Source organism: Bufo bufo, chromosome 2, assembly GCF_905171765.1.
Source record: "Bufo bufo chromosome 2, aBufBuf1.1, whole genome shotgun sequence".
Classification (NCBI taxonomy): domain Eukaryota; kingdom Metazoa; phylum Chordata; class Amphibia; order Anura; family Bufonidae; genus Bufo; species Bufo bufo.
In genome coordinates, this window is record NC_053390.1 from 839,931,582 (window position 1) to 840,003,670 (window position 72,089).

A 72,089-nucleotide genomic window follows, 5' to 3' on the forward strand; every position below is an offset into this window, starting at 1 on the left:
CAATATATATCCCGAATTGAGCTTCACCATGCAAATTGATAATAATAAAATTAGTTTCCTGGACACCCTAGTACTCAAAGATGAAGATGGCAACATATCTTTTGATTTATATAACAAACCGACCGATAGAAACAGTCTCCTACTATATTCCAGTAACCACCCAAAAGCCACTAAGAAATCATTACCACGCTCTCAACTAACTCGCGTAGAACGCATTGTTAGTGATTCTTCCACTAAAACAAAGAGATTAGATGAAATGACCAAGAAATTTGTTGAGAGAGGTTACCCCAATCATTCCTTTACACAGAAACCCAAACCCTCAGATACGACCAACTCACAGTCGCAATCGTCCAGACGTATACCTAGTATACTCACATACCATCCTCTAACACCTAAAATACAACATATACTTAAACGGCACTGGCACATACTGACACAAGCTTACCCAGGAATAGCAGAATTCCAAACTCCGCCATTAACTTGCTACAAACGTACTAAAAATATAAGGGATGGACTGGTTCGAGCAGACATTGGTCCACTGACAAAACTGCCACGCCAGAGATTCTTAGGCACCCCACAATCAGGTACCTTCCCTTGCCTCCACTGCGCACAGTGCTCCAGTGTGATTAAAGGGAACACAGTGACACACCCACATTCGGGTAAACGTTACACTATCAATGACTTCTTTACATGTGATTCCACAAATGTGGTGTATCTCATCAAATGCCCATGCGGACTATGTTATGTGGGTGAAACTACCCAGCATATCAGAGATAGGATCTCGAAACATAAGTCCACCATAAGAACTAACCAACTACTCTTACCAATCCCTGCCCATTTTAAGGAACGGAACCATCAGATCTCATCTTTGAGATTTCAGGTACTAGAACAGATAAAAACCCCACGGAGGGGTGGAAACCAAATACAATTACTCAAACAACGGGAATCATACTGGATCCACCGCCTGGATACATTGAGCCCCAGAGGATTAAACCGGGAATGCGACTTTTTCTTTAATACATAATGGACTCTACGTTGTTATTGCTGTATTCCACTTGTCTATCTCTTTAATAATGATTATTATATGTTTTTCCTCACAGATTCGATAAAATTGGAGTATAGATCTAGACCATATGGGTGAGACAAACCTCCCCCTCCCGTTCCCCCACCTTCCTTCCCTCCCTTCCTCTACCCCACTTACCCTCTTTTCCCTCCCCTTTTCCCCTCATCCATATAACCTAATAATCATTATTTACTATTATCATATTATCAACAGTGATTACTGTAATATGATGTCATCCATATTTTCATCTATGTGATGTTTCTATTTATGTGCTTCCTTTGCTTATGTGCCTCTTCTCTGGGTGATGTCCTTGTTCTCCATGATTACACACACCAACCAGATCAGACAACAATAGTGACCCATCAGTGTCTCTCTTATAGTCAAAACGTCAAACTATTTATATAGTGCAGGCTGCGTTTCTTGTATTTTGTAGTAAGGGCATCTTCTATGCCCTCACTTGTCCGATATTCACCATTGCGCATGCGCCAACGGCATGACGTCATCGCGCATGCACGTACGCCGTCACCACTGAGATAATACACTCTAGCCTCCTTTATAAATCCCAGCGTGCGGCTCGCAGCGTTCACATCCGGTCAATGTCTCCACAGTGTATAACTACAGGTAATCGCTGATCTCTTCCTCCACAGATTTTTTACCAAGCCTCTATATTTTTATAGCCATCTCTGGACAGCACATTAGGGGGTTCCAGCCAGACCACTTGATTTATATGAGAATACTTTACCAATATGCATATATACAGTGGCTCCCACTGATCTATAGTTTGGTGACATAAAGTGACATGACTGCTACCCCATATGTGTTGTCCATTAATGCCTTACTACGTCTTGCTGCTATGATGATACTCAGGGAACTTTCTTTCTTCTTTTATGTACATTGTTTTCGCTTTGACAGACGTTTGACCTCTAATTGATTTTTCTACTAATTTTATATGACTCTCATTTCATGTATCAGAACTTAAAAATGATTCTAATTGATATAATTTCTTATAGATCCCTTGACAAAGGCCAGACATATGGCCGAAACGTTGGGACACACTATACAACTGTACACTGCTCCTACCCGGATGTATTGATTATATATGTGAACATATGGAATATGAAATGATGTAAAACATCAACTAATTATTAAATTGCATTGAATCTACTTTGGTGTGCCACGAATTTCTTCACTTCCTCCAGACTCTGGCACCTTGATTTCCGAATGACATGCAAAATTTGCTTTCATCCGAAAAAAGTACTTTGGACCACTGAGCAACAGTCCAGTGCTGCTTCTCTGTAGCCCAGGTCAGGCGCTTCTGCCGCTGTTTCTGGTTCAAAAGTGGCTTGACCTGGGGAATGCGGCACCTGTAGCCCATTTCACACGCCTGTACACAGTGGCTTCCGCAGGTCCCCCAAGGTCTGGAATCGGTCCTTCTCCACAATCTTCCTCAGGGTCCGGTCACCTCTTTTTGTTGTGCAGCGTTTTCTGCCACACTTTTTCCTTCCCACAGACTTCCCACTGAGGTGCCTTGATACAGCACTCTGGGAACAGCCTATTCGTTCAGAAATTTCTTTCTGTGTCTTACCCTCTTGCTTGAGGGTGTCAATGATGGCCTTCTGGACAGCAGTCAGGTCGGCAGTCTTACCCATGATTGCGGTTTTGAGTAATGAACCAGGCTGGGAGTTTTTAAAAGCCTCAGGAATCTTTTGCAGGTGTTTAGAGTTAATTAGTTGATTCAGATGATTAGGTTAATAGCTCGTTTAGAGAACCTTTTCATGATATGCTAATTTTTTGAGATAGGAATTTTGGGTTTTCATGAGCTGTATGCCAAAATCATCAATATTAAAACAAGAAAAGGCTTGAACTACTTCAGTTGTGTGTAATGAATCTACAATATATGAAAGTCTAATGTTTATCAGTACATTACAGAAAATAATGAACTTTATCACAATATGCTAATTTTTTTAGAAGGACCTGTATATATGATAATGATACATCTGATAACACTATATATGATAATGATACGTCTGATAACACTATATATATATGATAATTATACATCTGATAACACTATATATGATAATGATACATCTGATAACACTATATATGATAATTATACGTCTGATAACACTATATATGATAATGATATGTCTGATAACATTATATATGATAATGATACGTCTGATAACACTATATATGATAATGATACGTCTGATAACACTATATATGATAATGACACGTCTGATAACACTACACTGCATGCAGAATTATTAGGCAAATGAGTATTTTGACCACATCATCCTCTTTATGCATGTTGTCTTACTCCAAGCTGTATAGGCTCGAAAGCCTACTACCAATTAAGTATATTAGGTGATGTGCATCTCTGTAATGAGAAGGGGTGTGGTCTAATGACATCAACACCCTATATTAGGTGTGCATAATTATTAGGCAACTTCCTTTCCTTTGGCAAAATGGGTCAAAAGAAGGACTTGACAGGCTCAGAAAAGTCAAAAATAGTGAGATATCTTGCAGAGGGATGCAGCACTCTTAAAATTGCAAAGCTTCTGAAGCGTGATCATCGAACAATCAAGCGTTTCATTCAAAATAGTCAACAGGGTCGCAAGAAGCGTGTGGAAAAACCAAGGCGCAAAATAACTGCCCATGAACTGAGAAAAGTCAAGCGTGCAGCTGCCAAGATGCCACTTGCCACCAGTTTGGCCATATTTCAGAGCTGCAACATCACTGGAGTGCCCAAAAGCACAAGGTGTGCAATACTCAGAGACATGGCCAAGGTAAGAAAGGCTGAAAGACGACCACCACTGAACAAGACACACAAGCTGAAACGTCAAGACTGGGCCAAGAAATATCTCAAGACTGATTTTTCTAAGGTTTTATGGACTGATGAAATGAGAGTGAGTCTTGATGGGCCAGATGGATGGGCCCGTGGCTGGATTGGTAAAGGGCAGAGAGCTCCAGCCTGACTCAGACGCCAGCAAGGTGGAGGTGGAGTACTGGTTTGGGCTGGTATCATCAAAGATGAGCTTGTGGGGCCTTTTCGGGTTGAGGATGGAGTCAAGCTCAACTCCCAGTCCTACTGCCAGTTTCTGGAAGACACCTTCTTCAAGCAGTGGTACAGGAAGAAGTCTGCATCCTTCAAGAAAAACATGATTTTCATGCAGGACAATGCTCCATCACACGCGTCCAAGTACTCCACAGCGTGGCTGGCAAGAAAGGGTATAAAAGAAGAAAATCTAATGACATGGCCTCCTTGTTCACCTGATCTGAACCCCATTGAGAACCTGTGGTCCATCATCAAATGTGAGATTTACAAGGAGGGAAAACAGTACACCTCTCTGAACAGTGTCTGGGAGGCTGTGGTTGCTGCTGCACGCAATGTTGATGGTGAACAGATCAAAACACTGACAGAATCCATGGATGGCAGGCTTTTGAGTGTCCTTGCAAAGAAAGGTGGCTATATTGGTCACTGATTTTTATTTTTTATTTTTTATGTCAGAAATGTATATTTGTGAATGTTGAGATGTTATATTGGTTTCACTGGTAAAAATAAATAATTAAAATGGGTATATATTTGTTTTTTGTTAAGTTGCCTAATAATTATGCACAGTAATAGTCACCTGCATACACAGATATCCCCCTAAAATAGCTAAAACTAAAAACAAACTAAAAACTACTTCCAAAAATATTCAGCTTTGATATTAATGAGTTTTTTGGGTTCATTGAGAACATGGTTGTTGTTCAATAATAAAATTAATCCTCAAAAATACAACTTGCCTAATAATTCTGCACTCCCTGTATATATGATAATGATATGTCTGATAACACTATATATGATAATGACACGTCTGATAACATTATATATGATAATGATACGTCTGATAACACTATATATGATAATGATACGTCTGATAACACTATATATGATAATGATATGTCTGATAACACTATATACACTGCTCAAAAAAATAAAGGGAACACAAAAATAACACATCCTAGATCTGAGTTAATTAAATATTCTTCTGAAATACTTTGTTCTTTACATAGTTGAATGTACTGACAACAAAATCACACAAAAATAAAAAAATGGAAATCAAATTTTTCAACCCATGGAGGTCTGGATTTGGAGTCACACTCAAAATTAAAGTGGAAAAACACCCTACAGGCTGATCCAACTTTGATGTAATGTCCTTAAAACAAGTCAAAATAAGGCTCAGTAGTGTGTGTGGCCTCCACGTGCCTGTATGACCTCCCTACAACGCCTGTGCATGCTCCTGATGAGGTGGCGGACGGTCTCCTGAGGGATCTCCTCCCAGACCTGGACTAAAGCATCTGCCAACTCCTGGACAGTCTGTGGTGCAACGTGACGTTGGTGGATAGAGCGAGACATGATGTCCCAGATGTGCTCAATTGGATTCAGGTCTGGGGAACGGGCGGGCCAGTCCATAGCATCAATGCCTTCGTCTTGCAGGAACTGCTGACACACTCCAGCCACATGAGGTCTAGCATTGTCTTGCATTAGGAGGAACCCAGGGCCAACCGCACCAGCATATGGTCTCACAAGGAGTCTGAGGATCTCATCTCGGTAACTAATGGCAGTCAGGCTACCTCTGGCGAGCACATGGAGGGCTGTGCGGCCCTCCAAAGAAATGCCACCCCACACCATTACTGACCCAATGCCAAACCGGTCATGCTGGAGGATGTTGCAGGCAGCAGAACGTTCTCCACGGCGTCTCCAGACTCTGTCACGTCTGTCACATGTGCTCAGTGTGAACCTGCTTTCATCTGTGAAGAGCACAGGGCGCCAGTGGTGAATTTGTCAATCTTGGTGTTCTCTGGCAAATGCAAACGTCCTGCACGGTGTTGGGGTGTAAGCACAACCCCCACCTGTGGATGTCGGGCCCTCATATCACCCTCATGGAGTCTGTTTCTGACCGTTTGAGCAGACACATGCACATTTGTGGCCTGCTGGAGGTCATTTTGCAGGGCTCTGGCAGTGCTCCTCCTGTTCCTCCTTGCACAAAGGCGGAGGTAGCGGTCCTGCTGCTGGGTTGTTGCCCTCCTACGGCCTCCTCCACGTCTCCTGATGTACTGGCGTGTCTCCTGGTAGCGCCTCCATGCTCTGGACACTACGCTGACAGACACAGCAAACCTTCTTGCCACAGCTCGCATTGATGTGCCATCCTGGATAAGCTGCACTACCTGAGCCACTTGTGTGGGTTGTAGACTCCGTCTCATGCTACCACTAGAGTGAAAGCACCGCCAGCATTCAAAAGTGACCAAAACATCAGCCAGGAAGCATAGGAACAGAGAAGTGGTCTGTGGTCACCACCTGCAAAACCACTCCTTTATTAGGGGTGTCTTGCTAATTGCCTATAATTTCCACCTGTTGTCTATCCCATTTGCACAACAGCATGTGAAATGGATTGTCACTCAGTGTTGCTTCCTAAGTGGACAGTTTGATTTCACAGAAGTGCGATTGACTTGGAGTTACATTGTGTTGTTTAAGTGTTCCCTTTATTTTTCTGAGCAGTGTATATATGATAATGATACGTCTGATAACACTATATATGATAATGATACGTCTGATAACACTATATATGATAATGATACGTCTGATAACACTATATATGATAATTATACGTCTGATAACACTATATATGATATTGATATGTCTGATAACACTATATATATATATGATAATTATATGTCTGATAACACTATATATATATGATAATGATACATCTGATAACACTATATATGATAATGATATGTCTGATAACACTATATATGATAATGATCCGTCTAATAACACTATATATGATAATTATACGTCTGATAACACTATATATGATAATTATACGTCTGATAACACTATATATGATAATTATACGTCTGATAACACTATATATGATAATTATACGTCTGATAACACTATATATATGATAATGATATGTCTGATAACACTATATATGATAATGATATGTCTGATAACACTATATATGATAATGATCCGTCTGATAACACTGTATATATATGATAATGATACGTCTGATAACACTATATATGATAATGATATGTCTGATAACACTATATATATGATAATTATATGTCTGATAACACTGTATATATATGATAATGATCCGTCTGATAACACTATATATATGATAATTATATGTCTGATAACACTGTATATATATGATAATTATATGTCTGATAACACTGTATATATATGATAATGATACGTCTGATAACACTATATATGATAATGATCCGTCTGATAACACTATATATATGATAATTATATGTCTGATAACACTGTATATATATGATAATAATACGTCTGATAACACTATATCATTATACTATTATGATTACTACTGGGTACAGTTTCCGGGACAGATCTTTTGCCTCCGACGTTTGCAGTTCTATTTCTCTCGCTGAGCTTTTCTTCTCTGTCATAATTCATGTATCTGCTCCTCTCATCCTCTTTCCTGTTAAGCAGAGAAGAGGTTAAAGTTGAAGACCCACCCGCTGGGTGATGTTGGTGGAGGGGGAGAGCTGTTTTTGGAATTTGACTCTGGTTTATGTGATTTCCAGTCCTGACCAATAACTCACAGTAATTATTGTGTGAGCTTGTCCCTATCCAGCCAGATCTACTGCACTGGACAGAGAAGCAAAGCCTGGTCCTGAGGGAGGACAGCAACATTATAGAGTAGGGTCTGACCCTGCTGGAGGATAGCAGTGTTATATAGAGGAGCAAGACCTGACCCTGCTGGAGGATAGCAGTGTTATATAGAGGAGCAAGACCTGACCCTGCTGGAGGATACCCAGTGTTATTTAGAGGAGCAAGACCTGACCCTGCTGGAGGATAGCAGTGTTATATAGAGGAGCAAGACCTGACCCTGCTGGAGGATAGCAGTGTTATATAGAGAAGCAAGACCTGACCCTGCTGGAGGATAGCAGTGTTATATAGAGGAGCAAGACCTGACCCTGCTGGAGGATAGCAGTGTTATATAGAGGAGCAAGACCTGACCCTGCTGGAGGATAGCAGTGTTATATAGAGGAGCAAGACCTGACCCTGCTGGAGGATAGCAGTGTTATATAGAGGAGCAAGACCTGACCCTGCTGGAGGATAGCAGTGTTATATAGAGGAGCAAGACCTGACCCTGCTGGAGGATAGCAGTGTTATATAGAGGAGCAAGACCTGACCCTGCTGGAGGATAGCAGTGTTATATAGAGGAGCAAGACCTGACCCTGCTGGAGGATAGCAGTGTTATATAGAGGAGCAAGACCTGACCCTGCTGGAGGATAGCAGTGTTATATAGAGGAGCAAGACCTGACCCTGCTGGAGGATAACTGTGTTATATAGAGGAGCAAGACCTGACCCTGCTGGAGGATAACTGTGTTATATAGAGGAGCAAGACCTGACCCTGCTGGAGGATAACTGTGTTATATAGAGGAGCAAGACCTGACCCTGCTGGAGGATAGCAGTGTTATATAGAGGAGCAAGACCTGACCCTGCTGGAGGATAGCAGTGTTATATAGAGGAGCAAGACCTGACCCTGCTGGAGGATAGCAGTGTTATATAGAGGAGCAAGACCTGACCCTGCTGGAGGATAGCAGTGTTATATAGAGGAGCAAGACCTGACCCTGCTGGAGGATAGCAGTGTTATATAGAGGAGCAAGACCTGACCCTGCTGGAGGATAGCAGTGTTATATAGAGGAGCAAGACCTGACCCTGCTGGAGGATAGCAGTGTTATATAGAGGAGCAAGACCTGACCCTGCTGGAGGATAGCAGTGTTATATAGAGGAGCAAGACCTGACCCTGCTGGAGGATAACTGTGTTATATAGAGGAGCAAGACCTGACCCTGCTGGAGGATAACTGTGTTATATAGAGGAGCAAGACCTGACCCTGCTGGAGGATAACTGTGTTATATAGAGGAGCAAGACCTGACCCTGCTGGAGGATAGCAGTGTTATATAGAGGAGCAAGACCTGACCCTGCTGGAGGATAACTGTGTTATATAGAGGAGCAAGACCTGACCCTGCTGGAGGATAGCAGTGTTATATAGAGGAGCAAGACCTGACCCTGCTGGAGGATAGCAGTGTTATATAGAGGAGCAAGACCTGACCCTGCTGGAGGATACCCAGTGTTATATAGAGGAGCAAGACCTGACCCTGCTGGAGGATAACTGTGTTATATAGAGGAGCAAGACCTGACCCTGCTGGAGGATAACTGTGTTAAATAGAGGAGCAAGACCTGACCCTGCTGGAGGATAGCAGTGTTATATAGAGGAGCAAGACCGGACCCTGCTGGAGGATAACTGTGTTATATAGAGGAGCAAGACCGGACCCTGCTGGAGGATAACTGTGTTTTAAAGCAACATGACCAGATCCTGGTGGAGGATTGCAGTGTTATAAAGCGGCAGCACCTGACCTTTTTGGAGGATAGCAGTGTTATAAAGAAGCAATACCTAATCTTGGCGCAGGATAGAAGTTTTATAAAGGAGCAATATCTGACCCTGGTGGAGGATACTAATGTTGTAAAGGAGCAAGATCTGGACCCTGGTGTAAGACAGAAGCATAATGGAGGAGCAAGACCTGACCCTGGTGGAGGACAGCAGTGTTATAGTGAAGTAGGACCTGACTCTGATGGAGGACAACAGTGTTATAAAGGGGTAAGACCTGACCATGGTGGAATATAGAAACATAATAGAGGAGCACGACCTGACCCTGGTAGAAAACAGTAGTGTTATAGTGGAGTAGTGCCTGACCCTAGTGAAGGGTAGTAGTGGTAAAGTGCAGTAGGACCTGAACCTGGTGGAGGATAGTAGTGTCATAGTGAAGTAAGACCTCACCTTGGATGTGGACTGTAGTGCTATAGTGAAGTAGGGCCTATCCCTAGTGGCGAACAGTAGTGTTATACTGAAGTAGGGCCTGACCCTTGTGGAGGACATAAGTGTTTTAGTGAAGTTAGACCTGATCTGGTGGGGGACAGTAGTGTTATAGTGAAGTAGGACCTGACCCTGGAGGAGGACAGTAGTGTTATGGTGAAGTAGGACCTGACCCTGGTGAAGGACAGTAGTGTTATGGTGAGGTAGAACCTGACCCTAGTGGAGGACAGTAGTGTTATGGTGAAGTAGGACCTGACCCTGGAGAAGGAGAGTAGTGTTATAGTGAAGTAGGACCTGACCCTGGTGGAGGACAGTAGTGCTATGGTAAAGTAGAACCTGACCCTGGTGGAGGACAGCAGTTTTATAGTGATGCAACCCCCCTGTCCCTGGAGAAGGATAGAAATGTTATAAAGGAGTAGACCCTGACCCTGGTGAAGGACAGAAGTGCTATAGAAAGGATCTGACCCTAGTGGAGGACAATGTCTTTGACCAACCTGATCACTTGTCATAGCAGTCAGGGGGAGCCAAAGTCTACAGGAGCCAAAGTCTACAGGAAATTAAAATCCAGTGATTATGAGTTACCTACTCCTCTCAGTCTTCTCCAAAGTTCTCCCCCCAACACAGTTCGGACATGAGATTAATCTCCATGAAGATTACGGGTTACATGAACAAGCTGTGACTTGAACCAGGTATAATTGGTGGATGGTAAGGGTGACGGGATGTTGAGGAGGGCTCATATCTAGGACCCATGTTTTGTATTTGATTCTACAATCACTGGCCCCATCACAGCATATTTTCCTATGACATTGAAACTTACCTCAGCTCAAGTTGTCAACACTCCACAAACCTGGAAAAAACAGCTTCTGTCCCCATCCATGAACCCAAATAAAGCCATACCTCATCATTCTGGTGAGCATTGCCGCTTCAAGAGGAGATCTGGGCCTGTACCAAATGAGATACTCAGGACAACTCATTACCAGTGTTCATCTCCTATTCAGATTTCCACCAAAAACATCTGCTACTGCACCAGAATGGAGTGATTCCCGGCACTCCAGGGCAGCCTGTGCACTTCTACATCCTGATTCCTCTTACTGCACTCACTTTACTTTTATGACTATGTTTGAGGAGTAGATCCACATTCAGAGCATCCATTGTAAGGAACCCCTCTCTCCAAACCCTTATCCACTAAGCAATCTAATAGTGAGCCATCAGGTGCTGTGACTAGTTCTGTAGATAATTTTTTATGGATCCCTTGGACATGGCACAAGACCCAGTGAGCCACCATGAACCCATCAGCTTTGGAATTGACCAGATCTTGAACAGTCCAGAGCAGACTACAGGTTACCCCTACCCCAGGGCTGAGGAACTGGACCATCATGGAGCTGGTGCCTACTCTGCCATGTATGGTCCAGCCAGCTCTTCCTACAGCCTTAACATGAGGATGGATGTCAGCATGAATGTCAATGTTCGACCAGCTGGGGTGATAAGAGTGCCAGCTCACAGGCCACTACCACAGGTGGCCCCCACACCAGGAGTGCCAAGAATGACAGGATTCTCTGCAATTACATTCCCATGGATGGAAAGCAGCAGAAGGACCCCAAAAGAGAGGATAGCAGGTAAAGCGGATAGAGGGGAAACAAGAGGAGTTTGGAGATAAAAGCCAACAATGGGAAGGAAAATGATGAATATACTATCTACAGTAGTTGGGGGTATATTACCTGTATATGAATATATTGGGGTGTAATATCTAGTAGTCGGGGGTATATTACCTGTATATGAATATAATAGGGTGTTATATCTAGTAGTCGGGGGTATATTACCTGTATATGAATATATTAGGGTGTTATATCTAGTAGTCGGGGGTATATTACCTGTATATGAATATATTAGGGTGTTATATCTAGTAGTCGGGGGTATATTACCTGTATATGAATATATTAGGGTGTTATATCTAGTAGTCGGGGGTATATTACCTGTATATGAATATATTAGGGTGTTATATCTAGTAGTCGGGGGTATATTGCCTGTATATGAATATATTAGGGTGTTATATCTAGTAGTCGGGGGTATATTACCTGTATATGAATATATTGGGGTGTTATATCTAGTAGTCGGGGGTATATTACCTGTATATGAATATATTGGGGTGTAATATCTAGTAGTCGGGGGTATATTACCTGTATATGAATATAATAGGGTGTTATATCTAGTAGTCGGGGGTATATTACCTGTATATGAATATATTAGGGTGTTATATCTAGTAGTCGGGGGTATATTACCTGTATATGAATATATTAGGGTGTTATATCTAGTAGTCGGGGGTATATTACCTGTATATGAATATATTAGGGTGTTATATCTAGTAGTCGGGGGTATATTACCTGTATATGAATATATTAGGGTGTTATATCTAGTAGTCGGGGGTATATTGCCTGTATATGAATATATTAGGGTGTTATATCTAGTAGTCGGGGGTATATTACCTGTATATGAATATATTGGGGTGTTATATCTAGTAGTCGGGGGTATATTACCTGTATATGAATATATTAGGGTGTTATATCTAGTAGTTGGGGGTATATTGCCTGTATATGAATATAGTAGGGTGTTATATCTAGTAGTTGGGGGTATACTAGCTGTATATGAATATATTAGGGTGTTATATCTAGTAGTTGGGGGTATATTACCTGTATATGAATATATTAGGGTGTTATATCTAGTAGTCGGGGGTATATTACCTGTATGTGAATATATTAGGGTGTTATATCTAGTAGTCGGGGGTATATTACCTGTATGTAAATATATTAGGGTGTTATATCTAGTAGTTGGGGGTATATTACCTGTATGTGAATATATTAGGGTGTTATATCTAGTAGTCGGGGGTATATTACCTGTATATGAATATATTAGGGTATTATATCTAGTAGTCGGGGGTATATTACCTGTATGTGAATATATTAGGGTGTTATATCTAGTAGTTGGGGGTATATTACCTGTATGTAAATATATTAGGGTGTTATATCTAGTAGTCGGGGGTATATTACCTGTATATGAATATAATAGGGTGTTATATCTAGTAGTTGGGGGTATATTACCTGTATGTGAATATATTAGGGTGTTATATCTAGTAGTCTGGGGTATATTACCTGTATATGAATATATTAGGGTGTTATATCTAGTAGTCGGGGGTATATTACCTGTATATGAATATATTAGGGTGTTATATCTAGTAGTTGGGGGTATATTACCTGTATGTAAATATATTAGGGTGTTATATCTAGTGGTTGGGGGTATATTACCTTTATGTGAATATATTAGGGTGTTATATCTAGTAGTCGGGGGTATATTACCTGTATATGAATATATTAGGGTGTTATATCTAGTAGTTGGGGGTATATTACCTGTATATGAATATAATAGGGTGTTATATCTAGTAGTCAGGGGTATATTACCTGTATATGAATATAATAGTGTGTTATATCTAGTATTCGGGGGTATATTACCTGTATATGAATATAGTAGGGTGTTATATCTAGTAGTTGGGGGTATATTACCTGTATGTGAATATATTAGGTTGTTATATCTAGTAGTTGGGGGTATATTACCTGTATATGAATATATTAGGGTGTTATATCTAGTAGTTGCCGGTATATTACCTGTATATGAATATAATAGTGTGTTATATCTAGTAGTCGGGGGTATATTACCTGTATATGAATATATTAGGGTGTTACATCTAGTAGTCGGGGGTATATTACCTATATATGAATATAGTAGGGTGTTATATCTAGTAGTTGGGGGTATACTAGCTGTATATGAATATATTAGGGTGTTATATCTAGTAGTCGGGGGTATATTGCCTGTATATGAATATATTAGGGTGTTATATCTAGTACTCGGGGGTATATTACCTGTATATGAATATAGTAGGGTGTTATATCTAGTAGTTGGGGGTATATTACCTGTATGTGAATATATTAGGGTGTTATATCTAGTAGTCGGGGGTATATTGCCTGTATATGAATATAGTAGGGTGTTATATCTAGTTGTTGGGGGTATATTACCTGTATGTGAATATATTAGGGTGTTATATCTAGTAGTTGGGGGTATATTACCTGTATATGAATATATTAGGGTGTTATATCTAGTAGTCGGGGGTATATTACCTGTATATGAATATATTAGGGTGTTATATCTAGTAGTCCGGGGTATATTACCTGTATATGAATATATTAGGGTGTTATATCTAGTAGTTGGGGGTATATTACCTGTATATGAATATATTAGGGTGTTATATCTAGTTGTTGGGGGTATATTTCCTGTATATGAATATATTAGGGTGTTATATCTAGTAGTCGGGGGTATATTACCTGTATATGAATATATTGGGGTGTTATATCTAGTAGTTGGGGGTATATTACCTGTATGTGAATATATTAGGGTGTTATATCTAGTATGGGGTATATTACCTCTATGTGAATATATTAGGGTGTTATATCTAGTAGTCGGGGGTATATTACCTGTATATGAATATAATAGGGTGTTATATCTAGTAGTCGGGGGTATATTACCTGTATATGAATATATTAGGGTGTTATATCTAGTTGTTGGGGGTATATTACCTGTATATGAATATATTAGGGTGTTATATCTAGTTGTTGGGGGTATATTTCCTGTATATGAATATAATAGTGTGTTATATCTAGTATTTGTGGATATATTACCTGTATATGAATATATTAGGGTGTTATATCTAGTCGTTGGGGGTATATTACCAGTATGTGAATATATTAGGGTGTTATATCTAGTAGTTGGGGGTATATTACCTGTATGTGAATATATTAGGGTGTTATATCTAGTAGTCAGGGGTATATTACCTATATATGAATATAGTAGGGTGTTATATCTAGTATTCGGGGGTATATTACCTGTATATGAATATATTAGGGTGTTATATCTAGTAGTCAGGGGTATATTACCTGTATATGAATATAATAGGGTGTTATATCTAGTAGTAGGGGGTATATTACCTGTATGTGAATATATTAGGGTGTTATATCTAGTAGTCGGGGGTATATTACCTGTATATGAATATATTAGGGTGTTATATCTAGTAGTCAGGGGTATATTACCTGTATATGAATATAATAGTGTGTTATATCTAGTAGTCGGGGGTATATTACCTGTATATGAATATATTAGGGTGTTATATCTAGTAGTTGGGGGTATATTACCTGTATATGAATATATTAGGGTGTTATATCTAGTAGTCGGGGGTATATTACCTGTATGTGAATATATTACGGTGTTATATCTAGTAGTCGGGGGTATATTACCTGTATATGAATATATTAGGGTGTTATATCTAGTAGTTGGGGGTATATTACCTGTATATGAATATATTAGGGGGTTATATCTAGTAGTCGGTTGTATATTACCTGTATATGAATATATTAGGGTGTTATATCTAGTAGTCGGGGGTTTATTACCTGTATATGAATATATTAGGGTATTATATCTAGTAGTCAGGGTTATATTACCTGTATATGAATATAATAGTGTGTTATATCTAGTAGTCGGGGGTATATTACCTGTATATGAATATATTAGGGTGTTATATCTAGTTGTTGGGGGTATATTACCTGTATGTGAATATATTAGGGTGTTATATCTAGTAGTTGGGGGTATATTACCTGTATATGGATATATTAGGGTGTTATATCTAGTAGTCGGGGGTATATTACCTGTATATGAATATATTAGGGTGTTATATCTAGTAGTCCGGGGTATATTACCTGTATATGAATATATTAGGGTGTTATATCTAGTTGTTGGGGGTATATTTCCTGTATATGAATATAATAGGGTGTTATATCTAGTAGTTGGGGGTATATTACCTGTATATGAATATATTAGGGTGTTATATCTAGTATGGGGTATATTACCTCTATGTGAATATATTAGGGTGTTATATCTAGTAGTCGGGGGTATATTACCTGTATATGAATATATTAGGGTGTTATATCTAGTATGGGGTATATTACCTCTATGTGAATATATTAGGGTGTTATATCTAGTAGTTGGGGGTATATTACCTGTATATGAATATAATAGGGTGTTATATCTAGTAGTCGGGGGTATATTACCTGTATATGAATATATTAGGGTGTTATATCTAGTTGTTGGGGGTATATTTCCTGTATATGAATATAATAGTGTGTTATATCTAGTATTTGTGGATATATTACCTGTATATGAATATATTAGGGTGTTATATCTAGTCGTTGGGGGTATATTACCTGTATGTGAATATATTAGGGTGTTATATCTAGTAGTTGGGGGTATATTACTTGTATGTGAATATATTAGGGTGTTATATCTAGTAGTCAGGGGTATATTACCTATATATGAATATATTAGGGTGTTATATCTAGTATTCGGGGGTATATTACCTGTATATGAATATATTAGGGTGTTATATCTAGTAGTCAGGGGTATATTACCTGTATATGAATATAATAGGGTGTTATATCTAGTAGTTGGGGGTATATTACTTGTATGTGAATATATTAGGGTGTTATATCTAGTAGTCAGGGGTATATTACCTATATATGAATATATTAGGGTGTTATATCTAGTTGTTGGGGGTATATTTCCTGTATATGAATTTATTAGTGTGTTATATCTAGTATTTGTGGATATATTACCTGTATATGAATATATTAGGGTGTTATATCTAGTTGTTGGGGGTATATTACCTGTATATGAATATATTAGGGTGTTATATCTAGTAGTCGGGGGTATATTACCTGTATATGAATATATTAGGGTGTTATATCTAGTTGTTGGGGGTATATTACCTGTATATGAATATATTAGGGTGTTATATCTAGTAGTTGGGGGTATATTACTTGTATATGAATATATTAGGGTGTTATATCTAGTAGTTGGGGGTATATTGCCTGTATATGAATATATTAGGGTGTTATATCTAGTAGTTGGGGGTATATTACTTGTATGTGAATATATTAGGGTGTTATATCTAGTAGTTGGGGGTATATTACCTGTATGTGAATATAATAGGGTGTTATATCTAGTAGTCAGGGGTATATTACCTGTATATGAATATAATAGTGTGTTATATCTAGTAGTTGGGGGTATATCTAGTAGTTGGGGGTATATTACCTGTATGTGAATATAATAGTGTGTTATATCTAGTAGTTGGGGGTATATTACCTGTATGTGAATATAATAGTGTGTTATATCTAGTAGTTGGGGGTATATTACCTGTATGTGAATATAATAGGGTGTTATATCTAGTAGTCAGGGGTATATTACCTGTATATGAATATATTAGGGTGTTATATCTAGTAGTTGGGGGTATATTACCTGTATATGAATATAATAGGGTGTTATATCTAGTAGTAGGGGGTATATTACCTGTATGTGAATATATTAGGGTGTTATATCTAGTAGTTGGGGGTATATTACCTGTATATGAATATATTAGGGTGTTATATTTAGTAGTTGGGGGTATATTACCTGTATATGAATATATTAGGGTGTTATATCTAGTAGTTGGGGGTATATTACCTGTATGTGAATATATTAGGGTGTTATATCTAGTTGTTGGGGGTATATTACCTGTATGTGAATATAATAGTGTGTTATATCTAGTAGTTGGGGGTATATCTAGTAGTTGGGGGTATATTACCTGTATGTGAATATAATAGTGTGTTATATCTAGTAGTTGGGGGTATATTACCTGTATGTGAATATAATAGGGTGTTATATCTAGTAGTCAGGGGTATATTACCTGTATATGAATATATTAGGGTCTTATATCTAGTAGTTGGGGGTATATTACCTGTATATGAATATAATAGGGTGTTATATCTAGTAGTAGGGGGTATATTACCTGTATGTGAATATATTAGGGTGTTATATCTAGTAGTTGGGGGTATATTACCTGTATATGAATATATTAGGGTGTTATATTTAGTAGTTGGGGGTATATTACCTGTATATGAATATATTAGGGTGTTATATCTAGTAGTTGGGGGTATATTACCTGTATGTGAATATATTAGGGTGTTATATCTAGTAGTAGGGGGTATATTACCTGTATATGAATATATATTAGGGTGTTATATCTAGTTGTTGGGGGTATATTACCTGTATGTGAATATATTAGGGTGTTATATCTAGTAGTCGGGGGTATATTACCTGTATATGAATATATTAGGGTGTTATATCTAGTTGTTGGGGGTATATTACCTGTATATGAATATATTAGGGTGTTATATCTAGTAGTCGGGGGTATATTACCTGTATATGAATATATTAGGGTGTTATATCTAGTTGTTGGGGGTATATTACCTGTATATGAATATATTAGGGTGTTATATCTAGTAGTTGGGGGTATATTACCTGTATATGAATATATTAGGGTGTTATATCTAGTAGTCCGGGGTATATTACCTGTATATGAATATATTATGGTGTTATATCTAGTTGTTGGGGGTATATTACCTGTATATGAATATATTAGGGTGTTATATCTAGTTGTTGGGGGTATATTTCCTGTATATGAATATAATAGGGTGTTATATCTAGTAGTTGGGGGTATATTACCTGTATATGAATATATTAGGGTGTTATATCTAGTATGGGGTATATTACCTCTATGTGAATATATTAGGGTGTTATATCTAGTAGTCGGGGGTATATTACCTGTATATGAATATAATAGGGTGTTATATCTAGTAATCGGGGGTATATTACCTGTATATGAATATATTAGGGTGTTATATCTAGTTGTTGGGGGTATATTTCCTGTATATGAATATATTAGTGTGTTATATCTAGTATTTGTGGATATATTACCTGTATATGAATATATTAGGGTGTTATATCTAGTCGTTGGGGGTATATTACCTGTATATGAATATATTAGGGTGTTATATCTAGTAGTTGGGGGTATATTACCTGTATATGAATATATTAGGGTGTTATATCAAGTATTCGGGGGTATATTACCTGTATGTGAATATAGTAGGGTGTTATATCTAGTAGTTGGGGGTATATTACCTGTATGTGAATATATTAGGGTGTTATATCTAGTAGTCAGGGGTATATTACCTGTATATGAATATATTAGGGTGTTATATCTAGTAGTTGGGGGTATATTACCTGTATGTGAATATATTAGGGTGTTATATCTAGTAGTTGGGGGTATATTACTTGTATGTGAATATATTAGGGTGTTATATCTAGTAGTCAGGGGTATATTACCTATATATGAATATATTAGGGTGTTATATCTAGTATTCGGGGGTATATTACCTGTATATGAATATATTAGGGTGTTATATTTAGTAGTTGGGGGTATATTACCTGTATATGAATATATTAGGGTGTTATATCTAGTAGTTGGGGGTATATTACCTGTATGTGAATATATTAGGGTGTTATATCTAGTAGTTGGGGGTATATTACTTGTATATGAATATATTAGGGTGTTATATCTAGTAGTTGGGGGTATATTGCCTGTATATGAATATATTAGGGTGTTATATCTAGTAGTTGGGGGTATATTACTTGTATGTGAATATATTAGGGTGTTATATCTAGTAGTTGGGGGTATATTACCTGTATGTGAATATAATAGTGTGTTATATCTAGTAGTTGGGGGTATATCTAGTAGTTGGGGGTATATTACCTGTATGTGAATATAATAGTGTGTTATATCTAGTAGTTGGGGGTATATTACCTGTATGTGAATATAATAGGGTGTTATATCTAGTAGTCAGGGGTATATTACCTGTATATGAATATATTAGGGTGTTATATCTAGTAGTTGGGGGTATATTACCTGTATATGAATATAATAGTGTGTTATATCTAGTAGTTGGGGGTATATTACCTGTATATGAATATAATAGTGTGTTATATCTAGTAGTCGGGGGTATATTACCTGTATATGAATATATTAGGGTGTTATATCTAGTAGTCGGGGGTATATTACCTGTATATGAATATATTAGGGTGTTATATCTAGTAGTCAGGGTTATATTACCTGTATATGAATATATTAGGGTGTTATATCTAGTAGTCGGGGGTATATTACCTGTATATGAATATATTAGGGTGTTATATCTAGTAGTCCGGGGTATATTACCTGTATATGAATATATTAGGGTGTTATATCTAGTAGTTGGGGGTATATTACCTGTATGTGAATATATTAGGGTGTTATATCTAGTAGTCGGGGGTATATTACCTGTATGTGAATATATTAGGGTGTTATATCTAGTAGTTGGGGGTATATTACCTGTATATGAATATATTAGGGTGTTATATCTAGTAGTTGGGGGTATATTACCTGTATGTGAATATATTAGGGTGTTATATCTAGTAGTTGGGGGTATATTACCTGTATATGAATATATTAGGGTGTTATATCTAGTAGTTGGGGGTATATTACCTGTATATGAATATATTAGGGTATTATATCTAGTATTCGGGGGTATATTACCTGTATATGAATATATTAGGGTGTTATATCTAGTAGTCGGGGGTATATTTCCTGTATATGAATATATTAGGGTGTTATATCTAGTAGTCGGGGGTATATTACCTGTATATGAATATATTAGGGTGTTATATCTAGTAGTTGGGGGTATATTACCTGTATATGAATATATTAGGGTGTTATATCTAGTAGTTGGGGGTATATTACCTGTATGTGAATATATTAGGGTGTTATATCTAGTAGTTGGGGGTATATTACTTGTATATGAATATATTAGGGTGTTATATCTAGTAGTTGGGGGTATATTGCCTGTATATGAATATATTAGAGTGTTATATCTAGTAGTTGGGGGTATATTACCTGTATATGAATATATTAGGGTGTTATATCTAGTAGTTGGGGGTATATTACCTGTATGTGAATATATTAGGGTGTTATATCTAGTAGTTGGGGGTATATTACCTGTATATGAATATATTAGGGTGTTATATCTAGTAGTTGGGGGTATATTACCTGTATATGAATATATTAGGGTATTATATCTAGTATTCGGGGGTATATTACCTGTATATGAATATATTAGGGTGTTATATCTAGTAGTCGGGGGTATATTACCTGTATGTGAATATATTAGGGTGTTATATCTAGTAGTCGGGGGTATATTTACTGTATATGAATATATTAGGGTGTTATATCTAGTAGTCGGGGGTATATTACCTGTATATGAATATATTAGGGTGTTATATCTAGTAGTTGGGGGTATATTACCTGTATATGAATATATTAGGGTGTTATATCTAGTATTCGGGGGTATATTACCTGTATGTGAATATATTAGGGTGTTATATCTAGTAGTTGGGGGTATATTACCTGTATATGAATATATTAGGGTGTTATATCTAGTAGTCGGGGGTATATTACCTGTATATGAATATATTAGGGTGTTATATCTAGTAGTCGGGGGTATATTACCTGTATATGAATATATTAGGGTGTTATATCTAGTAGTTGGGGGTATATTACCTGTATATGAATATATTAGGGTGTTATATCTAGTAGTCGGGGGTATATGCATGTAAACCGGCCAGCAGTACCGTAGGGTAGCCCGCAGTGTGACACTAATCATACTTTTCATCCTGCAGTCCGATGCTGCATAAGGTCAGAAAACGATCTTTTATCCTCCGTCCGCGCTAATTTGCATGTCAGCTTGAAGTCCTGGGGGCAGCGGCCTCTTTGCTTCAAGTCAAGGTAACCACGCCCCCTCTTGCCTTTGAGTGACAGCCTGCAATTCAGCTTTGCTTTCCGAAGTCTCGCACATGCGCAGTGCCCTCTACTTTACTTCGCGATCCCATGCCCTGACATGAAGGCACCGCACATGCGCTATTCTGCAGATCTGAGAGAGAGAGCAGTGACATTGCTGTGCTCTGTGCTTTCCTGTGTCATTACGTTAGTTAGTTATCTTATATATATAATGCAGATAGTGTAGGTTAGATCCTGATACAGTGGAGCTGTCCATACATACAGCTACAGACATAGTGCTGGGGTAACAATACTTACTGCACCAATCAGTAATATGTAGTCAGACCTGATAAAATGTGAAGTTGCACGGATTGCGCCAAAATATTTGCATTATTAGTGCCGATTTCGCAATCGCGAATATATTATTATTTATTATTAAAGCGCCATTCATTCCATAGCGCTGTACATATGATAAGCGGCGCACATACATAATACAGACGAGTTACAGACGGGTACAGAAGGAGAGAGGGCCCTGCCCGCGAGGACTGGGGATAAAACCAGCCCTGGAGAAAGTTGCACACCGGCCCCACAGCGTTGCGTCCTTATTTACTTGTTTATAATCGGAGAAAGCGTTCATTGTAAACACGTCTGTAAACACGAATATGACCTTTGCCCCAGGACAGCTCTTTTGTAGAACCCCCATTGTTCATATTATCACCGTGTTTTCCCAACCAGGATGCCTCCAACTGTTGCAAAACCACAACTCTCAGCATGCTCAGACAGCGTTTTACCGCGCCCTTTGACCCGCCCCTTCTTTGTCGGCCTCCTATGTAATGATTGTTGCATGCAGCAGCTTGACCGGCTATTTCAGATATTCTACGGCAGTCCTGTTACAATCCCCCCTCCCCCCAATGAGCCTTTCGACCAAATAATAAAAATATTTATAAAATCTCACCCATAGGCTGAAAAAAAATACAAATCTGCAATGTAAAATCGATAATAAAGATCAACTACAAACATAAACATATTTCACATGAACACTTACAGTTACTTGGCCCCTGGGGATCTCGGACACCACTTCCACACTTTGGTCGGGGGCTCGGCGGAGCTGATGTTGTGTTTTATCCTAATGAGAAAGATTTCATAACAAGGATTTGGAGAAGGGGCAGAGGGATAGCAGAGCAGGGAGAGGCTGGTGCTGCTACTAGGGGGTCATACCATGGGGGAGTAATAAAGCCCACCATAATGCCCCCCAGTAGTAATAATTCTCCTTATAATGTGCAAAACATACCCCCTTATGCCCCCAGTTGAGCTAATGTTCCCATAATGTGCCAATATAAAATACCTCTTCTCAGTGCCCCCATAGATGACCCCATAGTGCTCCCCCTTCCCCATAGTACCCACCATAATGTGTCCCAGTATAAAATGCCCCTATACAGAGCCCCCCATATAAAATACCCCTTATTTTTAGCCTCAGTAGATGCCCCCATAGATGCCCCCCAATCATGTGCCAGTAAGATGTGCCCCCATAGATGCCCCCCAATCATGTGCCAGTAAGATGCCCCCCAATCGTGTGCCAGTAATAAGAGCCCCCCACCATCATGTGCCAGCAGCCAGAGCCTCCCTATATCATGTGCCAGTAGCCAGAGTGCCCCCCCTATCATGTGCCAGCAGTCCCCCTTATGTGCCAGTAGCCCCCCTTATCATGTGCCAGTAGCCCCCCTTATGTGCCAGTAGCCCCCCTTATCATGTGCCAATAGCCCCTCTTATGTGCCAGCAGCCCCCTTATGTGCCATTAGCCCCCATCATGTGCCAATAGCCCCCCTTATCATGTGCCAGTAGCCTCCCTTATCATGTGCCAGTAGCCCCCCTTATCATGTGCCAGTAGCCTCCCTTATCATGTGCCAGTAGCCCCCCTTATCATGTGCCAGTAGCCCCCCTTATCATGTGCCAGTAGCCACCCTTATGTGCCAGTAGCCCCCCTTATCATGTGCCAGTAGCCCCCCTTATCATGTGCCGGTAGCCCCCCTTATCATGTGCCGGTAGCCCCCCTTATCATGTGCCGGTAGCCCCCCTTATCATGTGCCAGTAGCCCCCCTTATCATGTGCCAGCAGCCCCCCATGTGCCAGCAGCCCCCCTTATGTGCCAGTAGCCCCCCTTATGTGCCAATAGCCCCATATCATGTGCCAATAGCCCCCCTTATCATGTGCCAGTAGCCTCCCTTATCATGTGCCAGTAGCCCCCCTTATCATGTGCCAGTAGCCTCCCTTATCATGTGCCAGTAGCCCCCCTTATCATGTGCCAGTAGCCCCCCTTATCATGTGCCAGTAGCCACCCTTATGTGCCAGTAGCCCCCCTTATCATGTGCCAGTAGCCCCCCTTATCATGTGCCGGTAGCCCCCCTTATCATGTGCCGGTAGCCCCCCTTATCATGTGCCGGTAGCCCCCCTTATCATGTGCCAGTAGCCCCCCTTATCATGTGCCAGCAGCCCCCCATGTGCCAGCAGCCCCCCTTATGTGCCAGTAGCCCCCCTTATGTGCCAATAGCCCCATATCATGTGCCAATAGCCCCCCTTATCATGTGCCAGTAGCCCCCCCTTCCCATCATGATCCAGTATTGTACGTATATAAAAAAAAAAAACACTTATACTTACCTCCAGCGATGTGATGCAGGCCTCTTCCGGCCTGTGTCCCTTGCTATACGGCTCAGGTGGCGCGATATCGTCATCGCGCAGCCTGCGCCGGCCTCTGATAGGCTGCTGGCCTAGTGCTGGCAGCCTATCAGAAGAACAGGAGGGGACACACCTCTCCCTCCTCTGCCGCAGCACAGTCATCTGTATAGCTGTCCTGAGGACGGCGATACAGATGACTATGGAGATGAGCGCTTCCACAATGGAAGCGCTCATCTCCTGCTGTGCCCTGCCACCGGCCGCCCACACTTGTCACCAGGGCCGCGGCCTTGCGCACTCAGGCCTGCCGGCCTAACGGTAAATTTCCCGGTATCCCGGCAGGCCAGTCCGGCCCTGCCATGAGGGCTTACAATCTACATGGTATGGGAGAAGGACACAGTAGGTGCGGGTGAAGTTGGTCATGGCTGTATAGAGGCAGCAGGGTCACTGGTTGTCGGCTTGTCTGAAGAGGTGGGTTTTCAGGTTTCTTTTGAAGGATTCCAATGTAGGTGAGAGTCTGATATGTTGGGGTAGCGAGTTCCAGAGTATGGGGGATGCACGGGAGAAATTCTGGAGGCGATTGTAGTAAGAGGTGATAAGAGGATAGGAGAGAAGGAGGTCTTGTGAGGATCGGAAAGTGCGTGTGGGGATGTATCGGAAAAGTAGCTCAGAGATGTCGGGAGGGGACAGGTTGTGGACGGCCTTGTTTATATTTGTTAGTATTTTGAAGTGAATTCGCTGGGCGATGGGGAGCCAGTGAAGGGATTGGCAGAGGGGAGAGGCAGAGGAGTAACAGGGTGAGAGGTGGATTAGTCGGGAAGCAGAGTTGAGGATAGATTGGAGGGGTGCGAGAGGATAGTGTTGCAGTAGTCCAGGCGGGAGATGATGAGGGCATGTACAAGCATTTTCGCAGATTCAAAATTAAGGAAAGTGCAGATGCAGGAGATGTTTTTGAGTTGGAGGCGGCAGGTGGTGAAAAGGGCTTGGATGTGCTGTCAGAAGGAAAGGGCAGAATCCAAGGTCACTCCAAGGCAGTGGACTTGGTTGACCGGGGAGAGTGTGCAGCCATTGATCGTGATAGAGAGGTCTGTTGGGGAGGGTGAGCAAGATGGGGAAAAGATGATGAATTCTGTTTTATCCATGTTAAGTTTTAGAAAGCGAAAGGTGAAGAAGGAGGATATAGCAGATAGACATTGTGGGATTCTTGATAGTAAGGTGGTGATGTCTGGACCAGAGAGGTATATTTGTGTGTCGTCAGCATAAACGTGATACTGAAAGCAATGGAACTCTATGAGCTGTCCCAGGCCAAAAGTGTAGATAGAGAAGAGCAGGGGTCCTAGGACAGAGCCTTGTGGGAGACCAACAGAGAGGGAATGAGACGAGGAGGTGGTGCGGGAGTGGGAGACGCTAAACATCCGGTCTGTGAGGTATAATGTGATCCAGGAGTGGGCCAGGTCAGTGATGCCAAGAGATGAGAGAATTTGCAATAGAAGGGAGTGCTCAACAGTGTCGAAGGCAGAGGACAGGTCAAGGAGAAGGAGGACAGAGTAATGAAGAAGGCAGAGGACAGGTCAAGGAGAAGGAGGACAGAGTATTGTTTCTTGGTTTTGGCTGTTAGTAGGTCATTGGTGAATTTGGTAAGGGCAGACTCCGTCGAGTGGTGGGGTCGGAAGCCAGATTGTAGGCTGTCAAAGAGGGAGCAGGAGGAAAGGTGAGAGGACAGTTCAGAATGGACATGTTGTTCAAGTAGCTTTGAGGCAAATGGAATAAGTGATATGGGGCGATAACTGGAGAAAGCAGATGGGTCAAGTGAAGGCTTTTTGAGGATGGGTGTAATGGTAGCATTTTTAAAAGCAGAGGGGAAGACACCGGAGGTTAGGGATAGGTTGAAAAGATGAGTTAGGGCTGGGATAAACACTGTGGTGAGGTTAGCGATGAGGTGGGATGGGATTGGGTCAAGTGCACAGGTGGTGAGATGTGATCTGGAGAGTAGAGTGGAGAGTTTTTCTTCTGTAATGGTGGAGAAGCGGGTTCTGGGAGAAGAGGACCGAGCAGTTGTGTAGAGGGTCTGTGGGGACTGTGTAGTGAAGCTTTCTCTGATGTTGACTATCTTTTGCTTGAAGTACTTGGCAAAGTCTTCAGCTGAGAGGAGAGGGTGGGGGCGCTGGGGGACGGAGAAGGAAGTTAAAAGTGTTAAAAAGTTGTTTAGGGCTGTGGGACAGGGAAGATATGAGAGATGAGAAGTCGCCTGTTTTGCATCAGCGAGTGAGGATTTGAATATGAGGAGGGATTGTTTGTATGCGGTGAAGTGGTCTTTAGAATGGGATTTCTTCCATCGCTGCTCAGCAGCCCTGGAAGCTTGTCTGAGTTTTTTGGTCAGGTTGGTGTTTTCGGGTTTTGTTGTGTGTGAGGGGGGCAACAGTGTCCAGAGCTGTACTTATTGTGGTGTTATATAGGGTGGTGGCAGTATCTGCATCTTGGAGGGAACAGATGGTAGAGAGTGGCAGAAGAGAGTCAGAAAGCAAGCGAAAGTCGAGATGTTTAAGATTCCTGCGGGGGTGTGCTGGTGTGTGAACCGGGGGAGCAGCAGAAGTGAGCAGTGAAGAGAAGGTGAGTAGGTTGTGGTCGGATAGGGGGAGAGGCAAATTAGAAAGGTTAGATAGGGAGCAGAGAGGGGTAAAGATAAGATCCAGAATGTGCCCATCTCTGTGGGTGGGAGCTGAAGACCACTGTGAGAGGCCGAAGGAGGAAGAGAGTGACAGGAGTTTATAGGCGGCCGAGTGGCAGGTGTCAATAGGGATATTGAAGTCACCCATGATGATAGTGGGGATGTCGGAAGAAAGAAAGTGCAGTAGTCAGGTGTTAAAGTGGTCAAGAAAGATGGTGACTGGGCCTGGGGGGCGGTAAATAACAGCTACTTGGAGGTTGGAGGGAGAGTAGATGCGAACAGAGTGTACTTCAAATGAGGTGAGTGTAATGGAGGGTGGCAGTGGAGTTGGACTGTAGGAGCAGGTGTCTGATAGGAGAAGACCAACTCCTCCACCATGTTTGCAGACGGAGCAGGGGGTGTGAGTGAAATGAAATCTGCTATAAGAGAGGGGAGGAGGTGTCATAGGGTGTCAGCCATGTTTCTGTGAGATCCAGAAAGGAAAGTTTTTGAAAGATAAAAAGTAGGACAGTTTGTTACAGACAGAGCGTGCGTTCCATAATGCTCCTGCAAGAGGAACCAAAGGAGCAGGGGTCAGAGGAATGATTATTAGGTTTAAGGGGTTGCAGAAATTTGTAGAAGGAGATTTGTACTGTGACATAGAGGTGACAGTGGGGATTTGCTGAGGGGGGGGGGGGCTGGATTTGGAGGGATATCACCGGCAATAAGGAGAAGCAGAGAAAGTGTTAATATGTAAGAATAAGAGAGGGCAGGAGGTATCTGTGTGTGTTTGGGAAGGAAGTGTTTTATGTTGGCAAACAGGTTTGTGCAAGCGTCAGATGAGAAGGTAAGATGGAGGGAGAGATGAATAGTTCCTCGCTGGGTGAGTGAATGTGGGGGTATTTCAGGAGGTTGTGGAAAAGTGGGAAGAGTAAGATGAAAAATTTAAACATTGTTTGCATTAACTATCTGTAATTACCTGTGGTCCAATTCTGGTATAATTCAGTTTGTGCACTTTAGAGTTGCACTTGAGAGATGTTGCATTTGGAAATACCAAGGTCTGGAAGACCAAGGAAAATAGATTTACACCACTCAGTGTTCAATCAGGTGTGACCAAGAGGGGAGGGGGCTACATGTGGCCTAATCAAGGGAGGACCAGATACAGGGTGAAATAGTCTATGTAATTGTAACGGCATACAAGGCAATACTCCGAACGGAACCTCACGAATAGCTGCTAGCAGACGAATAGGAAACGCACCCAAGCGGCTTACACTCCTGGCAAACAGTCTCTAACAGCATACAGTGAATCCCCCCAAGAACGAGACGAGGCTCCGTGTTGAGGGTCAAGCAGTGGTCACCCAGAGCTGTGCGTTTTATTGATCTTATATAACATTGGTACACATCAGTACCACCCACAGGGTTTTGTGAAAACAACCAATAACCACGTACAATACAGTAAAACACTCCCACACAAAATCCTCCCCTCTGCCTGTGATATAATTATGGTACAATGGGTTGATGTAATTATCACAGGCAGGAGAATACACAATGTCCTCTGTTCTGGATACAACCGAGGGGTAATTCAATTATCTCTCAGGACAAAGGGAAATCGCCAATACACACGTGGAGACAATAGGACAGACATCACCACTCAAACATACAATGTTCCACCCATTACAGTAACATAGACATTTAACATATCCCAAAATGGCACGAATTAGACTAGGGGTTCAAAAGTTTGTAAAGGTCCTTTGTGAACAAAGGAAGCATGGCTGATGAGAGGGCCCATAATCCTGGGGCGAGAGGCTGGCAACCAGGCCCCTCCAAAACCCAGTGGCGAGGTTAGTTTCGCCACAGTAAACAAATACTCAATAAATCCAGCAGGGAAGGAGACATTAATAGTTCAGTCAAGACATACCAGGATTTAGAAGGAAAGATGAGAGGGGTGGACAATATCAGACTGTGGAAAAGCTGGGTGCAGCAGTAAGCTTCAGTCAAGACATACCTGGAGATGAGAGAATTGGGTGATGGTCAGTAGGCAGTGATGACAAAGTGGATTCCATATCTGTAATATTACATTCTGGTATAATTCAGTCTGTGCACTTAAGAGTTGCACTTGAGAGATGTTGCATTTGGAAAGATATTGGAGCCCTCTATCTGCATATAAAGCTATTGTAATGTTCTGCCATGCCGACCATCTCCAGTCTCAGGAAACTTTTAGCATCTTGAAAAATATAGCAATAGATACCCACGCCTGTATTGCGCGCACATCACGCGAATATTACATTGCCAATTTTTTGCGATCAAGAAAAAAATTCGCAAATTCGAATATTGCCCCTGCTGCTCATCACTAGTTTTGAACACGGTGCCTTGCAGTAACACACATAGGGAGTCTGCTGTGGTAGTAAAATAATACTGTGAGTCCGTATGACATGCAGATGACAGGCGTTGCTCTTACAATCACTGCACACTTCACTTATTTGGGCAGTCACGGGGCCAAAACTGACCAAATAACTCCAGTGTGAACTCAGCCTTACAGGTCGATGTTAGCGCCAAGAAGAAGTGCGCTCCTTTTACACAGTCGTCAGCTGATTCCACATAGATGTCTACAGAACCTGTTCTATTAACCCCTTATACAAGTAGAGCCCCCGACAGAGTGGAGAGGGGGTCAGCAGTAAGGTTGTGGTGACGTCACTGATTATTTTGCCCTTCCTCTGATCCATTAGAACAATAACCCCCAAAAAACGGATCCTGTCTGTGGAGCATCCGCCTTCACTCGGTCAGCATTTGGTCAGTAATCCATCAGTATTGGTAAAGCCCAAAAAAAAACAGGAGTGGATCCTAAACAGAGTTGACACGTGAACGGAATATTTGCATGTCTTCTGTGTTTTGTACCCACTCCTGCTTTTAGCTACCAAATCACAAGCCAATTCTGATATAGGGACTGTGTGATACTGGCCTCACGGATGCTCCAAAGACAGGATCTATTGTGTTTTTCATTTTTCCGTCCTTTTGACAGATCAAAAGAAAGGAAAAAAATGGTGATGTCAACAAGGCCAAACAGAGACACTAGTGACCCAGTCACAGAGTAGAGAGGGTTGGAACAGTGAAAGGAGTCAACAGAATGGTCCAGTCACAGAGTGGTGAGGGTGGCAACAGCATGAGGAGTCAACATAGTGGCCCAGTCACAGATTGGTGGAGGGCAACAGCAGTGGCAATAACAGCACAATATGGTGGGTAGCAGTAGGAGAAGATGGCAGCAGAGGCAGCAGGTGTGTGGCATCATGCGGGTGGCAGCATCAGTATAGTGGCTGAAGCAGGTGGCCAGAGGGTCTAACATGGTGGTGAGCCAGTAGTCATACCTCTGCCAAATAGTGATAATACGGCTGTCACTACACAAGCAACTCAGCACGCATCTAGCCATTTCTGTATACATTGCTTGTGTGTGAATGTCCTCCTCCGCCAGTTAAACCATAGGTGGCCATGAGATGTAGGCACCACGTCTCCTGTTCCCTGACCAGACAGATTTTTCAGCATCTGCTCCGGGATGTGAAGGAGTGGAATGACATTGTTCATCCCGTAGTCCTGGCGACTGACAAATAAAGTGGCATCCTCAAACAGCCTGAGCAAATGGCAGGTGTCACGCTTGAGCTGCCATTGGCTAACATCGAAGTTACACATGTGGAGGGTGGAATTCCAACGGGTAGAAATGTTGCATATCAGGCGATGTAGTGGAACGCTTTCTGGCTTTGCAGCTCAAGGAGGTTTTGTTTTGCAGTGTAAGAGAGGCTGAATTGCATGCACAGTTTCATACACAATGTTCTTGCCATTATTGGTGACTATGTCTTCGATCTTCAGTTGGCGAGGATAAAGCCAGGATTTGATTTCCTATTGAAAGACATGGAGCAGTTCCTTCCCGGTGTGACTCCGTTCGCCCAGGCAAACAGCGTGACACCGCCGTGCTCTGCAGTGGAGACTGAGGACAAGGTTGAGGATAAGGAGGAGGACATTGGTGCAGGACTCACAGCTTGAAAACGCGGAGGAGGCAGTACCGTCATCTGGCCAAGTTGCTGGTGTGGCTGGGCAGAAACCACATTTACCCAGTGGCCCATAAAGAACATATTTTGTCCTTGACTGTAGTTACAGCTCAACATGTTGGCTCTGGGGTGAACTTTAGCAGACACTGACAGGCTCAAGGACTGACCCACTTTCGGTTTAACATACATGTGCCGGGCTAGTACTGCCTTTTTTGGAGAAGTAATGACGGCTTGGGACTCTCCACCTTGGCCTGGCACAAGCCATCAGTTCTCTGAAAATAGTCCACCACATGGAAAGGGAGGGAGCATGTTCCGCTTCTGCGCCGTTGGATGAATGCACGCGTACTGTTGTCTTTTTGCAATTGCCTTGGTGATTGATTGCTGATGAAACGAGTGACAAGGAGGAGGAGGAGCATCAGGACCAGTAGATGATGGGAAGGAAACACAGCTCCCTTCTGCTGAGGTGGTGAAGCCTTGACTGCTGGAGAAGGAGTGCAGACCACTGGGATGCTGTACCACTACATAAGCACAAAGGTTTTCACAGGCCACTCATGGTGATGCTGCATGTGTTGACTTAGGGCCATGGTGCCAACATTGCCATGCTTCACCTTCTGCCCACAGATTCTACTGCGCTGACATCCTCCAGGCAACTTGATGAAAAATCCCCACACCGGCGAGTATAGCACTCCATGCTGACTGCCTGCTGCCTCTGCCTCTGTGCGCCGCTAGTTCTTTCCAGACAGGTAGGCTCCTGAGTAGCAGGTGGTCAACCCTTGGAACATTTGGCTCCAGACATCACACTGCCGCCACACTGCTGATGATGATGAAGCCCCCTCTTCATCTGTCTCCCATGTGCGATCAGCTACATCATAATCCACTACTGTCTGCATGTCACTGATGTCCCCATCATGGGCCATGCCAACTGTCATGAGAGAGGAACCCACCGACTCCTGGCTGTCAACCATTCAAGGACAGCTGGGTTGCTGGTCAAAAAACAACAGCTGGATGACACTGGCAGTTCTGACCTGTCGCTGCGACTGCTGCTACCACCCCCCCCCCCCCCCCCCGTCTGCTGCTACTTCTGTCAGCTCCAGAAACATTTTGGCTGCCGCCCGTTCCCTTAGAAGGGCCAACTGTCTGTTGGACATACTGTACTGTAACAGTAACTAAGGGTAAAAGAGCAGTAGCATCAGGCCACAATTTCACCCCAGAATCAAGGATGAATGGATGTACTTACATAAAAAAAAATATAAACACCCCAAAACTTGAAGTATCAGTAAAATGGCTAGGGCACCGGAACACTGCTAGGTGTAAAAAATATAAACAGCCTTTGTCCTGCATGATACACCACAGGGCAAGGGAGAGCATTGGAGCATGAAATGCTCTGATGCTCATGTCAGAGGGGCTGGACAGGTGAAAATGGGGATATGTCGGGGTTCAACTCTGAACCCATACAACCTCTTTAACGGATTTACTTATATATAAAAGAACGTGAGCACTCTAAAATCTGTACTATCAGGCCACAATTTCACCCAAATTAAACAATTAAGGATTAAAGGATTGAATTATGTATAAAAGAATGTGAACACCCCAAAATCTGTAGTATCAGGCTGCAATCTCATCCCAATTACACAATCAAGGATTACTAGAATTACTTATGTATAAAAGAATGCAAACATCAGTAGAATTAGAACACTTTTTAACCCCAACTAGTGCAGCAAGGTGTAATAGAATAGCTCCTATTAGCCAGGCTTTACACTGTTCTATTGGCCCCTGTACTCTCCCTATATCCCTATTATATCCCTACACTATCTCTAAGCTGTCCCTGCTCTCTCTTTACAGTGTGGAGAAAACGCTTCCCTATTATATCCTTACACTATCTCAGTGCGGTCCCTGCTCTCTCCCTATAGTGTGTATAATGCATCTCTATTATATCCCTACACTATCTCTAAGCTGTCCCTGATCTCTCCCTACAGTGTGGATAAAGCCTCCCTGTTATATCCTTACACTATCACTAAGCTGTCCCTGCACTCTTACTATAGTATGGATAAAGTCTCCCTATTATAGCCCTACACTATCTCTAAGCTGTCCCTGATCTCTCCCTACAGTGTGGATAAAGCCTCCCTATTATATCCCTACAGTATCAATAAGCTGTCCCTGCTCTCTCCATATAGTGTGAATAAAGCCTCCCTATTATATCCCTACAGTATCTATAAGCTGCCCCTGCTCTCTCCCTACAGTGTGGATAAAGCCTCCCTATTATATCCCTACAGTATCAATAAGCTGTCCCTGCTCTCTCCATATAGTGTGAATAAAGCCTCCCTATTATATCCCTACACTATCTCTAAGCTGTCCCTGCTCTCTCCATATAGTGTGAATAAAGCCTCCCTATTATATCCCTACAGTATCTATAAGCTGCCCCTGCTCTCTCCCTACAGTGTGGATAAAGCCTCCCTATTATATCCCTACAGTATCAATAAGCTGTCCCTGCTCTCTCCATATAGTGTGAATAAAGCCTCCCTATTATATCCCTACACTATCTCTAAGCTGTCCCTGATCTCTCCCTACAGTGTGGATAAAGTCTCCCTATTATATCCCTACACTATCTCTAAGCTGTCCCTGCTCTCTCCATATAGTGTGGATAATGCCTCCCTATTATGTCCCTACACTATCTCTAAGCTGTCACTGCTGTCTCCCTATAGTGTTGTTTAAGCCTCCCTATTATATCCCTACACTATCTCTAAGCTGTCCCTGCTCTTTTCCTATAGTGTGGATAAAGCCTCCCTTTTATATCTCTACACTATCTCTAAGCTGTCCGTGCTCTTTTCCTATAGTGTGGATAAAGCCTCCCTATTATATCTCTACACTATCTCTAAGCTGTCCCTGCTCTCTCCATATAGTGTGGATAAAGCCTCCCTATTATATCTCTACACTATCTCTAAGCTGTCCCTGCTCTCTTCCTATAGTGTGGATAAAGCCTCCCTATTATATCCCTACACTATCTCTAAGCTGTCCCTGCTCTCTCCCTACAGTGTGAATAAAGTCTCCCTATTATATCCCTACACTATCTCTAAGCTGTCCCTGCTCTCTTCCTATAGTGTGGATAAAGCATCCCTATTATATCCCCACACTATATCTAAGCTGTCCCTGCTCTCTTCCTATAGTGTGGATAAAGCCTCCCTATTATATCCCTACACTATCTCTAAGCTGTCCCTGCTCTCTCCCTATAGTGTGGATAATGCCTCCCTATTATATCCCTACACTATCTCTAAGCTGTCCCTGCTCTCTCCATATAGTGTGGATAATGCCTCCCTATTATGTCCCTACACTATCTCTAAGCTGTCCCTGCTCTCTCCCTAAAGTGTGGATAATGCCTCCCTATTATGTCCCTACACAATCTCTAAGCTGTCACTGCTGTCTCCCTATAGGGTTGTTTAAGCTTTCCTATTATATCTCTACACTATCTCTAAGCTGTCCCTGCTCTCTCCATATAGTGTGGATAAAGTCTCCCTATTATATCCCTACACTATCTCTAAGCTGTCCCTGATCTCTCCCTACAGTGTGGATAAAGTCTCCCTATTATATCCCTACACTATCTCTAAGCTGTCCCTGCTCTCTCCCTATAGGGTGTATAAAGCCTCCCTATTATATCCCTACACTATCTCTAAGCTGTCCCAGCTCTCTCCATATAGTGTGGATAATGCCTCCCTATTATATCCCTACACTATCTCTAAGCTGTCCCTGATCTCTCCCTACAGTGTGGATAAAGCCTCCCTGTTATATCCTTACACTATCTCTAAGCTATCCCTGATCTCTCCCTACAGTGTGGATAAAGTCTCCCTATTATATCCCTACACTATCTCTAAGCTGTCCCTGCTCTCTCCATATAGTGTGGATAATGCCTCCCTATTATATCCCTACACTATCTCTAAGCTGTCCCAGCTCTCTCCATATAGTGTGGATAATGCCTCCCTATTATGTCCCTACACTATCTCTAAGCTGTCACTGCTGTCTCCCTATAGTGTTGTTTAAGCCTCCCTATTATATCTCTACACTATCTCTAAGCTGTCCGTGCTCTTTTCCTATAGTGTGGATAAAGCCTCCCTATTATATCTCTACACTATCTCTAAGCTGTCCCTGCTCTCTCCATATAGTGTGGATAAAGTCTCCCTATTATATCCCTACACTATCTCTAAGTTGTCCCTGCTCTCTCCCTATAGTGTGGATAATGCCTCCCTATTATGTCCCTACACAATCTCTAAGCTGTCACTGCTGTCTCCCTATAGGGTTGTTTAAGCTTTCCTATTATATCTCTACACTATCTCTAAGCTGTCCCTGCACTCTCCATATAGTGTGGATAAAGTCTCCCTATTATATCCCTACACTATCTCTGAGCTGTCCCTGCACTCTCCCTATAGTGTGGATAATGCCTTCCTATTATATCCCTACACTATCTTTAAGCTGTCCCTGCTCTCTGCCTATAGTGTGGATAATGCCTCCCTATTATATCCCTACACTCTCCTATTGGTCCCTGCTCTCGCCCTATAGTGTGGATAATACCTCCCTATTATATACCTACACTATCTCTAAGCTGTCCCTGCCCTCTCCCTATAGTGTGGATAATGCCTCCCTATTATGTCCCTACACTATCTCTAAGCTGTCCCTGCTCTCCCCCTATAGGGTGGATAAAGCCTCTCTATTATATCCCTACACTATCTCTAAGCTGTCCCTGCTCTCTCCCTATAGTGTGGATAATGCCTCCCTGCTATATCCCTACACTATCTATAAGCTGTCCCTGCTTACTCCCTATAATGTGGATAACGACTCCCTATTATATACCTACACTATCTCTAAGCTGTCCCTGCTCTCTCCCTATACAGTGCCTTGAAAAAGTATTCACCCCCTTGACTTTTTTCATATTTTGTTACATTACAGCCTTAAGTTCAATGTTTTGTTAATCTGAATTCTATGTGATGGATGAGAACACAATAGTCTAAGTTGGTGAAATGAAATGAGAAAAATATATAAATAAAACTATTGTTTAGAAATAGAAAACAGAAAATTGTCCTGTGCGTATGTATTCACCCCCTTTGTTTAGAAGCCCATAAAAAGCTCTGGTGCAACCAATTATCTTCAGAAGTCACATAATTAGTGACATGATGTCACCTGTGTGCAATCTAAGTGTCACACGATCTGTCATTACATATACACACCTCTTTTGAAAGGCCCCAGAGGCTGCAACACCTAAGCAAGAGACATCAGTAACCAAACACTGCCATGAAGACCAAGGAACTCTCCAAACAAGTAAGGGACAATGTTGTTGAGAAGTACAAGTCAGGGTTAGGTTATAAAAAATATCCAAATCTTTGATGATCCCCAGGAGCTCCATCAAATCTATCATAACCAAATGGAAAGAACATGCCACAAAAGCAAACCTGCCAAGAGACGGCCGCCCACCAAAACTCTACAATGGCTACTGGGCAAGGAGGGCATTAATCCAAGAGGCAGCACAGAGACCTAAGGTGACCCTGGAGGAGCTGCAGAGTTCCACAGCAGAGACTGGAGGATCTGTACATAGTACGACAATAAGCCGTACGCTCCATAGAGTTGGGCTTTATGGCAGACTGGCCAGAAGAAAGCCATTACTGTCAGCTAAAAACAATAAGACACGTTGTGAGGTTGTGAAAAGGCCTGTGGGAGACAAAATGTATGGAGGAAGGTGCTCTGGTCTGAGGAGACTAACATTGAACTTTTCGTCCATCAAAGAAAACGCTATGTCTGGAGCAAACCCAACACATCAGATCACCCAAAGAACACCATCCCCACAGTGAGACATGGTGGTGGCAGCATCATACTGGGGGGACTGGGAAACTGGTCAGAGTGGAGAGAAAGATGGATGGTCCTAAATACAGGGATATTCTTCAGCAGAACCTGCACCACTCTGTGCGTGATCTGAGGCCAGGACGGAGGCTCACCTTCCAGCAGGACAATGACCCCAAACACACGGCTAAAGCAACACTTGAGGGGTTTAAGGGGAAACATGTAAATGTGTTGGAATGGCCGAGTCACAGCCCAGATCTCAATCCAATAGAAGATCTGCGGTCAGACGTAAAGATTGCTGTTCACAAGCGCAAACATCCGACCTGAAGGAGCTGGAGCCGTTCTGCAAGGAGGAACGGGCAACAATCCCAGCGGTCAGATGTGGCGACTGCTCCTAGAGACTTATCCAGAGAGACCTGGAGCTGTGATTGCCGCAAAAGGTGGCTCTACAAAGTACTGACTGTAGGGGGTGAATAGTTCTGCACATTGACTTTTTCTGTTATTTTGTCCTATTTGTTGTTTGCTTCACAATAAAAAAAATCTTCATAGTTGTCGGCAGGTTCTGTAATTACATGATGCAAATCCTCAAACAATCCATGTTAGTTCCAGGGTGTGAGGCACCAAAATACGAAAAAAGTCAAGGGGGCTGAATATTTTTGTAAGGCACTGTAGTGTGGATAATGCCTTCCTATCCTTTCCCTACAATATGAATAATTTTTCCCTGAACTGCTCAATCGTTTTAATAAAGTCTTTCCTAAACACTGTCCCTAGTGCCTGTAACTGGCGGAGACCGGGCAGGAGGAGACTTTTTATAGGGCTATGACATCACAGGGGCTGGCTATCTGCTGATTGGCTGTCTGCATGGCATTATGGGTGATCCATAGTTCCCGGGCTTCTTACTTCCTCTTTCTAACACGTGCAGCAGCCATTGTAGAAAAAATCAGATTCATTACCACAAAATGCGAGGAAATTCTACTTCATGACGAATTGAATTTTTTCCTGAAATTCAGATCACATTCCACTTCATCAACTTCGATTCGCTCATCTTTAATCAACACTAGTTCTATCTCTAACACTAGTTCTAATTCTAACATTAAGATTAGAGATGAACAAATTTTTAAAAAAATTAGATTTGGCTGGTTCGCCGAGTTTTTCGGAAAAATTTGGTTTGATCCGAGTTTATTCACGGGGAATCGCATTAAAAAAAAATGCTATTTCCTGACTGCAGAGAGCCCTTATAGCGGTGTAGAACACTGTGCCTGTACAGCGGTGTAGAACACTGTGCCTGTATAGTGGTGTAGAGCACTGTGCCTGTATAGTGGTGTAGAACACTGTGCCTGTATAGCGGTGTAGAACACTGTGCCTGTATAGTGGTGTAGAACACTGTCCCTGTATAGCGGTGTAGAGCACTGTGCCTGTATAGCGGTGTAGAACACTGTGCCTATATAGCGGTGTAGAACACTGTGCCTGTATAGTGGTGTAGAACACTGTGCCTGTATAGCGGTGTAGAACACTGTGCCTGTATAGCGGTGTAGAACACTGTGCCTGTATAGCGGTGTAGAACACTGTGCCTGTATAGTGGTGTAGAGCACTGTGCCTGTATAGTGATGTAGAACACTGTGCCTGTATAGTGGTGTAGAACACTGTGCCTGTATAATGGTGTAGAACACTGTGCCTGTATAGAGGTGTAGAGCACTGTGCCTGTATAGCGGTGTAGAGCACTGTGCCTGTATAGTGATGTAGAACACTGTGCCTGTATAGTGGTGTAGAACACTGTGCCTGTATAATGGTGTAGAACACTGTGCCTGTATAGAGGTGTAGAGCACTGTGCCTGTATAGCGGTGTAGAACACTGTGCCTGTATAGAGGTGTAGAGCACTGTCCCTGTATAGCGGTGTAGAGCACTGTGCCTGTATAGTGATGTAGAACACTGTGCCTGTATAGTGGTGTAGAACACTGTGCCTGTATAATGGTGTAGAACACTGTGCCTGTATAGAGGTGTAGAGCACTGTGCCTGTATAGCGGTGTAGAACACTGTGCCTGTATAGCGGTGTAGAACACTGTGCCTGCATAGCGGTGTAGAACACTGTGCCTGTATAGCGGTGTAGAACACTGTGCCTGTATAGCGGTGTACAACACTGTGCCTGTATAGCGGTGTAGAACACTGTGCCTGTATAGCGGTGTAGAACACTGTGCCTGTATAGCGGTGTAGAACACTGTGCCTGTATAGTGGTGTAGAACACTGTGCCTGTATAGCGGTGTAGAACACTGTGCCTGTATAGCGGTGTAGAACACTGTGCCTGTATAGCGGTGTAGAACACTGTGCCTGTATAGCGGTGTAGAACACTGTGCCTGTATAGTGGTGTAGAGCACTGTGCCTGTATAGTGATGTAGAACACTGTGCCTGTATAGTGGTGTAGAACACTGTGCCTGTATAATGGTGTAGAACACTGTGCCTGTATAGAGGTGTAGAGCACTGTGCCTGTATAGCGGTGTAGAACACTGTGCCTGTATAGAGGTGTAGAGCACTGTCCCTGTATAGCGGTGTAGAGCACTGTGCCTGTATAGTGATGTAGAACACTGTGCCTGTATAGTGGTGTAGAACACTGTGCCTGTATAATGGTGTAGAACACTGTGCCTGTATAGAGGTGTAGAGCACTGTGCCTGTATAGCGGTGTAGAACACTGTGCCTGTATAGCGGTGTAGAACACTGTGCCTGCATAGCGGTGTAGAACACTGTGCCTGTATAGCGGTGTAGAACACTGTGCCTGTATAGCGGTGTACAACACTGTGCCTGTATAGCGGTGTAGAACACTGTGCCTGTATAGCGGTGTAGAACACTGTGCCTGTATAGCGGTGTAGAACACTGTGCCTGTATAGTGGTGTAGAACACTGTGCCTGCATAGTGGTGTAGAGCACTGTGCCTGTATAGTGGTGTAGACTGTTACTGTGCCTGTATAGTGGTGTAGAGCACTGTGCCTGTATAGCGGTGTAGAACACTGTGCCTGTATAGCGGTGTAGAACACTGTGCCTGTATAGTGGTGTAGAGCACTGTGCCTGTATAGTGGTGTAGAGCACTGTGCCTGTATAGTGGTGTAGAGCACTGTGCCTATATAGCGGTGTAAAACACTGTGCCTGTATAACGGTGTAGAACACTGTGCCTGCATAGTGGTGTAGAGCACTGTGCCTGTATAGTGGTGTAGACTGTTACTGTGCCTGTATAGTGGTGTAGAGCACTGTGCCTGTATAGCGGTGTAGAACACTGTGCCTGTATAGCGGTGTAGAACACTGTGCCTGTATAGTGGTGTAGAGCACTGTGCCTGTATAGTGGTGTAGAGCACTGTGCCTGTATAGTGGTGTAGAGCACTGTGCCTATATAGCGGTGTAAAACACTGTGCCTGTATAACGGTGTAGAACACTGTGCCTGTATAGCGGTGTAGAACACTGTGCCTGTATAGCGGTGTAGAACACTGTGCCCTTATAGTGGTGTAGAACACTGTGCCTGTATAGTGGCGTAGAACACTGTGCCTGTATAGTGGTGTAGAACACTGTGCCTGTATAGGGGTGTAGAGCACTGTGCCTGTATAGGGGTGTAGAACACTGTGCCTGTATAGTGGTGTAGAACACTGTACCTGTATAGTGGTGTAGAACACTGTGCCTGTATAGTGGTGTAGAGCACTGTGCCTGTATAGTGGTGTAGAGCACTGTGCCTGTATAGTGGTGTAGAGCACTGTGCCTGTATAGTGGTGTAGAACACTGTGCCTGTATAGCGGTGTAGAACACTGTGCCTGTATAGCGGTGTAGAACACTGTGCCTGTATAGCGGTGTAGAACACTGTGCATGTATAGCGGTGTAGAACACTGTGCCTGTATAGCGGTGTAGAACACTGTGCCTGTATAGCGGTGTAGAACACTGTGCCTGTATAGCGGTGTAGAACACTGTGCCTGTATAGCGGTGTAGAACACTGTGCCTGTATAGCGGTGTAGAGCACTGTGCCTGTATAGGGGTGTAGAACACTGTGCCTGTATATATTGGTGTAGAACACTGTGCCTGTATAGCGGTGTAGAGCACTGTGCCTGTATAGCGGTGTAGAGCACTGTGCCTGTATAGTGGTGTAGAGCACTGTGCCTGTATAGTGGTGTAGAGCACTGTGCCTGTATAGCGGTGTAGAGCACTGTGCCTGTATAGTGGTGTAGAACACTGTGCCTGTATAGTGGTGTAGAACACTGTGCCTGTATAGCGGTGTAGAACACTGTGCCTGTATAGCGGTGTAGAACACTGTGCCTGTATAGTGGTGTAGAACACTGTGCCTGTATAGTGGTGTAGAACACTGTGCCTGTATAGTGGTGTAGAGCACTGTGCCTGTATAGTGGTGTTGAGCACTGTGCCTGTATAGTGGTGTAGAACACTGTGCCTGTATAGTGGTGTAGAGCACTGTGCCTGTATAGTGGTGTAGAGCACTGTGCCTGTATAGTGGTGTAGAGCACTGTGCCTGTATAGTGGTGTAGAACACTGTGCCTGTATAGCGGTGTAGAACACTGTGCCTGTATAGCGGTGTAGAACACTGTGCCTGTATAGTGGTGTAGAACACTGTGCCTGTATAGTGGTGTAGAACACTGTGCCTGTATAGTGGTGTAGAACACTGTGCCTGTATAGTGGTGTAGAACACTGTGCCTGTATAGTGGTGTAGAACACTGTGTCTGTATAGCGGTGTAGAACACTGTGCCTGTATAGCGGTGTAGAACACTGTGCCTGTATAGTGGTGTAGAACACTGTGCCTGTATAGTGGTGTAGAACACTGTGCCTGTATAGTGGTGTAGAGCACTGTGCCTGTATAGTGGTGTTGAGCACTGTGCCTGTATAGTGGTGTAGAACACTGTGCCTGTATAGTGGTGTAGAACACTGTGCCTGTATAGTGGTGTAGAACACTGTGCCTGTATAGCGGTGTAGAACACTGTGCCTGTATAGTGGTGTAGAACACTGTGTCTGTATAGCGGTGTAGAACACTGTGCCTGTATAGCGGTGTAGAGCACTGTGCCTTACAGTAACACACATAGGGAGTCTGCTGTGGTAGTGAAATAATACTGTCAGTCCCTATGACATGCAGATGACAGGCGTCGCTCTTAGAATCACTGCACACTTCACTTCACGGGGCCAAAACTGACCAAATAACTCCAGTGTGAACTCAGCCTTACAGGTCGATGTTAGCGCCAAGAAGAAGTGCGCTCCTTTTACACCGTCGTCAGCTGATTCCACATAGATGTCTACAGAACCTGTTCTATTAACCCCTTATACAAGTAGAGCCCCCGACAGAGTGGAGAGGGGGTCAGCAGTAAGGTTGTGGGTGACGTCACTGATTATTTTGCCCTTCCTCTAATCCATCAGAACAATAACCCCCAAAAACGGTTCCTGTCTGTGGAGCATCCGCCTTAACTCGGTCAGCATTTGGTCAGTAATCCATCAGTATTGCTAATGCCAAAAAAACCAGGAGTGGATCCAAAACAGAGATGACACGTGAATGGAATATTTGCATGTCTTCTGTGTTTTGTACCCACTCCTGCTTTTGGCTACTAAATCACAAGCCAATTCTGATGGGACCGTACAGGCCGTACAGCTGCTACACAGACAGGATCGGGTGTGTGTCTCATTTTTCCTTCCTTCTGACAGATCAGAAGAAGGGTCAAATAAATAATGATGTCAGCCAGGCCGAAAGGCAAAATAGTTGACCAGCCATGGAGTGGGGAGGATGGGAACAGCATGAGAAGTCCACAGAGTGGCCGAATGACATAGTAGTGAGGTGGAAGCAGCATGAGGAGACCACAGAGTGGCACAATCACAGAGTCAGGAGGTGGCAGCAGCATCAGAGGCCACAGAGTGGCCCGGAGACAGAGTCTGGATGTGGCAGCATCAGGAGGAGGCCACAGAGTGGCACAATGACAGTGTGGAGGTTGCAAAAGCATCAGGAGGCCACAGAGCAGCACAATGACAGAGTGTGGAGGTGGCGGGAGCATGAGGAGGCCACAAAGAGGCACAATAACAGAGTGTGGAGGTGGCGGCAAAATCAGGGGGCCACAGATTGGCACAATGACAGAGTGTAGAGGTGGCAGCAGCAGCATCAGGAGGAGGCCACAAAGTGGCACAATGACAGTGTGGATGTGAGAGTAGCAGCATGAGGAGACCACAGAGTTGCAAGGTGACATAGTAAGGAGGTGGCAGCAGCATGAGGAGACTACAGAGTAGCAAGGTGACATAGCGTGGAGGTGGCAGCAGCATCAGGAGGCCACGGAGTGGCAATGTGACATAGTAAGGAGGTGGCAGCAGCATCAGGAAACCAGAGTGTCAAGTTGATATAGTGTGGAGGTGGCATCACCATCAGGAGACCACAGAGTGGCAAGGTGACAGAGTGGGGAGGTGGCAGCAGCATCAAGAGACCACAGAGTGAGCGGGTGACAGAGTGGGGAGGTGGGTGGCAATACCAGTACAGCTGAAGATGGTGGGTGAAAGAAGGAGCACTTGGCATCAGATGTGTGGCATCAGGCAAGTGGCAGCATCAGAATAGTAGCTGAGGCAGGTAGCCAGACGAAACCGGTCTATTTTGTCAAAGTGTTGGTGTGGCACCATGGATGATCTAGTCTGATGCATCAGGCATTGGTGGGTGGAAATCCTGGCTGATCCATGCCTGATTCATCTTGACAAAGGTTAGTCTCTCCACATTTTGGATGGACAGGTGAGTTCTTCTTGGGGTAACTATGGCCCCCGCCGCACTAAACACCCGCTCTGATGCCACACTACTGGCCGGGCAGGACAGCTTTGCCAGGGCAAACTTTGCTAGCTGCGGCCAGAAATCCAGTTTGGCTACCCAGTAGTCCAGCGGATCTTCAATGTGCTTTGGCAGGGTGCTGTCCAAGTAGGCCACCAACTGCTGGTTCAGGTCCTGCTCCAGGTCTACCTGCTGCTGGTGAGTAGTTTCTTCACTAGGCGGGTGAAGAAAGCTGCTCATCAGTGACTCTAGACTCAAGTTGCTGCTGATGGAGCTGGAACTGCTCCTACCACCCCACCCCTCCACAGCAGCCATGGCAGAGAGATGTGAGCACAGAGGGCCCCCCCCGGTCAGACCTGCGAGAGGATGGATGATGGCGCAGATAGGCAGCAGCCAACTGACTATATAGGATGTCTTTATAGTAGTTCAGTTTGTCCTCCTTCTCAGCGGGTGTAAAAAAAGGCCCCCATGTTGGACCGGTAGAGAGGGTCATCACCCTGTGTGTAAAAGCCACCCATTTCGCTACACATTGCTTGTGCTCCAATCTCCTCCTCCTCCTCCAGTTCACTCCCCACAGGGCTCATGTGGCCGTAAGATGTAGTCACCACGTCTCCAGTCCCCTAACCAGCCAGATTTAGCAGCATCTGTTCCAGGACATGAAGCAGTGGAATGACGTTGTTCATCCCGTAGTCCTGGCGACTGACAAATAATGTGACCTCCTCCATGGGCCTGAGCAAACAGGTGTCACACATGAGCTGCCACTGGCTGACATCGAAGTTACTGTTTGTAACTGAAGTGATTGTTAATGGCTTTTCTCTATTCGTACAGTCAGTCCAACATATGGAGGGTGGAATTCCAATGGGTGGATACGTCACATATCAGCCTATGTTGGGGGACGCCGTTCTGCCGATGCAACTCGAGGAGGGTGTACTTGGCGGTGTACGAGTGGCTGAAGTGCATGCAAAGTTTCCTGGTCATTTTTAGGTTGTCTTGCAGATTGGTGGAAGACTTCAGGAACCACTTGACCACCAGATTAAACACGTTAACGGGCAGGACGCATGGCTCAGCCTTCCTTGACGCAGCACCGGCACCATGTTCTTCCCGTTGTCGGTCACCATGGTTCCGATTTTCAGTTGTCGAGAAAGCCAGGATTCAATTTCTTGATGAAGGACACAGAGCAGTTCCTCCCCTGTGTGTTTCTGTTTGCCCAGGCAAACAAGGTGCAAAAGAGCGTGACACTGCCGTGCCCTGCACATGTGGTATGCTGGAGGGGCACTGTGAATTGTCCCTGCAGTGGAGGCTGAGGACACGGTGGAGGATGAGGAGGCAGAGGCGGACATTGTCGCACGACCAACGGTGTGAGAACTTGGAGGTAGAAGTGGCATCACCTGGCCAAGTTGCTGGTGTGGCTGTGCATGAACCACATTCACCCAGTGGGCTGTAACGGACATGTAGTTATAGCTCCACACGTCGGTGCTGGTGTCCACTTTGGCAGACACCGACAGGCTCAAGGACTGGCCCACCTTCTGTTCTACATGTGTGTGCAGGGCTGGTACTGCCTTATTGGCAAAGAAATTATGGCTTGGGACTCTCCACCATCGGCTCGGCACAAGCCATCAGTTCTCTGAAAGGTGCAGAGTCCACCACTTGAAAAGGGAGGGACTGCAGCACCAGCAACTTGGACAGGAGCACGTTCAGCTTCTGCGGCGTTGGATGAGTGCACGCAGACTGCTGTCTCTTGGCAATCGCTGACGGAATGACTGACAAGGAGTAGGAGGAGGAGGAGCAGGAGCATTAGGACCAGCAGATGATGGGAAGGACAGACAGCTCCCTTCGGCTGAGGTGTTGGAGCCTTGACTGCCTGAAACTGGGTGTGTGCCACTGGGTGATGCACCACATCGGAGCCACGGTTCTCCCATCTATAGGTCCTAGATGATCCCCATCTATAGGTCCTAGACGATCCCCATCTATAGGTCCTAGACTAACCCCATCTATAGGTCCTAGACTAACCCCATCTATAGGTCCTAGACGATCCCAATCAATAGGTCCTAGACGATCCCAATCTATAGGCCCTAGACTATCCCAATCTATAGGCCCTAGACTATCCCAATATATAGGCCCAAGACGATCCCCATCTATAGGTCCTAGACGATCCCCATCTATAGGTCCTAGACGATCCCCATCTATAGGTCCTAGACGATCCCCATCTATAGGTCCTAGACGATCCCCATCTATAGGTCCTAGACGATCCCCATCTATAGGTCCTAGACGATCCCCATCTATAGGTCCTAGACGATCCGCATCTATAGGTCCTAGCCGATCCCCGTCTGTAGGTCCTAGCCGATCCCCGTCTGTAGGTCCTAGGCGATCCCCGTCTATAGGTCCTAGCCGATCCACATCTATAGGTCCTAGCCGATCCCAATCTATAGGTCCTAGACAATCCCCATCTATAGGTTCTAGACTAACCCTATATCTAACATTTATTAATTCCAAATGTAGAATTTATCCTATTCCTAAAACCAAATTCAATCCTAATCCTATCCACACCCTAAACACTCAAATTTATTGAAATCCTAGCTCTAATCCCAATTCTAAATGTAATCGTAACTCCAAAATGAATTTTAATTCTAAGACTAACTTTAATCCTTCCTTTAAACTTAACATTCTGAACATTTTGGACCTTTAGCAGTCTTCAGAGCCAAATATTGTACAGTCTCTTGTGGTGAAGTAGACAATAATAACTTGTGGTTCCATTTATATGATGGTTTGTGTTGATGGAGTTTTTGATGTTCCTGTTAAGGTCAGTGGACATTTGTGGAACTCTAACTTTATTGATTCTTATTATGAAACAGTCTGTGGTGGTAATTAAAGGAGACCGAGGGCTGAGCCCACAGGTACAGAGGGTACACAATGCCACAGACGCAGACAGCGGTTCTTCCCCGGCAGTTGAGTTTACTGAACAATATAGTGATCAAGAAGCTGAGAATATATAACAGATCGGTAACATAGAATAAACCAACAGTAAATGTTAGGGTACTTTCACACAAGCGTTGTTCTTTTCCGGCACTGAGTTCCGTCAGAGGGGCTCAATACCGGAAAAGAACTGATCAGGCATATCCCCATGCATTCTGAATGGAGAGCAATGTTCAGGACGGAGATAATACTGCAGCATGCTACGGTTTTATCTCCGTCCAAAATTCCGGAACACTTGCCAGAATGCCGGATCTGGCATTTTTTTCCATAGGAATGTATTAGTGCCGGATTGAGAATGTGCAGTAAGTATACAATTTACACCTGCAGAGTAATACATTTAAGGTCCCTTGCCCCACACCCTTACAGTAACAGGACCTTGCCTTGCCTGGGGACTTCACCATTGTTGGAAGTCCCAGCAGAGTCTGTCCATGACTAGACACTCATCGGTCATTGTCTCTGTGGGTCACGGAGGGTTCCTGCCTCCACCAGTACAGGATTCCCTAGCAGGATCTGGGATGCACCAGTTATCTAGAACTCCATCTTCACAACGAGCCTGCACCATAGGTTTGGTGGTGACGAGGCATTGCTATGATCAACTCAGCACTTTAATGGGAATGCAGAGATGGCTCTAGCACCGTGTTGTAAACCAGGAGGAGCTGAGCAGATATTTATTTTATGGGAAAAGATTCGGTATAACCTGGATTTTATTCATGTAAATTCCTGCTCATTCTGGGCTCTGTAGTCCAGGAGGCGGTCCTATCAGTGATTGACAGCCTTCCCTCTGACTGTGTATACAGAGATAGCTGTCAATCACTGATAGGACCGCCTCCTGTCAATCACTGATAGGACCGCCTCCTGTCAATCACTGATAGGACCGCCTCCTGTCAATCACTGATGTAAAATGGACCTTGTAATGTTCTTAACACCCACAAGCCTGAAGACTCTAAATCCCATCAAAGTCCTTAATCTCATTATGACCCTAATCCTAATTCTAGGGTTTACTCTAAAACAAAACCTAAAACAAAACCCATCATTTTTGTCACCCACAGTCCTATCTCTAATTCTTACTCTAAAGGCGGGAAGGAAGTGTTTCTCCTGACCATCGGCTGCTCGCTCAGTGGAGGAGACACCTTTACATGCAGTGATCTCCTCCACAGTATGAGGACGAGGGGTCGCTATTGCCATCGCTCGTCCCCATACAGAAGTGTTTCTCCTGACCATCGGCTGCTCGCTCAGTGGAGGAGACACCTTTACATGCAGTGATCTCCTCCACAGTATGAGGACGAGGGGTCACTATTGCCATCGCTTGTCCCCATACAGAAGCGCTCCTTCCTGACAGTCGGCTGCTCGCTCAGTGAGGAGACACATTTACATGTAGTGATCTCCTCCACAGTATGAGGACGAGGGGTCGCTATTGCCATCGCTCGTCCCCACACAGAATCATTGCTTCGGGGCAGCAGAACACTGTTCAGACTGCACGGTCTGCTGCCCAGGAATTATATTGGTGGCCCACACGAACGACAGCATCATTTTGCTCATTGGATGATTGGCGGCACATTTAGACGAGCAGATTGTCAGGAACGAGCGTTCGCAGGAGCAATTCTTCCCAATAATCTACCCGAATATCTGGCAGTGTCACTCCGCCTTAATCCTGACTCTAATCTTAACTCTAAGACTAACTCCATGACTTGATCATGTTTCATCTGTATGCAATGAGTAGACCTGGAATTTCATCATAACCTTCCTACTATTCCAGCTGCTCTCCCGGCCTTCTCTTTGTCTCGGCGGATTGGTCATCCATATCAGAATCGCACGCCTCCAAAGAGGAAGAAACCTCGAACTTCATTCAGTCGCCTCCAGATCTGTGAGCTCGAGAAGAGATTCCACCGACAGAAGTACCTGGCATCGGCTGAAAGAGCCACTCTGGCAAAATCTCTGCGCATGAGCGACTCTCAAGTCAAGACATGGTTTCAAAACCGCAGGACAAAGTGGAGGTGAGTTGACCTGAGAGATGTAGGATGTAGGAGGCTTTTGTTGTAGGCCATGGATCCATCATTATCAACTACGGTCAGATACAGATCTAGAGAAGCAGGTTGTCCTCGCCTCATAATAACCACTGACCCGCTCTAGAACACACTTTAACTAATTAATATGTGGTTCAAAGGGAGAAGGCTACCATAGATAAGACATGTCTATATGGCTTAGTTACAAGGGTTGTCTCATCTGAGACACTGATGACATATCGAGGCCGTCCTCCATTAATTTCTACGGAACTGCCAAAAATAGACAATAGAGTGCTGTCCCATAGAAGTAAATGGAGTGGTGGCCATGCTGCCAGATGACACAACCTCTTTAGGCTAGTTGCGGTGGAGATTTATGAGGTTCTGTCTGGTCCCATTTACTATAATGGGGACCGGGTGGAGATCTGGCCACATTCCAGCAAATATGCCAAGAATCAGCCAGAAGAAAACTGCTGCCAGAACTCTGCTGGACCGCGTCGCAGCCATTGAGAGAAAGCAGCTCACGTCTCCCGGGCTGTGATGTGGTCTGCTGCATCTGGACAGGTCACAGCCAATGAGGAAAGCTGTCCTCCTCCCCGTACTATGAATTAGCATACCAGGTGCCAAAACAGAATGGGGGGCACAACGATGTGACAGGGGAGCATAATCAGGGAAAAATGAGCGCTATGACATCTACTAAACATGGACTACAGCGTATTGATGTTATAAAGTAAAAACTGGTGAAAGGTCCTCTTTAACTTAAGAGTCATCTTTGGGATCCCTAATTAGTGGGGCAAAAAGTAGGAGCTGTCAAAGCCAGTGAACTTCCAATAAATCCCCTAAAAAAGAACAGATTGTCCTAATGTCTTCCTGTTATATGTTCTTTCCAAGATCTTCTAGCAGCAGTTTACCATTTCTGTCCTGTCTGAATGATCTTATTTTTGCACTTAGGCGTCAGACAGCTGAAGAAAGAGAATCTGAGCGCCAGCAGACAAATCGTATGATGATGCAGCTTCAGCAAGAAGCCTTTCAGAAAAGTCTCCAACCATCTCTTCCCCGGGACCCTCTGTGTACACATAACTCCTCACTCTGTGCATTGCAGAACCTACAGCCCTGGGCTGATGAGACCACCAGCTGTTGACTTAGATCTTTGTTTGAGGCACCAAGAACATGAACAGATCAGATTTAAGATATGATGTGTGGACATTCTCAGGTCCTCTAAACACTGTAGTCCATAAGGCCTGCCTCATATGTGGACATACATGTAAAACAACACGTCCTCTTCTCAACGAACTCTTGCTGGAATATTTGGACATTATAAATTATTTTGAAACGTGAATATAACCATGGTGAATAGCCACAATGTAGAAAATTGTGCAGAAATGTGAGAACTTTGTACAGTAGAACCTTCCATTTCGTTTAGTGAACCTTCCACCATCTCATCCAATTTAGGTTAAACTAATGTGAACTTTTTTTTCTGTGATTATATAAAGGATAAGGTGACATCACTATCTACTTTCTCTTTCAGATCTACCATTTACAGTACCCCATTCCTACTGTCTACTCCTTTTAATCTCCACTATATCCTTCTTCTATATAATGTACTTCACCTCTACCATCACCACATCTTTCATCTCAAATATCTCCCCATGTCTTCTTTCTCCTCTCTCCTCCTTCTCATCTATCTAGTTAAACTCCTTCACTTCTTCTACCTCCTCCATCTCCTTCCTCTCCCCCTCCTTCACCTCACCCCTCTCTGTCTCCTCCTTCTCCCCCTCATCTCCTACATCTACTTCATCTCCCCGGTATCCTCATCTCCAATCTCTCCATATCTCCTATCCCTTCTATTTTCCCTTCATCACCTTCTCCCTCTCCTTTATCTCCTCAGCCTCCCTGATCTCCACCATCTCCTTTATAGAATTTGTCTCCTCCATCTCCTTCTCCGTTCTTCTTCACCTTCCTACTCTCTTTCTCTCTATCTTCTCTTCTGTCTCCTTCCTCACATCCATCTACTACAGTTCCCTCTCCTACATCAACCCCATCTCCTCCATCTCCACATCTCTCCGACCTCCCCACTCTCTTTTATCATCTCCTTCTACTTTTCTATTTCCTGCGTCTTTTCCATGTCCTCTGCCTCCTCAATCTTCCTTGTGTCTTCCCTCTCCACCTTCTTAATCCTCACAGCCGTTTTTCTTGTGTATATATAAATGATCTTCTCTGTGATCGGATACGTGATAAGGTAATCACATTTTAAACCTCTATACTGTGTAATCTAGAACCTTACCAGCCTGATGAACACTGTACTCTGGATTATCCATTTATTCCACCTCATGTGCTCCTTACTGATGTGGAGTGGACTGCCATCTGATACTTCCAGGTAGACAGAGGCTTTAGCATTACTGACTCTGCACTTAGCTGTATGGTTGCTACTGTGTCTGGGCTCTGAAGTTCTCTCTTTCCAGCAACCTCACCATTATTGGATCATTAAAGCCAGTATTTTTATGTCATTAGTTGTTTATTAAGGAATCCTCCTGGCAAGAAGTAATTTTCTGTGCATGGTGATCAATCAGGATAAAGAGGAGATATTGATATATAGTCAGGAAAGTAATCTAGTTACATAGCTTGGTAAAAAGACACAGGTCCATCGAGCTCAACCAAGAGATGGGTGGGGATGGGAGCTTTAGACAGAGAATCCATCTCAGCCTGTTTAATAAGAGCTACAGACAAATGGTGTCTCAATGGGGGCAACATTTTCTCCATCTCTTGCGAACCTTGTCCAGACCTTATACTCATTCTGTTGAGTCAATGAACTGGTTCGGCAGATACGTTGATGACCTCCTTTTTATATGGGAGGGAGTTCTTGTTGATTACATTACTTGTCACGCGTTCATTTGAAGTTCGCTTACTTTTCTAAGCCTTCTTCAGTGTGTTTCCCGGATTTGTGGTTGAAAGGTGCACCAGGTCTGATACACCACTATTGACCAAAAAGAAGGCAAATCCAGTGTGGAGATGATTCCAGTACATAGGAAGTCTTCATTCTGGAATCTGGTATTATATGGTCTCATCTTATCAAAAGGGGTTATAGCGTCCAACAAAAGCCAAAAACAGCTGCTCTGGTGAGAGTGAGAAGAGTCCCAACAGGAAATGTAAAACCACGGATACGGTCGGTGACGATGAGATTCCCCCCAGTCCTTACATACAGTCCTCAGTTTTCAGAAATATCCTTTTTATTAGAATAGAATTAGAATAAGACATATACAAACCATTTTTTCTCTTTGATAAAAATTACAATTCAACATTATTATTACTTTCCCTTCCCATTAACCATCTCTTTCCCACCGCTCCCTACCCTTGCGATGCGTCTCAAATCCCTCCAATAGAAGCGGAGAAGAGAAACAATAAAAGAAAAAAGAAAGAAGAATTAAGGAGAGTTAAGCGGTGAAAAGGGGGCGAGGAGGTTTAAAACCTCCAAGCAGTTCAGAAATATCTACCGGACCAATTAGCGGATATTCTGTTTAATGGACGCAGAGCAGTACCCAGGAGGCCATGTATTTGGGCAGTGTCCCTTCTCCATCTTTTTTCTCTTCCCCCTCCACATGCAAAACTTGGCTCCAACATATTGTTTTTTAATAGATGCGGGTCACGCCCCTGCAAAACATGTCTATATATTTAACATAACCTCTTGCATTAAAGAATATCTCACTTGTAATTCTGAGGGCGTCAAATACGTTATTTTCTGCACACAACGTGATCTACCTCCAGAAAATGTAAAAGCAGGATTCTGGAGCGCCTGAACAGTGTGGAGAATCCCAACCAAGTAAATGTCACGCTCTAGTGTGGGAGGGAAACCCCCACACCGAACATAGGAGGGAAAGGGAAAAGGAAATAAGGCCTGAGAACTAGGGGAGGACAATGGACACCTCCTAGTAAAACCCTAACCAAAGCCCTGACTGACTGACAGTATGAACAGACCCCAGAGGTAGGTGAGTTCATACTAGGGTGGCCACTGACTTCACCCTAGAAAGCCGGACCTCACCGGCCACAACCCCAAACCACGCCCACAATGCCCCAAACCACACCCCTGCATCAGTGAAGCCACTCCCCCACTGCCGGCAGGAAAAACACGGGGGAGGAAAGGGAAGAACTTTGTGAATGGAAGGTGAGCGGGGCAGCCGGGGCGCTTCTCTCCCCCTCAGTCAGCCACAGGGAGCCATATCTGCGGCTCTAGCGACTGACTGGGGGTGAGAGAAGCCTCGGTCAGTTGCTGCAGCTCACGCTCACACAGCGCAATGCTGCTATCTGAAAAGGAGGACATCCCTGTGTCCGTCCAGGCACTGCACCAGGATGGAGGACAGGGAGCCTGAAAACCGGACTGTCCGGCCTAAAACTGGATGCCTGGCCACCCTAGTTCATACACAGGATCACCTGAAGTCCTATCTAACCCTATAGGACCCTGGTACTAATGACAGGAAGGAATTACCCTGTTCTTTCAAAAGGAAGGATGAACGGGAGTCTCCCTAAGGCCTAATACAAAACCACAAGGAAATGCAACACACAGAAAAGCCAAAATACAAAGGGAAATGTAACACTTAAAGGGAACCTGTCACCAGTTTTATGGTGTCCTAACTAAGGGCAACATAAATAAGTGACTGATTCTCTTAGCACAATGCTGGGTCACTTTCTTTAATTGACCCGGTCAATCTGCCAACATCTTGTATTGAAAAGCTCCAGCTGATAATGATGAGTCATGAATATTCATGAGCTCCTGACTCTCCCCGCCCACCTGCTGCTGAATGACAGTTTGTTTCCATAGGAACCAGCAGCAGGTGGGCAGGGGAGTGGCTATAGCTCTGAATTAAATATACGCTGGACTCACTGACATCACGCTGGACTCAAATCAGCTCATTAGCATGCGGCATCTTTGTGTGTATATTATGAGGTGACCGTCTGTCACACCAGTAAGTGAATACATCTAAGGTACTGTTTAGTAGTTAATGATTGTATATAATTAGTTATATTATAATCAAATATCCACATGACAGGTTCCCTTTAACTTCCAAGAAGCTTTGGCAGCAGCAGGAACTCAGCCGAGACCCACACACCTGCTGTCCACAGGTCCAACTGAAGCTATAAACCGCACAGCATTGTGGGAGAGACAACTCTAAATAGGGAAAGCGAAATGACCACGGGTTAAGAGTGCGGCCATTACCAGAAACAACACAGACGCCTATTGATCCACAAGGAAACCTGTCAGATCAAACCACGTGTTGCCAGTCTCACAGATCTCCTGCCACTCACTGTCGTGGGGACGTCCGTATGTGTCAAAGGACACTGGAAAGAGACACCTCTGGACCGGGTGTCCCAATGGATTCAAATTACGGAGAGAGTTAATGTACCGCCATTAATGTGGTTATCCCACGAAGGCTGAGGATTACAGCCCAATGCAGATTTGTGTCCTTCACGCTTGTCTCCGTATTAGGCCTCATGCACACAGCCATATTTTTGGTCAGCGTCAGCACATTTTATGCAGATTTCACACCGACTCATTCATATCTATGGTTCTGCAAAAAACAGCACACGGATGTCATCTGTTTACTGTCCGCATCCGCGCGGCATTACTTTGAGGATTTGCAATTTGCTAACCACCAAACACATACGGTCTTCACACTTGCGTTTTGGGCGGTTCTGTCATGGATCTGCAAAAACGGATCTGTTACAATAATACAACCGCATGCATCCGTCATGAACGGATCAGTTTATATTATCTGTAACATAGCCAAGTAACATGCATCCGTCATGAACACCACTGAAAGTCAATGGGGGACGGATCCGTTTTCTATTGTCAGAGAAAACGGATCCGTCCTCATTGACTTGCATTGTGTGCCAGGACGGATCCGTTTGGCTGCAGGCAGTGTTTTGGTGTCCGCCTCCGGAGCGGAATGATGACTGATCGGAGGCAAACTGACGCATTCTGAGCGGATCCTTCTCCATTCAGAATGCATTAGGGCAAAACTGATCCGTTTTGGACGCTTGTGAGAGCCCTGAACGGATCTCAGAAACAGAAAACCAAAACACGAGTGTGAAAGTGGCCTAAGACTTTCCTGTTTCCTTCCTGCAGTCCTGTCATCAATCCGCTGGTGACTTCCTAATCCTTTACGGTTTTATCCGTTCTCCTGCTGCATATTCTGGGAAACCTTGGCAGTAATGTAGTCTCTATAGACAAGTAAATGTATTTTCCCCTTGCAGCAGTATTACAGATTACCGCCAGTATCTGGGCCGTAAATCCGGTTTCCGGCTTTTAACACATGTCTGGACAATCTATTTACTGGCTAGCAACAGATCGATCAGCTTCGCTGGTGGGCTATAGGAGCAGAGGGTTCTGCTCGCCCCTGGATGTCTTCACTGGTGGGCTAGAGGAGCAGAGCGTTCTGCTCGCCCCTGGAGGTCTTCACTGGTGGGGTATAGGAGCAGAGGGTTCTGCTCGCCCCTGGAGGTCTTCACTGGCGGGCTAGAGGAGCAGAGCATTCTGCTCGCCCCTGGAGGTCTTCACTGGTGGGCTATAGGAGCAGAGGGTTCTGCTCGCCCCTGGAGGTCTTCACTGGTGGGCTAGAGGAGCAGAGCGTTCTGCTCACCCCTGGAGGTCTTCACTGGTGGGCTATAGGAGCAGAGGGTTCTGCTCGCCCCTGGAGGTCTTCACCGGTGGGCTAGAGGAGCAGAGCGTTCTGCTCGCCCCTGGAGGTCTTCACTGTTGGGCTAAAGGAGCAGAGGGTTCTGCTCCCCCCTGGAGGTCTTCACTGGTGGGCTATAGGAGCAGAGGCTTCTGCTCGTCCCTGGAGGTCTTCACTGGTGGGCTATAGGAGCAGAGGCTTGTGCTCGCCCCTGGAGGTCTTCACTGGTGGGCTAGAGGAGCAGAGGCTTCAGAGCTCACCTCTGGTAGGTTTTCTTTTTGCCTAGGAGTGCGGCTAGAATGGACATGAAGTACATGTTGTGTTGATATAATTCCCGCTCAGGCTATAATCTGCTGCTCCAGTGTAATCGACACGTGTAAAGAATACTGCAAAAATGATCACATAATCCAAAGCTAACCTGACCCCAACCACAAGTCTAAATTATAATAAAGCTGAACGTCAGCAGAAATTCTACCATCGTCCTAAAAGCAGGGCCGGGACAAGGTATTTTGAAACCCTAGGCAGACGGGAAAAATTGAGCCCCGCCCCCCATCCTGCAAAATCAATACATTTATAATAAATAGATTTAAACATACTTTATAAGAAACCGTCGCAGGCATAACAAATGTAAATCCGGTGAATTACAGCTGAAGTCTTCACTTTCCTTTTCTTCTCCATTTGCTCCAGACCATCATGATGATTTCTCCTGAAGACTTCAGAGTTCAGGGCAAAGGTGTGCAGCCCCCACTGTCACATAAGACATCAGCATTAATAAATGGCACATGGTAAAGATTCTGCATTATGGTCCCCAGATTCAGGTTACACCACATACTTTAGCTTATTGCTTGTTCAGTCTATCCCCCTATCCAGATGCCTCCTGTAGCATCCACCAGTACTCTGCCTGCTGCTGCCGCCCTGTGTGCCCACATTACTGCACCAACAGTGCTGCCAATGACCTGAAATAATGGACTGATAAAACAAAAGGGCCCAAATGGTGGTCCCCAAAAAAGACTTTGGGCATCAAACCCCACACCAGTCCGCAAAAGAGATTCAAGCACCAGACCGTTCCCCAAAAGATATTCAAACCCCAGACCATTCCCCAAGGGAGATTTTAACCCCAGAACAGTCCTCAAACAATATTAAAACCCCAGACCAGTCCCCAAAAGAGATTCAAACCACAGACCAGTCCCCAAACAAAAGTCAACCCCAGACCAGTCCCCAAACAAGATTCAAACCCCAGACCAGTCCCCAAGAGAGATTCAAACTCCAGACCAGTCCACAAAACAGATTAAAACACCAAACCAGTCCTCAAAAGAGATTCAAACCCCACACTAGTCCCCAAACAAGATTCAAACCCCAGACCATTCCCCAAAAGAAATTCAAACCCCACACCAGTCCCCAAACAAGATTCAAACCCCAGACCAGTCCCCAAACAAGATTCAAACCCCAGACCAGTCCCCAAACAAGATTCAAACCCCAGACCAGTCCCCAAACAAGATTCAAACCCCAGACCAGTCCCCAAAAGAGAATCAAACCCCAGACCAGTCCCCAAACAAGATTCAAACCCCATACCATACCCCAAAAGAGATTCAAACCCCAGACCATTCCCCAAAAGAGATTCAAACCCCAGACCAGTCCTCAAACAAGATTCAAACCCCAGACCAGTCCCCAAACAAGATTCAAACTCCAGACCAGTCCCCAAGAGAGATTCAAACCCCAGACCAGTCCCCAAGAGAGATTCAAACCCCAGACCAGTCCCCAAACAAGATTCGAACCACAGACCAGTCCCCAAAAGAGATTCAAACCCCAGACCAAGCCCCAAACAAGATTCAAACCCCAGACCATTCCCCAAACAAGATTCAAACCCCAGACCAGTCCCCAAAAGAGATTCAAACCCCAGACCAGTCCCCAAAAGAGATCCAATCCCCAAATCAGTCCTCAAAAGAGATTCAAACCCCACACCAGTCCCCAAACAAGATTCAAACTCCAGACCAGTCCCCTAAACAGATTCAAACACCAAACCAGTCCTGAAAAGAGATTCAAACCCCACAACAGTCCCCAAACAAGATTCAAACCCCAGACCATTCCCCAAAAGAGATTCAAACCCTAGACCAGCCCCCAAACAAGATTCAAACCGCAGACCAGTCCCCAAAAGAGATTCAAACCCCAGACCAAGCCCCAAACAAGATTCAAACCCCAGACCATTCCCCAAACAAGATTCAAACACCAGACCAGTCCCCAAAAGAGATTCAAAAACCAGACCAGTCCCCAAAAGAGATCCAATCCCCAAATCAGTCCTCAAAAGAGATTCAAACCCCACACCAGTCCCCAAACAAGATTCAAACTCCAGACCAGTCCCCAAAACAGATTCAAACCCCAAACCAGTCCTCAAAAGAGATTCAAACCCCACACCAGTCCCCAAACAAGATTCAAACCCCAGACCATTCCCCAAAAGAGATTCAAACCCCAGACCAGCCCCCAAACAAGATTCAAACCGCAGACCAGTCCCCAAGAGAGATTCAAACCCCAGACCAGTCCCCAAACAAGATTCGAACCACAGACCAGTCCCCAAAAGAGATTCAAACCGCAGACCAAGCCCCAAACAAGATTCAAATCCCAGACCATTCCCCAAACAAGATTCAAACCCCAGACCAGTCCCCAAAAGAGATTCAAACCCCAGACCAGTCCCCAAAAGAGATTCAAACCCCAGAGCAGTCCCCAAAAGAGATCCAATCCCCAAATCAGTCCTCAAAAGAGATTCAAACGCCACACCAGTCCCCAAACAAGATTCAAACGCCAGACCAGTCCCCAAAACAGATTCAAACCCCAAACCAGTCCTCAAAAGAGATTCAAACCCCACACCAGTCCCCAAACAAGATTCAAACCCCAGACCATTCCCAAAAAGAGATTCAAACCCCAGACCAGCCCCCAAACAAGATTCAAACCGCAGACCAGTCCCCAAGAGAGATTCAAACAATAGACCAGTCCCCAAACAAGATTCAAACCCCACACCAGTCCCCAAAGGAGATTCAAACCGCAGACCAGTCCCCAAACAAGATTCAAACCCAGACCAGTCCCCAAACAAGATTCAAACCCCAGACCAGTCCCCAAAAGAGAATCAAACACCAGACCAGTCCCCAAAAGAGATCCAATCCCCAAATCAGTCCTCAAAAGAGATTCAAACCCCACACCAGTCCCCAAACAAGATTCAAACCCCAAACTATTTCCCAAAAGAGATTCAAACCCCAGACCAGTCCCCAAACAAGATTAAAACCCCAGACCAGTCCCCAAGACAGATTCAAACCCCAGACCAGTCCCCAAACAAGATTCGAACCACAGACCAGTCCCCAAAAGAGATTCAAACCCCAGACCAGTCCCCAAACAAGATTCAAACCCCAGACCAGTCCCCAAGAGAGATTCAAACTCCAGACCAGTCCCCAAAACAGATTAAAACACCAAACCAGTCCTCAAAAGAGATTCAAACCCCACACTAGTCCCCAAACAAGATTCAAACCCCAGACCATTCCCCAAAAGAGATTCAAACCCCACACCAGTCCCCAAACAAGATTCAAACCCCAGACCAGTCCCCAAACAAGATTCAAACCCCAGACCAGTCCCCAAACAAGATTCAAACCCCAGACCAGTCCCCAAACAAGATTCAAACCCCAGACCAGTCCCCAAAAGAGATTCAAACCCCAGACCAGTCCCCAAACAAGATTCAAACCCCATACCATACCCCAAAAGAGATTCAAACCCCAGACCATTCCCCAAAAGAGATTCAAACCCCAGACCAGTCCTCAAACAAGATTCAAACCCCAGACCAGTCCCCAAACAAGATTCAAACTCCAGACCAGTCCCCAAACAAGATTCAAACCCCAGACCAGTCCCCAAACAAGATTCAAACCCCAGACCAGTCCCCAAAAGAGAATCAAACCCCAGACCAGTCCCCAAACAAGATTCAAACCCCATACCATACCCCAAAAGAGATTCAAACCCCAGACCATTCCCCAAAAGAGATTCAAACCCCAGACCAGTCCTCAAACAAGATTCAAACCCCAGACCAGTCCCCAAACAAGATTCAAACCCCAGACCAGTCCACAAAAGAGATTCAAACCCCAAACCAGTCCTCAAAAGAGATTCAAACCCCACACCAGTCCCCAAACAAGATTCAAACCCCAGACCATTCCCCAAAAGAGATTCAAACCCCAGAGCAGTCCCCAAAAGAGATCCAATCCCCAAATCAGTCCTCAAAAGAGATTCAAACGCCACACCAGTCCCCAAACAAGATTCAAACGCCAGACCAGTCCCCAAAACAGATTCAAACCCCAAACCAGTCCTCAAAAGAGATTCAAACCCCACACCAGTCCCCAAACAAGATTCAAACCCCAGACCATTCCCAAAAAGAGATTCAAACCCCAGACCAGCCCCCAAACAAGATTCAAACCGCAGACCAGTCCCCAAGAGAGATTCAAACAATAGACCAGTCCCCAAACAAGATTCAAACCCCACACCAGTCCCCAAAGGAGATTCAAACCGCAGACCAGTCCCCAAACAAGATTCAAACCCAGACCAGTCCCCAAACAAGATTCAAACCCCAGACCAGTCCCCAAAAGAGAATCAAACACCAGACCAGTCCCCAAAAGAGATCCAATCCCCAAATCAGTCCTCAAAAGAGATTCAAACCCCACACCAGTCCCCAAACAAGATTCAAACCCCAAACTATTTCCCAAAAGAGATTCAAACCCCAGACCAGTCCCCAAACAAGATTAAAACCCCAGACCAGTCCCCAAGACAGATTCAAACCCCAGACCAGTCCCCAAACAAGATTCGAACCACAGACCAGTCCCCAAAAGAAATTCAAACCCCAGACCAGTCCCCAAACAAGATTCAAACCCCAGACCAGTCCCCAAGAGAGATTCAAACTCCAGACCAGTCCCCAAAACAGATTAAAACACCAAACCAGTCCTCAAAAGAGATTCAAACCCCACACTAGTCCCCAAACAAGATTCAAACCCCAGACCATTCCCCAAAAGAGATTCAAACCCCACACCAGTCCCCAAACAAGATTCAAACCCCAGACCAGTCCCCAAACAAGATTCAAACCCCAGACCAGTCCCCAAACAAGATTCAAACCCCAGACCAGTCCCCAAACAAGATTCAAACCCCAGACCAGTCCCCAAAAGAGAATCAAACCCCAGACCAGTCCCCAAACAAGATTCAAACCCCATACCATACCCCAAAAGAGATTCAAACCCCAGACCATTCCCCAAAAGAGATTCAAACCCCAGACCAGTCCTCAAACAAGATTCAAACCCCAGACCAGTCCCCAAACAAGATTCAAACTCCAGACCAGTCCCCAAACAAGATTCAAACCCCAGACCAGTCCCCAAACAAGATTCAAACCCCAGACCAGTCCCCAAAAGAGATTCAAACCCCAGACCATTCCCCAAAAGAGATTCAAACCCCAGACCAGTCCTCAAACAAGATTCAAACCCCAGACCAGTCCCCAAACAAGATTCAAACCCCAGACCAGTCCACAAAAGAGATTCAAACCCCAAACCAGTCCTCAAAAGAGATTCAAACCCCACACCAGTCCCCAAACAAGATTCAAACCCCAGACCATTCCCCAAAAGAGATTCAAACCTTAGACCAGCCCCCAAACAAGATTCAAACCGCAGACCAGTCCCCAAGAGAGATTCAAACCCCAGACCAGTCCCCAAACAAGATTCAAACCACAGACCAGTCCCCAAAAGAGATTCAAACCCCAGACCAAGCCCCAAACAAGATTCAAACCCCAGACCATTCCCCAAACAAGATTCAAACCCCAGACCAGTCCCCAAAAGAGATTCAAACCCCAGACCAGTCCCCAAAAGAGATCCAATCCCCAAATCAGTCCTCAAAAGAGATTCAAACCCCACACCAGTCCCCAAACAAGATTCAAACCCCAGACCAGTCCCCAAAACAGATTCAAACCCCAAACCAGTCCTCAAAAGAGATTCAAACCCCACACCAGTCCCCAAACAAGATTCAAACCCCAGACCATTCCCCAAAAGAGATTCAAACCCCAGACCAGCCCCCAAACAAGATTCAAACCGCAGACCAGTCCCCAAGAGAGATTCAAACCCCAGACCAGTCCCCAAACAAGATTCGAACCACAGACCAGTCCCCAAAAGAGATTCAAACCGCAGACCAAGCCCCAAACAAGATTCAAACCCCAGACCATTCCCCAAACAAGATTCAAACCCCAGACCAGTCCCCAAAAGAGATTCAAACCCCAGACCAGTCCCCAAAAGAGATTCAAACCCCAGACCAGTCCCCAAAAGTGATCCAATCCCCAAATCAGTCCTCAAAAGAGATTCAAACGCCACACCAGTCCCCAAACAAGATTCAAACGCCAGACCAGTCCCCAAAACAGATTCAAACCCCAAACCAGTCCTCAAAAGAGATTAAAACCCCACACCAGTCCCCAAACAAGATTCAAACCCCAGACCATTCCCAAAAAGAGATTCAAACCCCAGACCAGCCCCCAAACAAGATTCAAACCGCAGACCAGTCCCCAAGAGAGATTCAAACAACAGACCAGTCCCCAAACAAGATTCAAACCCCACACCAGTCCCCAAAGGAGATTCAAACCGCAGACCAGTCCCCAAACAAGATTCAAACCCAGACCAGTCCCCAACAAGATTCAAACCCCAGACCAGTCCCCAAAAGAGATTCAAACACCAGACTAGTCCCCAAACAAGATTCAAACCCCAAACCATATCCTAAAAGAGATTCAAACCCAAGACCATTCCCCAAGAGAGATTCAAACCCAAGACCAGTCCTCAAACAAGATTCAAACCCCAGACCAGTCCTCAAACAAGATTCAAACTCTAGACCAGTCCCCCAAGAGAGATTCAAACCCAGACCAGTCCCCAAACATGATTCAAACCCCATACCATACCCCAAAAGATATTCAAACCCCAGACCATTCCCCAAAAGAGATTCAAACCCCAGACCAAGCCCCAAACAAGATTCAAACCCCAGACCAGTCCCCAAACAAGATTCAAACCCCAGACCAGTCCCGAAAAGAGATTCAAACCCCAGACCAGTCCCCAAAAGAGATCCAATCCCCAAATCAGTCCTCAAAAGAGATTCAAACCCCACACCAGTCCCCAAACAAGATTCAAACCCCAAACTATTTCCCAAAAGAGATTCAAACCCCAGACCAGTCCCCAAACAAGATTAAAACCCCAGACCAGTCCCCAAGACAGATTCAAACCCCAGACCAGTCCCCAAACAAGATTTGAACCACAGACCAGTCCCCAAAAGAGATTCAAACCCCAGACCAAGCCCCAAACAAGATTCAAACCCCAGACCATTCCCCAAACAAGATTCAAACCCCAGACCAGTCCCCAAAAGAGATTCAAACCCCAGACCAAGCCCCAAACAAGATTCAAACCCCAGACCATTCCCCAAACAAGATTCAAACACCAGACCAGTCCCCAAACAAGATTCAAACACCAGACCAGTCCCCAAGAGAGATTCAAACTCCAGACCAGTCCCCAAAACAGATTAAAACACCAAACCAGTCCTCAAAAGAGATTCAAACCCCACACTAGTCCCCAAACAAGATCCAAACCCCAGACCATTCCCCAAAAGAGATTCAAACCCCACACCAGTCCCCAAACAAGATTCAAACCCCACACCAGTCCCCAAACAAGATTCAAACCCCAGACCAGTCCCCAAACAAGATTCAAACCCCAGACCAGTCCCCAAACAAGATTCAAACCCCAGACCAGTCCCCAAAAGAGAATCAAACCCCAGACCAGTCCCCAAACAAGATTCAAACCCCATACCATACCCCAAAAGAGATTCAAACCCCAGACCATTCCCCAAAAGAGATTCAAACCCCAGACCAGTCCTCAAACAAGATTCAAACCCCAGACCATTCCCCAAACAAGATTCAAACCCCAGACCAGTCCCCAAGAGAGATTCAAACTCCAGACCAGTCCCCAAAACAGATTAAAACACCAAACCAGTCCTCAAAAGAGATTCAAACCCCACACTAGTCCCCAAACAAGATTCAAACCCCAGACCATTCCCCAAAAGAGATTCAAACCCCACACCAGTCCCCAAACAAGATTCAAACCCCAGACCAGTCCCCAAACAAGATTCAAACCCCAGACTAGTCCCCAAACAAGATTCAAACCCCAGACCAGTCCCCAAACAAGATTCAAACCCCAGACCAGTCCCCAAAAGAGAATCAAACCCCAGACCAGTCCCCAAACAAGATTCAAACCCCATACCATACCCCAAAAGAGATTCAAACCCCAGACCATTCCCCAAAAGAGATTCAAACCCCAGACCAGTCCTCAAACAAGATTCAAACCCCAGACCAGTCCCCAAACAAGATTCAAACTCCAGACCAGTCCCCAAACAAGATTCAAACCGCAGACCAGTCCCCAAACAAGATTCAAACCCCAGACCAGTCCCCAAAAGAGAATCAAACCCCAGACCAGTCCCCAAACAAGATTCAAACCCCATACCATACCCCAAAAGAGATTCAAACCCCAGACCAGTCCTCAAACAAGATTCAAACCCCAGACCAGTCCCCAAACAAGATTCAAACCCCAGACCAGTCCACAAAAGAGATTCTAACCCCAAACCAGTCCTCAAAAGAGATTCAAACCCCACACCAGTCCCCAAACAAGATTCAAACCCCAGACCATTCCCCAAAAGAGATTCAAACCCCAGACCAGCCCCCAAACAAGATTCAAACCGCAGACCAGTCCCCAAGAGAGATTCAAACCCCAGACCAGTCCCCAAACAAGATTCAAACCACAGACCAGTCCCCAAAAGAGATTCAAACCCCAGACCAAGCCCCAAACAAGATTCAAACCCCAGACCATTCCCCAAACAAGATTCAAACCCCAGACCAGTCCCCAAAAGAGATTCAAACCCCAGACCAGTCCCCAAAAGAGATCCAATCCCCAAATCAGTCCTCAAAAGAGATTCAAACCCCACACCAGTCCCCAAACAAGATTCAAACCCCAGACCAGTCCCCAAAACAGATTCAAACCCCAAACCAGTCCTCAAAAGAGATTCAAACCCCACACCAGTCCCCAAACAAGATTCAAACCCCAGACCATTCCCCAAAAGAGATTCAAACCCCAGACCAGCCCCCAAACAAGATTCAAACCGCAGACCAGTCCCCAAGAGAGATTCAAACCCCAGACCAGTCCCCAAACAAGATTCGAACCACAGACCAGTCCCCAAAAGAGATTCAAACCGCAGACCAAGCCCCAAACAAGATTCAAACCCCAGACCATTCCCCAAACAAGATTCAAACCCCAGACCAGTCCCCAAAAGAGATTCAAACCCCAGACCAGTCCCCAAAAGAGATTCCAACCCCAGACCAGTCCCCAAAAGTGATCCAATCCCCAAATCAGTCCTCAAAAGAGATTCAAACGCCACACCAGTCCCCAAACAAGATTCAAACGCCAGACCAGTCCCCAAAACAGATTCAAACCCCAAACCAGTCCTCAAAAGAGATTCAAACCCCACACCAGTCCCCAAACAAGATTCAAACCCCAGACCATTCCCAAAAAGAGATTCAAACCCCAGACCAGCCCCCAAACAAGATTCAAACCGCAGACCAGTCCCCAAGAGAGATTCAAACAACAGACCAGTCCCCAAACAAGATTCAAACCCCACACCAGTCCCCAAAGGAGATTCAAACCGCAGACCAGTCCCCAAACAAGATTCAAACCCAGACCAGTCCCCAAACAAGATTCAAACCCCAGACCAGTCCCCAAAAGAGAATCAAACACCAGACTAGTCCCCAAACAAGATTCAAACCCCAAACCATATCCTAAAAGAAATTCAAACCCAAGACCATTCCCCAAGAGAGATTCAAACCCAAGACCAGTCCTCAAACAAGATTCAAACCCCAGACCAGTCCCCAAACAAGATTCAAACCCCAGACCAGTCCCCAAAAGAGAATCAAACCCCAGACCAGTCCCCAAACAAGATTCAAACCCCATACCATACACCAAAAGAGATTCAAACCCCAGACCATTCCCCAAAAGAGATTCAAACCCCAGACCAGTCCTCAAACAAGATTCAAACCCCAGACCAGTCCCCAAACAAGATTCAAACTCCAGACCAGTCCCCAAACAAGATTCAAACCGCAGACCAGTCCCCAAACAAGATTCAAACCCCAGACCAGTCCCCAAAAGAGAATCAAACCCCAGACCAGTCCCCAAACAAGATTCAAACCCCATACCATACCCCAAAAGAGATTCAAACCCCAGACCAGTCCTCAAACAAGATTCAAACCCCAGACCAGTCCCCAAACAAGATTCAAACCCCAGACCAGTCCACAAAAGAGATTCTAACCCCAAACCAGTCCTCAAAAGAGATTCAAACCCCACACCAGTCCCCAAACAAGATTCAAACCCCAGACCATTCCCCAAAAGAGATTCAAACCCCAGACCAGCCCCCAAACAAGATTCAAACCGCAGACCAGTCCCCAAGAGAGATTCAAACCCCAGACCAGTCCCCAAACAAGATTCAAACCCCAGACCAGTCCCCAAAAGAGATTCAAACCCCAGACCAAGCCCCAAACAAGATTCAAACCCCAGACCATTCCCCAAACAAGATTCAAACCCCAGACCAGTCCCCAAAAGAGATTCAAACCCCAGACCAGTCCCCAAAAGAGATCCAATCCCCAAATCAGTCCTCAAAAGAGATTCAAACCCCACACCAGTCCCCAAACAAGATTCAAACCCCAGACCAGTCCCCAAAACAGATTCAAACCCCAAACCAGTCCTCAAAAGAGATTCAAACCCCACACCAGTCCCCAAACAAGATTCAAACCCCAGACCATTCCCCAAAAGAGATTCAAACCCCAGACCAGCCCCCAAACAAGATTCAAACCGCAGACCAGTCCCCAAGAGAGATTCAAACCCCAGACCAGTCCCCAAACAAGATTCGAACCACAGACCAGTCCCCAAAAGAGATTCAAACCGCAGACCAAGCCCCAAACAAGATTCAAACCCCAGACCATTCCCCAAACAAGATTCAAACCCCAGACCAGTCCCCAAAAGAGATTCAAACCCCAGACCAGTCCCCAAAAGAGATTCCAACCCCAGACCAGTCCCCAAAAGTGATCCAATCCCCAAATCAGTCCTCAAAAGAGATTCAAACGCCACACCAGTCCCCAAACAAGATTCAAACGCCAGACCAGTCCCCAAAACAGATTCAAACCCCAAACCAGTCCTCAAAAGAGATTAAAACCCCACACCAGTCCCCAAACAAGATTCAAACCCCAGACCATTCCCAAAAAGAGATTCAAACCCCAGACCAGCCCCCAAACAAGATTCAAACCGCAGACCAGTCCCCAAGAGAGATTCAAACAACAGACCAGTCCCCAAACAAGATTCAAACCCCACACCAGTCCCCAAAGGAGATTCAAACCGCAGACCAGTCCCCAAACAAGATTCAAACCCAGACCAGTCCCCAAACAAGATTCAAACCCCAGACCAGTCCCCAAAAGAGAATCAAACACCAGACTAGTCCCCAAACAAGATTCAAACCCCAAACCATATCCTAAAAGAAATTCAAACCCAAGACCATTCCCCAAGAGAGATTCAAACCCAAGACCAGTCCTCAAACAAGATTCAAACCCCAGACCAGTCCCCAAACAAGATTCAAACTCCAGACCAGTCCCCCAAGAGAGATTCAAACCCAGACCAGTCCCCAAACATGATTCAAACCCCATACCATACCCCAAAAGATATTCAAACCCCAGACCATTCCCCAAAAGAGATTCAAACCCCAGACCAAGCCCCAAACAAGATTCAAACCCCAGACCAGTCCCCAAACAAGATTCAAACCCCAGACCAGTCCCGAAAAGAGATTCAAACCCCAGACCATTCCTTAAAAGAGATCCAATCCCCAAATCAGTCCTCAAAAGAGATTCAAACCCCACACCAGTCCCCAAACAAGATTCAAACCCCAAACTATTTCCCAAAAGAGATTCAAACCCCAGACCAGTCCCCAAACAAGATTAAAACCCCAGACCAGTCCCCAAGACAGATTCAAACCCCAGACCAGTCCCCAAACAAGATTTGAACCACAGACCAGTCCCCAAAAGAGATTCAAACCCCAGACCAAGCCCCAAACAAGATTCAAACCCCAGACCATTCCCCAAACAAGATTCAAACCCCAGACCAGTCCCCAAAAGAGATTCAAACCCCAGACCAAGCCCCAAACAAGATTCAAACCCCAGACCATTCCCCAAACAAGATTCAAACACCAGACCAGTCCCCAAAAGAGATTCAAACCCCAGACCAGTCCCCAAAAGAGATTCAAACCCCAGACCAGTCCCCAAACAAGATTCAAACCGCAGACCAGTCCCCAAGAGAGATTCAAACCCCAGACCAGTCCCCAAACAAGATTCGAACCATAGACCAGTCCCCAAAAGAGATTCAAACCCCAGACCAAGCCCCAAACAAGATTCAAACCCCAGACCATTCCCCAAACAAGATTCAAACCCCAAACCAGTCCCCAAAAGAGATTCAAACTCCAGACCAGTCCCCAAAAGAGATCCAATCCCCAAATCAGTCCTCAAAAGAGATTCAAACCCCACACTAGTCCCCAAACAAGATTCAAACCCCAGACCATTCCCCAAAAGAGATTCAAACCCCACACCAGTCCTCAAACAAGATTCAAACCCCAGACCAGTCCCCAAACAAGATTCAAACCCCAGACCAGTCCCCAAAAAGATTCAAACCCCAGACCAGTCCCCAAACAAGATTCAAACCCCAGACCAGTCCCAAAAAGAGAATCAAACCCCAGACCAGTCCCCAAACAAGATTCAAACCCCATACCATACCCCAAAAGATATTCAAACCCCAGACCATTCCCCAAAAGAGATTCAAACCCCAGACCAGTCCTCGAACAAGATTCAAACTCCAGACCAGTCCCCAAGAGAGATATAAAACCCCAGACCAGTCCCCAAACAAGATTCAAACCCCAGACCAGTCCTCAAAAGAGATTCAAACCCCAAACCAGTCCTCAAAAGAGATTCAAACCCCACACCAGTCCCCAAACAAGATTCAAACCCCAGACCAGCCCCCAAACAAGATTCAAACCCCAGACCAGCCCCCAAACAAGATTCAAACTCCAGACCAGTCCCCAAGAGAGATATAAAACCCCAGACCAGTCCCCAAACAAGATTCAAACCCCAGACCAGTCCTCAAAAGAGATTCAAACCCCAAACCAGTCCTCAAAAGAGATTCAAACCCCAGACCAGTCCCCAAACAAGATTCAAACCCCAGACCATTCCCCAAAAGAGATTCAAACCCCAGACCAGTCCACAAACAAGATTCAAACCGCAGACCAGTCCCCAAGAGAGATTCAAATCCCAGACCAGTCCCCAAACAAGATTCGAACCACAGACCAGTCCCCAAAAGAGATTCAAACCCCAGACCAAGCCCCAAACAAGATTCAAACCCCAGACCATTCCCCAAACAAGATTCAAACCCCAGACCAGTCCCCAAAAGAGATTCAAACCCCAGACCAGTCCCTAAAAGAGATCCAATCCCCAAATCAGTCCTCAAAAGAGATTCAAACCCCACAACAGTCCCCAAACAAGATTCAAACTCCAGACCAGTCCCCTAAACAGATTCAAACACCAAACCAGTCCTCAAAAGAGATTCAAACCCCACACCAGTCCCCAAATAAGATTCAAACCCCAGACCAGTCCCCAAAGGAGATTCAAACCGCAGACCTGTCCCCAAACAAGATTCAAACCCAGACCAGTCCCCAACCAAGATTCAAACCCCAGACCAGTCCCCAAAAGAGAATCAAACACCAGACCAGTCCCCAAACAAGATTCAAACCCCAGACCATACCCCAGAAGAGATTCAAACTCAAGACCATTCCCCAAGAGAGATTCAAACCCAAGACCAGTCCTCAAACAAGATTCAAACCCCAGACCAGTCCCCAAACAAGATTCAAACTCCAGACCAGTCCCCCAAGAGAGATTCAAACCCAGACCAGTCCCCAAACAAGATTCAAACCCCAGACCAGTCCTCAAAAGAGATTCAAACCCCAAACTAGTCCTCAAAAGAGATTCAAACCCCACACCAGTCCCCAAACAAGATTCAAACCCCAGACCATTCCCCAAAAGAGATTCAAACCCCAGACCAGTCCCCAAACAAGATTCAAACCCCAGACCAGTCCCCAAGAGAGATTCAAACCCCAGACCAGTCCCCAAGCAAGATTCAAACCACAGATCAGTCCCCAAAAGAGATTCAACCCCAGACCAAGCCCCAAACAAGATTCAAACCCCAGAGCATTCCCCAAAAGATATTTAAACCCCAGACCAGTCCCCAAAAGAGATTCAAACCCCAGACCAGTCCCCAAAAGAGATTCAAACCCCAGACCAAGCCCCAAACAAGATTCAAACCCCAGAGCATTCCCCAAATGATATTTAAACCCCAGACCAGTCCCCAAGAAGGATTCAAACCCCAGACCAGTCCCCAAGCAAGATTCAAACCACAGACCAGTCCCCAAAAGAGATTCAAACCCCAGACCAGTCCCCAAAAGAGATTCAATCCCCAAATCAGTCCTCAAAAGAGATTTAAACCCCACACCAGTCCCCAAACAAGATTCAAACCCCAGACCTGTCCCCAAACAAGATTCAAACCCCAGACCAGTCCCCAAACAAGATTCAAACCCCAGACCAGTCCCCAAACAAGATTCAAACCTCAGACCAGTCCCTAAAAGAGAATCAAACCCCAGACCAGTCCCCAAACAAGATTCAAACCCCATACCATACCCCAAAAGAGATTCAAACCCCAGACCATTCCCCAAAAGAGATTCAAACCCCAGACCAGTCCTCAAACAAGATTCAAACCCCAGACCAGTCCCCAAACAAGATTCAAACCCCAGACAAGTCCTCAAAATAGATTCAAACCCCACACCAGTCCCCAAACAAGATTCAAACCCCAGACCATTCCCCAAAAGAGATTCAAACCCCAGACCAGTCCCCAAACAAGATTCAAACCCCAGACCAGTCCCCAAGAGAGATTCAAACCCCAGACCAGTCCCCAAACAAGATTCGAACCATAGACCAGTCCCGAAAAGAGATTCAAACCCCAGACCAAGCCCCAAACAAGATTCAAACCCCAGACCATTCCCCAAACAAGATTCAAACCCCAGACCAGTCCCCAAAAGAGATTCAAACCCCAGACCAGTCCCCAAAAGAGATCCAATCCCCAAATCATTCCGCAAAAGAGATTCAAACCCCTCACCAGTCCCCAAACAAGATTCAAACCCCAGACCATTTCCCAAAAGAGATTCAAACCCCAGACCAGTCCCCAAACAAGATTCAAACCCCAGACCAGTCCCCAAGAGAGATTCAAATCCCAGACCAGTCCCCAAACAAGATTCGAACCACAGACCAGTCCCCAAATGAGATTCAAACCCCAGACCAAGCCCCAAACAAGAATCAAACCCCAGACCATTCACCAAACAAGATTCAAACCCCAGACCAGTCCCCAAAAGAGATTCAAACCCCAGACCAGTCCCCAAAAGAGATCCAATCCCCAAATCAGTCCTCAAAAGAGATTCAAACCCCACACCAGTCCCCAAACAAGATTCAAACCCCATACCATTTCCCAAAAGAGATTCAAACCCCAGACCAGACCTCAAACAAGATTTAAACCCCAGACCAGTCCCCAAACAAGATTCAAACTCCAGACCAGTCCCCAAGAGAGATTCAAACCCCAGACCAGTCCCCAAACAAGATTCAAACCCCAGACAAGTCCTCAAAAGAGATTCAAACCCCAAACCAGTCCTCAAAAGAGATTCAAACCCCACACCAGTCCCCAAACAAGATTCAAACCACAGACCAGTCCCCAAAAGAGATTCAAACCCCAGACCAAGCCCCAAACAAGATTCAAACCCTAGAGCATTCCCCAAGAGAGATTCAAACCCCAGACCAGTCCCCAAAAGAGATTCAAACCCCAGACCAGTCCCCAAAAGAGATTCAATCCCCAAATCAGTCCTCAAAAGAGATTTAAACCCCACACCAGTCCCCAAACAAGATTTAAACCCCAGACCAGTCCCCAAACAAGATTCAAACCCCAGACCAGTCCCCAAACAAGATTCAAACCCCAGACCAGTCCCCAAACAAGATTCAAACCCCATACCATACCCCAAAAGAGATTCAAACCCCAGACCATTCCCCAAAAGAGATTCAAACCCCAGACCAGTCCTCAAACAAGATTCAAACCCCAGACCAGTCCCCAAACAAGATTCAAACTCCAGACCAGTCCCCAAGAGAGATTCAAACCCCAGACCAGTCCCCAAACAAGATTCAAACCCCAGACAAGTCCTCAAAAGAGATTCAAACCCCAAACCAGTCCTCAAAAGAGATTCAAACCCCACACCAGTCCCCAAGAGAGATTCAAACCCCAGACCAGTCCCCAAACAAGATTCAAACCCCAGACCAGTCCCCAAACAAGATTCAAACTCCAGACCAGTCCCCAAGAGAGATTCAAACCCCAGACCAGTCCCCAAACAAGATTCAAACTGCAGACCAGTCCCCAAGAGAGATTCAAACCCCAGACCAGTCCCCAAACAAGATTCAAACCATAGACCAGTCCCGAAAAGAGATTCAAACCCCAGACCAAGCCCCAAACAAGATTCAAACTCCAGACCATTCCCCAAACAAGATTCAAACCCCAGACCAGTCCCCAAAAGAGATTCAA

The 72,089-nt window shown here is 44.7% G+C and overlaps 1 protein-coding gene across 1 annotated transcript; it reads left to right on the forward strand.

Moving 5' to 3' along the window:
- Nucleotides 1–11,219: 11,219 nt before the first annotated feature.
- Nucleotides 11,220–49,796, forward strand: TLX2 (T cell leukemia homeobox 2). The gene is made up of 3 exons (XM_040420001.1): nt 11,220–11,592; nt 48,412–48,649; nt 49,607–49,796. The coding sequence occupies exons 1-3, from the start codon at nt 11,220–11,222 to the stop codon at nt 49,794–49,796; spliced, it is 801 nt and encodes a 266-aa protein (XP_040275935.1).
- The last annotated feature ends 22,293 nt before the right edge of the window (nt 49,797–72,089 follow it).

Bases quoted from the DNA above. Each gene is read 5' to 3' on its own strand.
- TLX2 (XM_040420001.1), top strand. From the start codon at position 11,220: ATGGATCCCTTGGACATGGCACAAGACCCAGTGAGCCACCATGAACCC. The intron at 11,593-48,411 runs GTAAAGCGGATA...CTACTATTCCAG, and splicing joins CCCAAAAGAGAGGATAGCAG to CTGCTCTCCCGGCCTTCTCT. The intron at 48,650-49,606 runs GTGAGTTGACCT...TTTTGCACTTAG, and splicing joins AACCGCAGGACAAAGTGGAG to GCGTCAGACAGCTGAAGAAA.